At 38.8% G+C, this 53877-nt stretch overlaps 2 protein-coding genes across 2 annotated transcripts; one reads left to right on the forward strand and one right to left on the reverse strand.

Moving 5' to 3' along the window:
• Positions 1 to 761: 761 nt before the first annotated feature.
• On the reverse strand, positions 762 to 15583 carry aqp9b (aquaporin 9b). Its single transcript, XM_008405371.3, has 6 exons — positions 15353 to 15583; positions 14569 to 14695; positions 9236 to 9373; positions 8728 to 8846; positions 6378 to 6595; positions 762 to 1992 (listed from the first exon to the last, which is right to left on the reverse strand). Exons 1-6 carry the CDS (start codon positions 15452 to 15454, stop codon positions 1830 to 1832), a joined length of 867 nt encoding a protein of 288 aa, XP_008403593.1. The 5' UTR covers positions 15455 to 15583; the 3' UTR covers positions 762 to 1829.
• Positions 15584 to 19194: 3611 nt separating this feature from the next.
• aldh1a2 (aldehyde dehydrogenase 1 family, member A2) lies at positions 19195 to 53067 on the forward strand. The gene is made up of 13 exons (XM_008405372.3): positions 19195 to 19531; positions 29913 to 30017; positions 31469 to 31609; positions 31951 to 32080; positions 34497 to 34558; positions 35216 to 35344; positions 37746 to 37859; positions 45412 to 45514; positions 47551 to 47735; positions 47836 to 48000; positions 48953 to 49110; positions 49967 to 50041; positions 51904 to 53067. Exons 1-13 carry the CDS (start codon positions 19415 to 19417, stop codon positions 51974 to 51976), a joined length of 1557 nt encoding a protein of 518 aa, XP_008403594.1. The 5' UTR covers positions 19195 to 19414; the 3' UTR covers positions 51977 to 53067.
• The last annotated feature ends 810 nt before the right edge of the window (positions 53068 to 53877 follow it).

The raw sequence follows: 53877 nt of genomic DNA on the forward strand, positions 1-53877 counted from the left end.
AAATGATGTTCTTAAATCCTCACTGTCTTTTCTAACTGTTTTCTGTGGGTGTAACGGCGTTATAAAGTGTTGAACTCCAACGTATACGCAGCCGAAACGCGGCGCTTAAATCACAAATTTGGTTTAGAATGAGAGATGCGAACACGAACAGGGAAAACTGCACATCTGACGCTCCCTACAGGATCAAGAACCACAAACCATCTCCATCCATTCTCCGTGAAGTTACACAAGTTTTCCCTCTTTTTATCTTTTATTTAAACCACAACCAGAAAGGAAGTATTAGGAGACGACATCTGCTTCTTTTGGGAGACGAAGGCTTAGGTAGGAGTAAAAACCAGACTGAATTAATTTATTTAAAATTATTTCAAACGTTTGTAGCTTGTTCTAAACATAAAAAATTAACGCACCATTAAAACTGCCTGTAGGATATTATAAAAGTTATGTCCATTTTTCTCATGCTTTTGTAGCTATTCAAACCTCTCTGTTGGTTTCTAGTTGTGCAAACAGATAATTATGACACTTTTTTCTTTGGGCACCAAGTCTAAAAATAAAATGGTTGCATGCTGAATAAACTCCTGACAGGTGTGAAAGTGTGTGGAAAGTTTAAACCATTTTTGGGGGAATTAATTTGAACGTTTTTACAATTTTTCAAAGTGGATTAAGAAGTCAGAGCTGATTTATTTTGTAAAAAGAAATCCCAACTGTTTTGTCCTCTTACTTTTTACATTTTATTTTCAGATAAAAGAAGAAAAATGAAACAATTTAAGTGAAAAAATACTTTTTATTCTGCACAAATTGACTACAAAACTCACTTCTATTAACATGCCACTTATTTTTGTTCACAACAAACTTCACATCCTGTTTTTCCTTCTCCTGTTTACAAGACAATGAAACTTGCACATAGTCCAAATCAGTTATCTAAAACAAAGTTTAAGCAAAGAAATGGTGAATTAAAAACAATGTTTCACTGAGGCAATTAAAAAGAATATGCACAAGTACTTTAAAGACCCCAAACTTTAAATTTCTTTACACTAAACAGACCGAATACGGAAATATTTAATGTGCTTTAAGAAAGAATATCTAACTCGTGATCCAAAGTCAGAACAAACTCCTAAAATTAAATGCTGTTGTGCTTTAGCCAACCTCTGGGCTGCTGTAAAATCACACTAAGTGCTTTCTGGTAAAACAAATTCATGCTCAGCTTTGTTGTTGTGGTATTTATATCACATTTACATCCAGAAACACAAATGTATTTCCTGTTTCAAACAGTGTTGCTGCTTTTGTCGTTGTTCAGTCAGTGATTTTAAACCAGCTACTTCAGTAAATCAGACCCTAAATCCACATCTTCTTCCCAATCAGGTAAGATACATGCAGTGATGGCCTGAAATAGAAATGTACCCAGACTCTAAAAAGCAATACAATGACACTATTAAACATTAAGTAATATTACGCAAATTATTTAAGGCTGGATTGTCTGTGTAGATAGTATAAAAGCTCTAATACTTCTAACTAAAGCACATTATTACGAGCATGCAAAAGTAAAAAAGAAGAAAGTCTCTCTTCTTACCCGCAAGATAGTTCATGAAAAAGTGTAGAGAGCTACATTTTCACAGTAAATGTTCACATTTCACTACTAAATTTAGTGTTTATATTGCATGGCTATCGTTTATCCGAATATAAAAAGTTCAGCAGGAAAATATATTTTAGTCAATTACTTAAAAAAAAAACTGGAATGTGCATCACGAGTCCAACTAGTGAAAAATATTTTAGATATTTCTTTCCTGCTTTTATTAAGAAATCGGCTCTTAGTTTGTTTGTTTTGACTCCCTTTAAGTCATGGTAATGATTTCGTATTTGTCCTGAACGTTGTTGTCGTCCTGTTTCTGCGGCTCAGGTTGGTGCAAGTCGATGAAGAGAAAGTAAATCCCGGCTCCGACCGCTCCGCCCACCATGGGTCCGGCCACAGGGATCCACCACCAGCAGCCTCCAGCTCTGCACACAGGACACCACCATTAACCTGCGACTAATCTAACAAACCGTTTAACTTCCTGACGCTCACCGTTCTGTAAACGTTATCCTATGCAAAAAATACAAGTCTATTAAATTAAACTAAACTAAACTAAACTAAGCTCAGCATTCTGGGAAATAGTTCCCACTCCTGTCTTTTTCTTCTTTCAGTTTTTTAAGTGATGCCCTAAAAACTCTAGTTTATTCAACTGTTGGAGATTTTACTAAATTAATAAAAAATTAATGCAACTTACTCCTACAAGTTTATCTTTCACAAAGTCACACATAGGTTCAAAATCTAAAACTCTCAAAATGTATTTGACTTAAAAGGCAGAAGCTAGGTGTGCTGTGGTGGCGCAGGGGTTAAGCTCAACCCACACAGGGAGGCCTTAGTCCTCAATGTAGCTGTTGCAGGTTTGATTCCTGGCCTCATCTTCCCCCTTCTCTCATTATCCTCTTTCCTGTCAATTCACTATCAAATAAAGGCCAATAAAACCTATAAAAAGCAGAAGATAAGTAGACACAACTAAATGCCAGCTACTTTTTTCCCACGCTTTGAACCATGCAGCTTACAGCCCGGTGCAGCTTCTCTGTGGATTTTTCTTCAACCACCAGGGGGCTCTTTAGCAGGAAGCGAATCATTAGAAGTCAAAAATTAGAAATCAAAGAAGAAAGTGCTAATTTTCTTTAAGAACAAGTAGCTAGCAGCAGGCACGACGGAGAAATTTCTTCAAACTCATACCCTCTCATCAAGGAAACAACACGAAGAAGTTCATATGATGCAGCTTTTAAGTTGAAGCCTATCGATCTGGCAGTACAGGAGGGAAACAGAGCCGCTGCGTGAACGAATCCATGGTTCGGCGTTGGAGACGCAGGGCTGCGTCCTCAATAGCAGATTGACAACCATAGCAGTCACTCTGAATGCCTTTGAGTAGCAACATGCACAGACGTTAAAGCACAGGGGTTAAAAAGATTGGTCCAGAGCAGGGTCAAGCGGCGGAGATACCAGCGGTTTATAGCCCGGTGCGGCTTATATAGGTACTTTGTTTTGTTTTTTTTACTTTGCGGGTGCGGCTTATAGTCAAGTGCGCTCCGGGAAATACGGTAATTCACCCAACACTATATATAAAAAAAAATAAAATCCACACTAAGAAAACACGCATTGTTTATTCAGTCTGGTGTAACCATGAATGTGGATTACAGAACAGTCCTCTGCTTGTTGGTGTGCCCTCGCTCTGAGTCCCTTTAAACTCGTTTAGTGAGATTACAGAGTACGGCGGGTCAGTGTCATGGTGTGGGCCGTTAATGGAGGTAAATGGATCCATGGACAGAAGTAAACAGTCGTCTGAACAGACTGAGTCTCCCCGTCAGGAAGCTGGAGGCGGCAGACGTCTGGATTAGAGACTTAAATCTACTGATCAGCTCAGGAGACGGACTCTCTCTGGGTCACAACCATTTCCCACTGAGCAAAGAAAAACAGAAATTATCATGGTAGGAGACAGGGATGTATTTTATTTTCATAATAGCTCGGTTTTATTTCATTGACAACTTTTGTTTCTAGTTTTTATTAGTTAAATATTGTTTAGTTTCAGCTTGGGTTTTATTAGGTCTGACTAATAAATCAATCAAACAGCTGCAGGTGATCCAGAACGCTGCTGCTCGCGTTCTCACTAAAACCAGGAAGATAGAGCACATAACACCAGTTTTAAAGTTCCTACACTGGCTCCCTGTAGCTCAGAGAATAGACTTTAAAATACTGTTGTTAGATTATAAATCACTAAACGGTTTAGCACCACAATACCTTAAAGATCTGTTATTGCTGTACCAACCGTCTAGACCCCTCAGATCTTCTGGTTCTGGTCTGCTTTGCATCCCCAGAACCAGAACCAAATGAGGAGAAGCAGCATTCAGTTTCTATGCACCACAGATTTGGAACAAACTTCCAGAAAACTGTAAAACAGCTGAAACACTGGGTACCTTTAAATTTCAACTTAAAAACCACCTGTTTAGAGTTGCTTATGGCTAAATTAGGGTTAGAGTGTGGGTTTTGATGTCTTCCATGTTTTTATGTCTTTAATGTTTTTAATTTCTTTTTATTTCTTTTCTATGTTTTAATGATGTAAAGCCCCCCGGAAAACGTCCCAGTTAAACGACGTTTAACTAAAGTTCTACGGGGGTTTAGAGTCCCAGTTGACGGAGTTTCAACTAAAAACCTAGAGGTTGGAGTCCTTGTCAAACGGTGTTTTTGACTAAAGTCCCTGAGGGTTAGAATCCCAGTTAAACGGCGTTTAACTGAATTCCTAAAGGGGTGCTGGTTTTAATGTTTTTATCTTTTTTTCTTACATCTCTTTCTTTCTCACTGTTTATTTAATGTCACATGCTGTTTTTATTTTAATTATGTAAAGCACTTTGAAATGCATTGCTGCTGAAATGTGCTATACAAATAAAATTTGATTGATTGATTGATTGATTGATTGATTGATTGATTGATTGATTGATTGATTGATTGATTGATTGATTGATTGATTGATTGATTAGATATATTAGAAATAAGTATTTTTCTAAATCTGGTTAATTTCTAGGTGCAGAATTAAAAAAATGCCAAAGTATCGTGATGTATGCATCGATTGCGTAACAAGATACAATTTCCAAAAAACGTATTAAATTATTGTTTAAGAAAAACTGTCTGAGGTTTTCTACAAACTTTGGCTGCTGCCATTTTGCAGAATTGTGCAGCGCCACCAGGAGGAGCATGAAGTAATGACGACATAAACTGCTTTTGTGAGTCAAAAAATAAATTTCACATCAGTTCAAAAGGCTAATAAATAGATTCATAAACATTAAAACAAAGAAAGTTTCAGTATTTTAACGTTAGTTTTACATACTCTAGTACTTTTTGTTTTAATTTTTTTCAGTTAACAAAAATGTTTCTCATTTTCAGTTTTGTTATTTTCTTGGTTTTAGTTAACTGTAATAAACTCGGTAGGATGCTTTAACTGCACGAAATTCAAACATTTTACATCTGTAAGTCCATTTATAGCTGAAGGATCCACATCTGGAGCAACAACTCATATTGTATTTAGATTTCAGTATCATTTTCAAACTAGAAAATAAAAAAACCAAAAAGCTGCTTTCACACATCCTGAGATTAACTGAGCAGCCTTATTACTGCACCGCTCTGGACTTTCTAGACGTTTTTTCCCCAGCAGCGTTTTGTTCTTCGCTTGACAACCATAGCAAGTCACTCTGAATGCCTTTGAGCAGCGACATGCACAGACGCTTTCAGGGGCAGGGGTTAAAAAGATTGGTCCAGAGCGGGGTCAAGGATGACGGCCACCGAGGGCAAAGGCACAAACAGCACGAATCTACCAACCATCCAAACACTGGGCCTGACGAGGCGGCCGCAGGAATGTGTCCATCACACCAATTTGGCTTTGAAGTAGAACCTAAATCATCCTGCCTGGACTGAGAATGTGTTCAGGGAAACTAAAACTAAAAAAAACAACAACTCAGCAGTGAATTTAAAGCTGGAAAAACAGCACAGAACCTTAAAAAGCAATATTTCAGTATTTCAAAAACAAACTGAGGATCTCTGTCTGCACAGATTTTTTTAAATTTGTGGTCACAGTTTGGACATTTTTCTGGTACCACATGTCTGCTGTAATGAACTGATCAGTTTATGCTCATTTCAAGCAATTATTATTACTATAATATTTATAATGACATTGTTAAAGTAAAATGCTAAGATTACTCTGGAACAAAAAAAAAAAAAGTCTTTTGCATTCCTTGTTCTTGTGCATGATTTTATACTATCATGTTCAAAATAAATAAATAAATGCTCCTTTAAATAATAATTATTTAAATCTGGTTAAATATGTTGAATGCATTGCATTAAGTTAGTTTTTAGACATTTTCCTAAGCTTGCTTTTTACGCCTGTGACTGTTAAGAAGCATCTGAAACAGAAACCATTGCTTCTTGGAGCAGCTTATATATCAAACCTCATCCCAGTCCTGGAAACATGTAGTATCTCTAAAATTCAGCTATAACAAAATTACATTAGTGAGCTGTATTTACTTTTCATTTTTAGCTTATTAATATTTGAGCTGAGGACATAAGATGTTGCGTGCAGCTTTGACGTTCGAGTCTAAGGAACATACAGTGGTTCTATTTTTGAAATAAACTTTTAAATATTTCATATTTATATGTGGGAGAAGCTGTTCCTTTTAAACATGTATCGCGTTTAAAATATTAATTCAGATTGGACAGGAACAGAAACGGTTCTTCTCTCCGTAGAGAAGGCTGACGACCAGATTTTCACCAGTTTCTATTAGTTTTGAGGCTTTTTCTCACTAATAAAGACTTAAATCACCTGAACACCTCCATGCCCCAGCCGGCCATCGCGGTGAAGAGCCGGGGGCCCAGATCTCGAGCCGGGTTTATGGGATAGCCGCAGTTCAGACCCATGGAGACGCCGATGGCCATGATGGTCAGGCCGATGCAGAGCGGCTCCATGCCCTTTGGGGCGCCGATGTTCTTCCTGTCAGTGATGGCCAGGATGCACAGGACCAGCGCTCCAGTGGCAATAACCTTCCAAAGCAGAAGCAGCATCGGGTAATTATCCAAACATTGTTCTGAATATCAGGAAAGGAAAAAGACACTGAAGTTGTTTTGGGTCTTTTGATCAACCGGGGCGCTGGTGCAGGCTGTGGAGCAGGACGCTCCCCCATCCCTGCCTTTGGGTTTGCGTTAGCCGCTGAATTTGCTTCTTGAGAGGAAGTTTTTTTTGAGTCCTCTCATCTGCTGCAATGACCTCTGACCTGTGTTTCTCTAAGCCTATTAGGGGGTCTCTATTCCTGTTTCACGCTGCGTGGGACAGCTTCAAGGGGCACAATCATGGATTTTCCTGCCAGATAGTGCCATTTTGTGGCACAGTCAAGTAACTGTGTTACTTTAAGATGTTATAGAATCAAAATTGACTTAAAAGAAATTTGAGTTCCTGATTTGACGTCTTGAAATTAGGTCTCCGTCTCTAAAAACTCTCTGACACTCTGCCTTCAGGAAGTCATGGCTCCTCTTTAACGACATTTTTAGCAGCGTTACTCTGAGAAGCAGCTCGTTTAATGAGCAGATGCCCAGCTCCACCAGGTGTTTGCTAATTGCTGCTGGCTAGTCTGAAGGAGCTGAGTGGGAGAGGCGGAGCTAGGTCCACCCAGGCGTTTTGCACGGCTGAATGGTTGCCATGGAGATTAAAGGATTTCTCAAACATGCGTGAAAGAATCAAATCAAAACTCCAGGTATGTTTTGATGAGGGAGTAACTTTACAAAATGATATAAAGCTAAAATATATATTTTACATAAAACTGCCCTTTTAACATTGTTCCCCAATATATATATTTATGTATTTGTTACACCAGCTGCATCAATTGTATGTTTTTAATTATAAAATCTGTTTAAAGCTAAAGCTTCATGTTTAATTTTTCTTTTATCAATATAAATGACAATTTGCTGGATATTTCTTTACTCACGCGACACCAAATTTCAGAAGCTACAACGCCAGTGAAAAGAGGAGTTGGTTCCAATTTCTTCCCTTGCCATTTCTATATTTTTTACACATTGTTTATGTTGAATAAACAATGTTGTTTCCACATATCATCTGAAAGATTAACATGTACTCATGTTATAATACATATATAACATGAGTACAAAGGAAATTATTTTTGCATCTGACCTTAAGGAACCTTAATTCAAATAACTAAACTGTTACAGTTTAGTTATTTGATTGGAGACACCTAAATCTTTCTGAGGTTTGTGCCAAATCCAGTGTTTTAACTTTGAAATGATCTGGTCTTCTGCAGGTTTTAAAATAATTTAAATATAATGTGAAGTGCACAAAACATCTAAAAAAACATTTGTACACGTTAAAACTGCCTCCAACCTGGTGAAGATGTGTAAAAAGCCTTCAGGTAAATATATCTTTACTGCAGTAAAACTTTTCACTGAAAAATTCCCTTTAACTATATTTGTAACTTTTGGAGATATTTTCTCCTCACTAATCATCATCCAAAGCCATCTACCAGAAAATATGAGAGTTTTTCTAATAGCTTGTAAATATTTTAACTTTCCAAAAGGAAAGTCCATTATGGAGAGAGTCGGTTTTTAAATTAAATATTGAAATAAATTATTTTTATTATGAAGAACTGGAAACACCTGCAGGAGTTAAAATTACCAACAAGGATGGTATTAAAAAAAAAAGAATAAAAGTTTTAAAGTTAGGATCTATCAAAAGTATTTCACTGCGTAAATATGTCAAAACAAAAAAAAAACTTTTTAAGGTTTGCACTCAATTTTTACCAGAAATTTTAAAGAATGGAAAGGCCACTTTAACTTGAACTGACTATTTATTTTCTCCAAAATCCTGTTTTGTCTTAGTTATTTCTAATATTTTTATTGTTTAATTGGATCTTTTGGTATGTAGAAGCCAGTAAAGCATATTTTTGATGAACTCTAGAACACTTTTCTTTAAAATAGATTAATTTAACTCGAGTTTGTCAACTTATCCAGTGTGTATAAATTATCCCACAAACTTAACAGCATATAAAGTTTGAAATAAAACTTAAATATTCACTTTAAACCTGTGTAATTCAAAAAACTGGTTAAATTTCTTTAAGCTATATATTTCTGAGACAGTCACGATCAGAAGTATAAATTTTGAACTTCACCTGGTCAACAAACCCGTTTAGCACCGACAGATGTTTTGCAGGATAAGATGCAAATATGTTGGCCGTTGCATTTTCACCAGTAACTGCAAGATCTCCACCGGTGTAGTCCATCAATGCATCTGAGGAGAGGAAAATTATCCATCAAAAAAAAAAGTGGACTTAAAATATGGGACATTCAAAGTTTCCCCCAGAAAACTTGCTAAGCCTGGCGGTTGGATGCTGGGACAGTCGTTCATCCAGCGGCCCGTCGTGTTTTTGAGTTAAAAAATGCTTAAAGTTGACAGGAAATTTGAAAATATCACCTGATAATTGTGTGTTATTAAAAGATTGGAAGATTAACCCCTAAACACCAAATATAAAGTCTTGAAGATGCAAACATTTAAGCAATGTTTAGCCTGGTGGGAGCTCAAGTAAAGCCTGGTGGCCCGCCAGGCTTATAATACACTGGGGGAAACCCTCAACATTCCTCTGCTCTTTGTTTTGCCACACTTTCTACATTTAATCTCACCGTAGTACAAGCCATAGACAGCACAAGAACCGGCGAATGCTCCGAGGAACTGCGCCGCCACGTAGACGGGGAACTTCTTCAGAGGCAGCTTCCCCAGAATCACCATGGCCAAAGACACGGCCGGGTTCACATGGGCTCCTGAACAAATCAATAACTTCAACATCTGAGAGAGACACAGCGCAAAATTAAAAGGTTTTTTAAAACTACTCAGATTGTTATACAACAAAAAGTCACAGAAAAACAGATATTTGCTAATTTTAAGTGATTTTCCTGCAGACGTTTTTGTGGTATTTAAAAACTAAAGTCATGCTGCCACAATATTTTCTACTTTTACTGTCTATAAATTTAACAAAAATACTTTTCCCAATTTGATGCACTTATAATCAGAGTTAGCAAGTAAGAGTAGCACTACTTAAACATATTATTACTAAAGTAAAAGTGAAAACTAGAAATCTAAACAATTATTCTAAATAGGAGTAAAAAAGCTATTGAAGTATTGAGTAACTTGTCAAAACATAAATTGTTTAATATCTAAAAATAACATCACATGGAGCAAAATATAAAATATGTGGACATTTTAAAGCTCTAATTGAAAGTAATTCATATAAATAACATAATTACAAAAAAAGAGACATTTTTCAATATGAAACGGCAGGAGTGTGTGCTTGTGTGCGTGTGTGTGTGTGTGTGCGTGGGTGTGTCTGTGTGTGTGTGTGTGTGTGCGTGTGCGTGTGTGTGTGTGTGTGTGTGTGTGTGTGTGTGTGTGTGTGTGTGTGTGTGTGTGTGTGTGTGTGTGTGTGTGTGTGTGTGTGTGTGTGTCTTCCTGGTTAAAATATGGTTGTTCATCATCCAGTGAAATTACGCTCAGTGGGTGGAGAAGCCAAGTAAAAGTAAACAGAGCAGAAAAAGTATATTCCTAAAAGTTACAATTTTTAATGTAACTGAGTAAATGTAGCTGTTTTCTATAAAATCTGCTTTAATTCTTGCATGCAGCACTGATGTACAGAGTTTTTTTCCCCACCAGCTCTTCCATTTTGACTTTCTGTTTAGTTTTTGAACAACTGAGATTCAAGAAGTTTTGCAGATCAAACCTCAGTGGGCTGCAGATTCATGCAGTCATCAGCAAACATCCTCCGTTTATCCAGCGCTTTCCGGCTCACTCTTCTGGGTTTGTGCTCCCTCAGATCTGTTTTCCCATATTTTGTCCCGAAGCAAAGTGTTGAGCACATTCCAGCCAATTGTTACCAAGTGTGGGGTCATTTATTTAACACTCTGGGATCTTGGCTTTGACCTCGCTGGGGTAACACCGCTGGGGGGTATCAGCCATGCGCCTATTGTTAATCTCCCCATCCTGTTCACAAACACCAGCCACGACAAGCAGCCGGCCCGGCCTGCCCGAATTGCTTCTGACATAATCTGCCTGAATCTGCTTAAGGCACACGTAGACTGCAGGTCATTAGAGTGACCATGATGTGTCACACTTACCGTACACTGTCAGCTAAAATCTGCCGACTACAAAGTGATACCAATTGTGTTTTCTTCTCCTATGGGGCCGCTCTGCCAGGGAAGCCCAGAGAGCGGGGCTTGTCACACCTGACCCCCCTCATCTCCGCAGACCCATGCCCCTGTAAAGCTCATTAGTCCAATACCTACGATCATCTTCAGAGATGTCGTTGGACAGAAGCTTCCCACCAAGCTGCGGACCAAATGGCCCAGTCATGCAGCAAAAGCTCTCCATATATTAACCTCTCTGTCCTCTGGCTTTTCTGCTATTCTTCTGAAGTCTCCAAGCTGCTCTTAATAGGGAGCCGATTGTTGAAAAATCACAACATTCGTCTTCAGCGTCGATTCATGGCTTAATCTTCTGTTAATCTGAAGATTTACTCCAAAGAGAGAAACATACACCAGCCGTGAAAGTCATAAATGATTCTGTAAAATACAGAACCGTACTGAAAATGGAGTGAAATTTTATTTTCTGCTAGTTCAAGAAGATTTTTTTATTATCTTGATTTTATCTCACAAAAAAAAGACATAATAGTCATTATTATTCTGATGATGTTGCACAGACTAACCAGTTGTACAGTGTTCGGCTTTAGCTGTGCTGCTAATGATTCTTATACCACAGGACTGACATATATGGGTTTAGTGTGGAAAAGAGCCCACTGCACTGAACCCCATTGAAAACCTCCTGGTTTCTCCACCAAATGTTGATTTCTGAACTCTGAATTAAGTCATTAGTATTGGTGTCTCAGAATGAACATGAACTCATTTTCTTTGCATTATTTGAGGTCTGAAAGCACTGCATCTTTTTTAAAAAATTTATTTTAACCATTTCTCATTTTCCGCAAATAAATACAACATTTTTGCTTGTATTTTCATTAACATGTCTGTAGTTCAGAGAATAAAAGAACAATATTCATTTTACTGAAACATATACCTATAAAAAGTAAAATCAGAGAAAAGTATATTAAAGTCTGAATAGAAGTATAATTTTTAATATTGAAACTATATATATATATATATATATATATATATATATATATATATATATATATATATATATATATATAATAAACTGAAAATCTATGTAATTATAAATAAAATATTTCTGTTTACCTAAAGTGTAACAATTGACACCATTTTCAAACAATAATAGGTATATTAATGCATGTCTTTTGTCTTTTTTGCTGTTTGACTATATAAACTGTAAATCACAAAAGAAAGATTTTTTTATATATACTTTCTGTCTTAACTATTCCAAAACATGACTTTGTGGTCTATTAAACTTCTGCTTCTTAGAATCTGTTGCGGTCATCTTGACCTTTTGTCTCTTAACTCTTTATATTCTCACCACTTCCTCACTGACAGTCACTGCTTTACCTCTGAACCCTGATGAGTGATGTGCTATGGTTTATGTTATTAAAATTTAAAAATACTTAAAGTGAAGTCCATTGTTGTATCGTCCACATATCTTTAAAGAGTCGTTATGGAAGGATGTCTGGCAGCAGTCAGTCTCACAACAAATCTGAAGAGGCCTCTGATTGAAGACTGTTGGTGTGGAAGGGTTAACAGGTCACATTCTGGGCAGCAGAAACGATTTTCCACAGAAACACCTTCTGGGTGACAACATCACCGTATGACGGAGACGTTGGAAATTATCTGTGCCTGTTACGATCGCAGGAAGTTTCTGCTTGAAGTTCCTCCTTCTCTCTCTTTTCATTGGTCCTGCCCTGCTGCATCCATGAAGCCTCCTCCTTCAACTCCTCTGGGATTTGGGGTCATAGTTTAGATATTATTGGATCTTTTGCGACGCTAATCAGATGCTCCAAGTTGTAAAAACAAAAAAACAACGCCTTGTTGCTATGGTTACATCAGAACTCCCAGCTTCACGGCTTCCCAAACCAGACAGAATAATTATGCAAACACGCAACGCCTCAACCAAAAAAAAAAAAGTACTGACAAAAGTTTACTACAAGAACAAATAAGAGCTAACATACTGGAAATACTCCAACTAATTTAAAAGTACGCCACATGTTTTTGCTGCTGTTGCAGAATATGCAGCTTTAGTTGAGAAAATGTGACTGCTGACAAACCTGACAGATTTAGGTAAAAAGGATTTTTATTCTTATTTTTCTGACATTTTTCTTCTGACTGGAAGTAGCAACAACATTTCGAAGCGGCTCAGACAGAATCCTGAGCGAAAAAGATTAGGATGATGGCGCGGATGCCTTCCAGTCTCAAAGACTTTAACTTCATCGCCAAAGATAAGTTGCTAAAATAAGAGTGGAGACCTGCAGAAAAGCTGCTCAGCAATTACAAGCCTGGTTGGAGTGTCGCAATTCCTCTTAGTTGATTTTTAAGAAGTGTAAAATCATTTTATGACATTGAGTTTCTTTTTATATGTGTATAAATGTAAATACTCACAGTTTCTTTTTACGTTTTATCATTTTTGAGAGACATTTTTATCTCAGTGACAGAAATAAATTGTTTTGTTTTAATAGAAACAACATTAAATGTAAAGCTGACATGAGTACAATTATCTCTACACAGCCATTAATAAATAAATTAAAGTGATTTAAAAAAATGTTTTGTTTTGTTGGAGACATCCAGCAACCCGTCTGAATAAAGAATAAATATTTTTCTCACCACCGTTGTCTGTCTCAGGATAAAGATACTTTTTGCTGCTGCAGAGTTAATCCACATTTCTGAACAGAAATTATACGTGTAAAAACCAAATTAGTCAAATTACAATTAATTGAATAAATGTATTTGCGCAACTAAAACACCTCAATTCAAACAAATAGTTGATGATCATTTTGATAATCTGCTTTGTTTCAATAAAGCAAAAGGTATCAACTTGGTAAAGGTTAAATATTGAAATGAGATTATAATCAAAATGTAATTTTGGATTTACAAACTAATATGCTTGATTAAATGTGTAATCATTTCAATTTCTGACATTTAATAACCTCTGAAATTACTTTTTGTAGTGTTCAAGTAGTAAAGGTACTTTGAGAATAAGTAAACTGTTTTTAAAGTCAAAACATTAAAGCATTTCTTCTCATTGCCAGAAAGTAAAAACTCAAAAATTGAAATGTTTGCAGGATCAGAAAAGGACATAATTAATTTATATTTTATCCTGCCTCATATTTACACCTGATATGTGCTTATGTGGGTCTTAAATCACAAATTACTGCTTGAATTAAAACTGAAAACTGTAAAGTAATTTATTAAATGTCACAAACAAAACATAGACCATCTTCATTATCTGCTTTTTTTTTTCTTTTTTTTTTTTTACCAGAGTCCCATTTTCCCCCAGTTATCAGGTTACATTATTTTGCCTATTTGTCACTTGCCTCACTGCAGAAACTAACAGCCTGATTTATGTTTTCTAATCATATTGGAAGAAAATTTGACTTGGAAATAGTTGAGTTTTTGGAGAAAACTTTTACAAAACATCAACAAACTTTTACATGTCAACGTCAAATTTATTTATATAGCACTTTAAAAACAAGTTTAAAACTGCACCAAAGTGCTGCACAGAAACAATAATAAAATAAGTTGATGAAAAGAAAAAAAGAGAAATAACACAAGAAAAAAAAATCTCTATATATTGTTAATAAGTAAATCAGAAACACCAGGAAGTAGTTGCAGTGAGCGCAGCCTTTTCTCCAGGTGTTCGACACAAAGTGACATCAATTTATCTATTAACCAGGGGAAAGCACACAGTTTTGGTTGAGAAAGTGGAAGAATGTTCATATTTTCTTCCTATATTTTCCGCCAATCAGGAGTCAGAGTCGACCTGGAGAAAACCGGTCTGAATCGTCTCTTACCTGACACTCCCCCCGCCATGTAGACGGCCATCATGACTCCCAGGGTGAAACCGACGTGGATGGTGAGCGGCTCTCCCAGAGCCCCTTTACTCAGCACCGTCTGGGCCACTGAACCGCATCCAAAGAGCTGGGACACAGACAAGAACAAAAACACAAAGAGCGCAGCTAGAAAAGCCTCATTGTTTCTAATCATTCCAATTAAGCTCACCATTAACACTAGCCCTCTTGTCCACAAACAGCCCCTGACTGCCACAGACAATTTGTCCAAGCTGGAGCTCAAAACAATAATTAATCCCTCACTTATTAGGTAAAAGGCACAAGTAATTTAGAGGGGGTGGAGGGTGGGGAGTGTTGAGGTGAAAGCAGTCATCCACAAATAAAAAGGGTTGTTGTGGAAGATGCATCACCCCTCTGATGGGCCGTCCCAGACATTAAAGCAGACTTTTTTCTTCTCTTTGAGGTGACAGCTGCAGCTCATGAGGGTTTCAGGTGGAGGCTGGGACTCTCTACTGGAAGATAACACAGTGCTGCTCTGCATATTACTTCAATAATTATCTACTTTTTACAACCTTGGTAGCTATAAGAAACACATTATGTGTGGAGGGGGGAAAAAAAGCCCTAAAACATCATATTAGTTCCACCTTCTCCTCGGAGAGCCTCCAGTTATCTGCTAGCAGAGGCATGTGAGGGACAGCGGTCAGTCCGCAGAGACTCTTATTAGCAGCTTTAAAGCGGCTGTTTAAGCTGGGTGACAGGTGCAGAGGGAGGGAGGAAAAACACTCACGATCAGGACGAAGATCCCCAGAAACTCCGCCAGGAACTCCTTCAAGATGTCCCGCCTCAGGCCAAATTTCTCCTTCATCTTCCTCCTGCTCTCTTCTTCCATGCTCTGTTGTTGTTGTCGGCGTTGCTTTCTGGGACTGTTTGACGCCTTCCTCCGATCACAACAAACAGCCAACAGCTCTGATGGAGGCAGTGCGGAGCTGAGAGCGCAGGCTGTCGCCTCCCACTGCCGGACGCGCTAAGCTCCCTGCTTCTGTTTCCCGGGACAGCCACAAGGGGTCCGCTTAAAAAAACACATTATTATTATTATTATTATTATTATTATTATTATTATTATTATTATTATTATTATTATTATTATTATTATTACAGTAATAATGTCTGGATCCACGCAATTCAGACCCAAACAAGACACATTCAAGTTCCTTTAGAAATATTAGTTTTACAATAAATAAGGAAAAGGAAACAAAATCTCAACCTAATTTGTTAGGTTTGTTTTTGCTTTTAGAGGCAAATAAGAATATTTATTACACTGTAAATAGGCGATTGCTAAAATAACTCACTTTATCTTTAAAGCATCTCTTCTAATTTATTTTACAGGAAAATTGATATTAAATGATCACAGCTAACTCTGTAAGACATTTTTACTGTAAAAACAAATTACAGATGGTCTGTTTGAACAGCTTCAAATGGTTTATGTTATCAAAATAAAAGTCGTTTTAAATCATGTAAAAATTAACATTTTACAGTAACCAAGAGTTAGCAACTCTAAACTATTTTTATTAGGACTAACTAAGCTTCAGATTTTTTTAATTTTCCCAGCATGCATTGCACATCTACCGTAACATGATGTAAACAGAATATACAACCCAATACTGCTAATTACCGATAATATTTATTTCACAAACCACACAGTCACATTTGCACATTGTCTGTAATAAATTCCTGTTTTAAAAACAATAATTTACACTTAAAACAACACACATTGTTTACAGTGTGAACAAACACATTTTTATCTCCATAATGTTTTATGAGTCATTATAAACGTAATAAAAACCGTTTTGTTAAAAAAGGAAAATCTGTGGAGTACACACTGCTGTTTGGTTAAAGATAAACACGCGTTGCACTTAACTGAGTCATAATTATAAAATTTAAAATAAATAGTTTTTATTATTATTATTATTATTATTATATTTTTATATTCACCCAGTGTTTATGACACGGTTCACGTTTTTGGCTTTTCTCGTCACACGAACAATCACTCACACAACATTTTAACGTTTGGAAAATAAACAATTGGACTTTATTTCTGCGAGTTTTACGGTTTTGAAATAATCAGCCACGCATCATTTACCAATCCTTCAGAGGCACTCGAGCTTATCCAAGTCACTTTAATGCTCTGTCACAACGTATTTCTCATTTCTTTCCTCATGCAGCTGGAAGCCAACACAGATTCCTTCCACTCATCCCATTTGTCATTTCTCCACGTTTCTTCTTTATTATTATTATTTTTTTTTGTTGCTTGTCACCACCTCGGTGCCTGCTGCATTTTACAGCCATCAACTTGTGCAACACGTGGAAAAACTCGTTTCTTCCGACAGAGGGCGCTCGATGAATGCGTTTGAGGCGCTGCTCACACCTTCTGCTCCGGTACGTCTTATCTTCCGTTTGCTGGGCTTTGTGAAAAAAAAAAAAAAGAAAGAAAGAAGAAGAAAAGGTGAGGCGACAGGCGGAGGACGGGATGTTTTTGAATCCATTAATCAACGTCACGGCTGCAGGCATGTCCGCTTTGATGTGAAACAGACACTTTGGAGAGTGTCGCCCAGGCTGTGAAAAAGCACTGATGTGCTGATGGAGGAAAAGCACCCACTCCGGGGTTTGCAAATGATGGAGCTACATCTGTCTCCAAACTTCTTCTTTGTCCTGTCAAGAAGCTGAGCTTGCAAACCTTCATGTTGAGTCTTTAATCCAACGGGAGAAGTAATATTTCCCCCCTCTCCCCCTCATTTTTGTCTGATGATGTACATTTCAAACACAAGTAAGATCTCCGTTAATCCTGAAACAGCTTCTGCTTCTGTTGAGCTGCAAAGGCATTTCTTTGGAAAGGAGGTAAAGCATTTGAACTTTATCTAAAACTTAGTCTCTGTCTGACTAAAAAAAGTCAGACAGAGACAACCAGAATAATAATAATAAAAAAATGTTGAGCTCATTCCTGAAGGCAAACAGCTGAAAAAGCAACTTCCTCCATCCTCGTGACATCAGAAATTAATTGTGAACAATCACATTGTTTGGAAGGCTGAGTTCAGTCGCGTGATTCCTACCGAATCACTGAAACTTAACCTGACTGGCAACATAAATGACCCTAAAACATCTCTTAAAATAACAGCTTCATCCCATTACAGAAAGTCTGAAGCCATTCCTAACGCTTCGGATCTCCCATAATGCAGCAGAAGACAGGAAACGGTGATGAACCAGTGGAACAAATTCTTACAAAAAAGAAAGACCAACATCTGAAAGTGCTGTATAGGCCTCGGCTTCCTCAGATTCACAAACTGAAAACCCGTCTGGACTTGAAAGAATGCAATGACTCAAAACATTTTGATGATGATTTTGGGAAACATTCTGCAGGTTTGCGAGACAAAGGTGGCAATTTTGGTCCCATTACAGTCAACATTCAAACAACATGACGAACAGTCAAAAGTAGGGATGTTGGCGATGGATTAAATTCATTCTGCAAAGCAGAGTGGGACAAACTAAAACACTCTGCAGAGTTAAATCAACACTGTGACCAATCTATTTGGTCCTTGTCAGAATTGGAGTTAATTTAAATATTTTCAGTTATTTCAACAAGAAATTGAGTAATTTTAGCACTTGAAAAAGTTATAACTACTCAAACTGTTGTTGAAATAACTCTGTAAGAGTTAAATTAATGCCAATTCTGAAAGGGACCTAATAGACTCGGCATAGTGTTAATTTAACTCTGCAGAATTTGTTGCGCACCAGTCGTGAAATGGTTTGAAACCAGTTGCTGCCAGCAACTAAACCAGTTAGGAGGCAATCACATCTTAACACAGGGTTGGTTCCAATAACTCTGCTCTTTTATTTACTTGGGTTCATTTGAGCTTGTATTGAAACCTGTTTGAATCATATAAATGCGGAACGAGAAGAAACCCGCAAGCGGCCAAACACTGCGCCCAAGTGCAGCGATGTGCGGATGTTTATTGGGCGCTTTTGAAAGGAGACTCTGGGAGGAATTATCACCTGCAGGACAAATCTGTGCCCACAGCACCCCGGCGAGCTGCAGCAATCCCTGCAGTTCGCGATTTACATGACAGCGCCGGCCGTGGGGAGGTTGTGTTAGGCAAATCAGCCCGCAGGGTGAGAGCGAGCTGAAAGGCAGGGTGACACTTTTATGTCACCTATGCAGGAAATTGTTAATGACGACCTTATTGGAGTGACTTTTACTTCTAAACTAAATCAAATCTTAACACATAGGAGCCAGAAGACTTCATTTAAAAAAATATTACGGCTCAGATCTGGGACCTATTTCCCTTTTATTTTTTTCCTGTGCAATTTAAAACAGCCGCAACCTTAATATGCGGAGTTATTATCAGCGCTCTGCGCACATATGAGATAATCAGTTCCAGACCTGTGTGATAACTCGCCGCAGGCTCTGTGAGCGTGATATTTGTGTATGTAAAACTATGAATTAAGCATGTAAAAAAAAAAGAAGAAAAAAAAAAGCTCCAACTGTTGCGTGGAGTGAAAGCGACTGAGGAAAGTGAGTGTGAGGCGGGTGGGGTGCGTGTGTTCCTCCTCCCCAACACGCATGGCTTGAGGTCATTTATGTAAATGCTCGGATTTAATTTTCAAAAGGACGGCCCTTTCCCCCTTCTCTCCTCGCCCAATGAAAACGAACCGCAGCCGACACCTGGCTATAAACCCAGGAAGGAACCCGGAGCTCTAATCAGAAACCCGCTGGAAGGAGGAAACACCGGAGGAAGGCGCAGTGAGCAGGGAAGCAGGCAGGCAGGCAGGAAGACGAGCGGAGCGACCAGCCGCGATGACTTCGAGTAAGATCGAGATCCCCGGAGAGGTGAAGAGCGACCCGGCTGCTCTCATGGCATCCCTCCAGCTGATGCCCTCCCCGGTGCCCAACCCGGAGATCAAGCACACCAAGGTCTGTTCCCGTCCCGTTCGGCTGCGCTCTCAGCTCCGAGATCTGGACTTTTCTCCAGAGTTTGCGCGGAGTTTTTTTTCCCCACGGACTGAACGTCACAGCGTTATTATTTATTAATTACTATCTAAAGTCCCAACTGAGTGGAAACATCCTCCCTACGACGGAGGCGCACTTAATATTTCTAATTTCGCTCGCACACGCTCTCAATAAATTACACATTTAAGAAAAAACACGTTTTACTCGCACTGCTGAGATTGTGATAAAGTCTCGTAATTGATTTGCTTAAAGAGGCCGAATTAAATTGAAAGTATTTGATGGGGCAATAATAATAATTTAAAAAAAAAGCGGGCGTTGAATTTTAGACGCTGCTAAAAATTTACAACCAGTCACATGCTCTTCCTGTCATGTTGTTTCATTTTTCATTTCACCTGGACTGCAGACATTATTACATTATTTCACTTCGCTGCGGGAAACCAATTTATAAACTGCATTTTTATGGGGCTATTAAAATTTTATAGAAAACAGCAAAAATTGGAACAAAAAGCCTCTCTGTTTCTCATTTAATTCTCATCATGAAGCTTTTATGGGTTTTTTTTTTCTAGTCCCTCAATTTACATTATAATAGCTCACAGTGAAATTAGGCCTCAGTGGAATTGAGACAAATTCAAACACATGCCAACGACTTACAGTATTTGCTTTTAGTCGAGTTTATAATGGCAAAACACCTAGAGTTCAAATCCAAGTAGTAGCTCAATGTTACGATTTCGGTGAGAGATTTAGTCTTTGCTGACCTGAAGTTTGTTCAGAGGGTGAATAGTTTGGAGGTGAAATGTGTGTCTTGTTGCAGCTGGGCTGCTTTGCTGAAAATACTTTTCTTTTTTCTTTTTTGGGGGGGGTTGGGGGGGTATGCAGAAGCAAACTGGGAAAACGCGTAAAGAAAGTAAAGAAAGTAAAGTAGTAAAATGTGATTTCTGATATAAATGGTGGCACTCTATAGAAAAGCGAGGCACTCCACAGTGAGGCGTTTTTGGACGGATCCCTGTAGGAATGTGTAGTTGGAGGTCTGGTTGTGAGCAGCGTGCTCCAGTTTCTGGCCTCTTGAGCGCTCCTCCTGCAGAACAAGTGTTTTTATGATTGCAAGACAAAAGGGCGTCTATGGAGGGACAGACCGGCGATAATGTGGGAGGAACTGCTTTGTGTTAACACGTATCCAGTGTTTTGAGAGCAAAGGCCACGCGGCTGCATGCAGAGGAGGATGGCGCACGTTGCAGGTTGAGCCGCGCGCTTCCCTTCCCCTGAAGAGGTGGAAACGATGGAGCACTGGAGGAAATTTAGGGAGCGACTTGGTGAATTAACCTCCAGGAATTTGGATCATCCAGTCCCTGCCGGCCCGGCGGACCAGGGGGCAGAAGGGCTCTGATTTATGGGCACCCCTGATGTGGGCTCTCCTCACACCCGGTTCCTGAACTCCACCCTGCGCTGGAGAGATGTCCTCGAAACTGACCGGTTTGGAGATGCGAACGTTCAATTTTCCATAACTTAACATCAGACGGATTGCATCAGACATGCCTGTAAATAGAGATATGGCTGATAGATTGTCCTGCCCTGACAGAACTCCTGTCGAAGAGAGAAGCTTGTGATAAAAAAAAAAACGGTTATTGCCCCTTGTCCCTTCACCGAGTCATGAACGGCTCACCTTACAAAGTCACATTGTGTAATTGTATTGGACGTCTCCCTTTGTGTGCAAATCTGGGATAATTCAACATGCATAAGTAACTTTACTTTAATTAGTCCCTTACTCTCACCTTTACTTGGCAGAAATCGTTCAAATAGGAAGAACAAGAGAGTGATGATTACTACTTACTGACGTTTTTGTGCTTTTCCACGTGTAGCAGGAGGGAGGAAAAGTGAGTTTGTTGAGGTTATTCTCCCGTCAGCTACCTCTTTGTGATTTTTCACACAGCTTGGTGATAATGAGCTGTTAAACCAGACACTCTGTGGGACGAATTTAACAGAAAGGGGGAATAAAAGCCGGGACCATTCCTGCTTTTTTTTTGTTTTGTTTTGTTTTTGTTTGTTTGTTTCTTTTTACGTTTTTCAGCTTGTGATAAATAAATCCAGTACATGGTAAAATCTGAAAACTTAAAAAATAAATAAATAAAAAGTTTCATAACAGCTTTATTTTGATGTTTTGTTTTGTAAAAATGTCCTCGTTGGTTTTATTGAGGCTGTAATTGGATAATGACCTGTGCCACAAATCTGGTGAACTTAAAAGCTGCTAGAGCTCATTAGCCTTGTTCGGTGTGTGAGTTACAGATCTCCTAATCCAATCAAAAGTGATAAATTTTCTTTGTTGCTTTGCTCATGGTGGCATAAGTGCACTTTTCACCATAGGAACCTGCTCTGAGTCCGCCTGCCGAGGGCCCGTGTGTTTGTAGAGCAGCCAATGCAGAGACGTCCTCTTTGGTTTGCATGAAGAGGAGCCTCCATCAATCTGTCACTGATTGAGATAGTACAGATGGAGGCTCGGGGGCTCCCCGATGCTCTGCTGCTGTCCGCCGGGGTGTAAATTATGACCCTGCCTCACTGTGTGGGTTAGCGGCCCCGCCTTGCCACAGCCTGACCTGCAGTCCTGGAGTTTTTCACTTCAAAACCTCCATCTTACCGCGATCGAGATCAAACGCAGCCCAAAGTCGGGGGATACGATGATTTATCACGACGAGCACAGCGAGAGCCTCCTCTCTCCCTTCTCCTTTCCCTCCGCTTACACAACATCACATGGCCGCCAGGCTCCGCCGCGCACATCTCTTTGGCCGTGACAGGCTAAGTGTGCAGCACCATCAATGTGTCCGTCGGTGTGAAATGCCCACTTGTGCAGCAACTGTAAATTACGGTCCGGGCTCAGACGTCAACATCGCGTCCCCTCGTCTCTTAATCACAGCTGAAGGGAGACGAGTGACAGCGAGGTTACCCCTCCAACTTCCTCTCCGTTCTTTGTTCGACGTGTAAATCCTCGCGGTGTCATTATAGAAAACACTTGGCTTCATAAATCTGTTGCACTAAACTCTTCCTTCAGTGCGCACACAGAAAAAAAAACCTTCCTCTGTGTTTGTCTGCGAAAGAGAGTTTCTTTATAAATTACTTCCTCTCTGTCTACTGATCCCAAGAGTGAAACTATGCAAAAATTTTCTTTTAACACTCCCTTGACTTGACTTTTAAAGAACTGTAAAGTACACAGGAAACACGTCAAAGCCTCAGTAATTAGAGTGAAGAGGTCAGTTTTCGTTGCTGATGCATGGAAATGAATCTGCCGTTTTTCTCTCCTTCGTTAACCCTTCATAGGAGGATTCAGTTTTTGTCTTACTGAGCTTTAAAAACATTTTTTTAACAGCCTGGTTTTCTAATATGTGACACTTTCACAGACATGCAGATATCACAGCCAAACAGAGAGATTTCAGGTGCATTCGCATTTACATACAGCATGTAAAATACACAGATAAGAAATCAATCGTTTGTATTTCAAATAAGATAAACTTTTCCTTTAGTTTAGTTTAAACTTGTAGGGAAACTTGCTCGAAAGTTAAGCTAAAGTTTAGGGCAAGTTTTGAGCACCAACATTGTTTCTATTTGCAAAATATCACAGAAAGTTTTTATTACTTTCTTTAATTTCAGAAGTGGACCGTGCATTTCAAACCTGCTGTGAAAAATTTTAATTAAAAAGATTAATTAACAACATTTGAGTTAATTGAAGTGAGGATGGATTTTAGCCACACTGATTCCTTCTGTGACATCATGGAAAAAAATCTAAAGAAATTATACAAAAAATCGACAAGAGATTTGTGGATTTCGAAAAACCTGGTTCATCATCGGCTGCAGTTTCCAGACGTCTGAAGAAGCCAAGTTCATCTGTTCAAATAATTATAGTGAAGCATGAACAGCATGAGGATGTGCAGCAGAAAGAGGACGGGTTCTGTGGGATGAAGATATTTCAGTGTAAAGATGCTGGATGAAGCCAGGAGACGCTTACGATCCACACCAAAACGAGACAGGAAAGGTCATTCGGCGAGGAAGAGGTCATTACTCCAAGAGGAAGGTCAAAACCCAGATTACAGATAGCAAATGAATCCTGGGACAAATTAACAAAACGACTGTAATCCTCTAAATGTGTTCTTATCGACACATTTAGAGGAAACGGCGAACATCATCACAACTCTGAAGAACATGAAGGGCAGCATCATCTTGTGGGGGCGTTTTAGTGCGCTTCACAAAATCTGTGGCATCATGTAGAAAGAAAGTTAGAAGAGATCAGCCAGAAAGTAAAAGATCGAGGCACATATTGACAATGACCCAAAGCATTCGGCCAAATTAATTATAAAGTATCTTAAGGACAAAAGAACTTCGTATTTCAAAGTGACTTACAGACCTGAATGGACCAAAATGCCACCAAATTATTGTTGAGTTTCCTCTGAACCAAATCGTACAAAAGTAATTTTACAAGTGTATGTAAACTTCTCAATTTTAATCCTTCCAGACCAAATGTAGAGCCGACGGTTCAGCCATATTTGCAGTACCGTAATTCAGCCACACGGAACGCTGTCTGAAAATTTCCAACGGTTTCTGAAAGGGGAGACGTTGCGCTTTCCAGCCAATATCAGGTTTTTACGGTAATTTCACCCCTGCCGTAATGGACGGTCCTAAAAAAAATAACTTGCTACATATTGAAAGTTCCGGTTGTTATGGATAAGCGGGCAAATATATATTTAGTCACAGGACATTTAAACAACTGCGTACAATTAAATAAGCAAAAATATAAAAAAATATAAAAAAAAGTCTTTAAAACAATTTAGTTGATTTTTTTGTGGCATTTAGGAATTAACAATAATTTTAGTTATTTTTACCAACCAAAAATAAGAGAACATTTAGTGTTTTTTTCATAGTTTTTATTAATATTTTTAGATATTCATATACTTATTTAGCAGCACATTTTCTCTATTCAAAGCAGATTGAACTGATTTCCCTCGAAAACATTCAGAAATAAATTCAGTATTATTATTAGGTGTCTAAAAAATGACGCTCATGAAATAAATAAACTTAATAAGCACAGTTCATTTTAAAAGCGCTGCTTGAATTAATTTTGGAGTCGTCTCACACAAACACACACACACACACACGCACACACACACACACATACACACACACACACATGCTCACGCACGCTCGCACACACACACACACACACACACACACACACACACACACACACACACACACAGCGACAAGTAAAAGACGCTGCCAGTGAGCGGCAGAGGGGTCTCCCCCTCAGAAACGCAGGAGTGCGGGGTGGCATTGTCTCTGGGAGTGTGCATGAGAAACATGACGGCTCCATGGTGTCAAACATGTGAAGAGAAGCAGGAGCAGGAAAAGAGAAGAAAAAAGAAAACCCACCGGCTGCTCTCCCCTTTCACATGCTCTCCTCACTTGTAACAGTAGTAATTATGAAGGCTCCTGAAACCCATCCAGACGCAGAGAGGAAGCAGAGGTCCTGCGATGGGGGAGGATATGAAACTTCCTGCTCAGACGAGCCGCTTTCGGAGCCCGTAGGACACGTCTGGGCTGCGGGAGCTCGTGGTGTCGCGCATAAACACACACACGTCCTTAATCCGGCCACCGTCCTCCCCGCTTCAGAGAGAAAAGACGAGGGGCTTCACAGATTCCTCCGGCCTGCCAGCATCTGAGCCGTGAGACGAAGCAGAGAGCCAGACAGATGTTTTGTTGGCAGCGGAAAGTATTTTGGCTTCTCCTACTTCAGGGCACTTAAAAAAATTTATGGTCACGAAAAACGTTTCTTTAAGTGGAAGCCATTGTCTGGAACAACGACTGAAGCAATTTGTTGCTGATTGAAAGTGTGTAATAATTTTAAAAGGTGTCCCGACTTTAGGTTGAGATGATGGGACTGACAGCTTTCAGTGAAAAGCACGAGCGCTGCTAAATATTTGCAGCTGCCCTCTGACCTGTGCAGACATTCTTGGCCTGTAAGCTTTGCTCAGGCGTCCACCACACACTGCCTTGCAAAAATATCAACACCTTTGTTCAGAGGTAATGAAGTATATTTATTGCTCTTATACATACAGTTGTTGAGAATTGGAGCTTTGCTTGAGTGGCATTTTTTGCATAAAGTTAATACTTTCACTCCGCTGCATTTCTCTACTGACTTTTCTTCTGGCTGTGTTTGTGTAGTTTTGTTCCACCGACACACAGTAAAATTACACCCCCATACTGTAGGTGGCGATATGGAGCTTTAAACTAGCTGGGAGAGGAAGAAAAGTCATTTTTGTCCCACTTGTGTTGCCTTATACGATCTGCGATCTCTCCAATTTAGCTGAAATTATTCTCGACTACACTAAAAAAACTTTTAATACTTAAGTATTTTTGAAAGTACACACTCTATTAGTTTCACTTAAGTAATAACTGGACAGAGCTACTTTTAATTTGACTTTTTCTGGAGTATTATTGACCAGTAGGTTCAGTACGTCGACTCAAGTAATGACACAGACTACTTCAGTGTTACGACTTCAGTGCGTTTGGGTTTTGTGTGCTGGACCAACAGAGTAGTTCATAACTGTGAGGTGGAAGGAAAAAAGTACAACATTTAGAAACATTTCTAAAACAAAATGCATCCAGCTTGCTTTACGCTGATTGCCCATAAAATAAAAACGCAGTTTGGAGCCAGTTTCCTTCGTTCTAGTTAATTAGAGTCCACTTGTGCAATTTAACCGTAATGTAAACTAGAAAATTGATTCTATTAAGAATTGCATTTTTAATTTTGAATCAATTAAAAATGCTCAGAAATCTGCATGTCGCATTATGCGTCTACTTGTATGTTTTTATTTTGAAAAAAGCCAGGCAGCTAAAGCTAACCTAATACTGGTAATTTTAAGAACTGTATGCACAGACCTATTTTTATTTTTTTTACATATATAAATTGATTGCGCTTTATAGAGTGGTTTTAAATAAACATTTTAAATATTTACAGTCTTTTCCTCTCATCAGTCACATAATTTAAGCAGAAACTGTAGACCATTTTAATTTGACAAATAGGTTTCTGAATTAAAATAGTTTCAGAATCAAATTGTAACCCTAAAAATCAGAACCAAATCGTTACACACTGAAATATTTGCACCTCTGGTGTAAACGTAGCTGTTCTGGGAATACCATCATGATGACTCTGGAGGAGCTGCACGGATCCGCAGCTCCATCGGGAAAACTATCAATGCGACATTTATTAATAATTTATTGGACAATTTTGGTCTTTCTGGAAGGTGATCTGAAAAAGAACCTTAATGACTGTTGCATGTTATCTCTAGCTTGCGCAGCTACTATCAGGTGGTAGAAACGTGCAAAAGGGTCGGAAAAGTAACTCCACAAATCAACCTTCATGGTAAAACATGGCGATGGAAGTGTCATGCTGTGGTGAAAGCTTTTTATTGGCAGGGAAAAGGAAAGCGACGGGAAGGAAGATGGCTAAATCCAGGGCAATTCTGGAAAAACTTACAGCTGCTTTTAATTGAACTTTGTTCCATTTTTTACAAAGAAAAAATGGACAAGAATCTCAGTCTCTAATTGTTGTAGACTCAAATTTTCTCTGATTTAGTGGGGGGAATACAATTGCACTCAACGGTTTCAGATTTTATTTGTGAAGACTTTAAATAACCGTTTCCTGCCAGCACACAATTATGTTCAACTTCATGTCAGACTATCTGATAAAGGCTAATAAACTGCGTTGTTGTTTGTGGTTGCAACATTTCAAAATGTGGAACAGTTCTCCTACTGAGAGTGTGATTAGTTTTGGAAAGCCTCTTTATGTCGCAGCGTTGCAAAAGTTAACAATTCAAAGGGTTGTTAAGGAACAACAAACAAATGTATTTTCTAGTAATAAAAGGAGACGTTTTACTGCACTTTCTGGACGGCAGCTCAAACTTTCATAAACACAGACCCATTATGTGAAGCGATAGCAAAGACCCTGCAGGGAAAGGGGAAAAGAAAACACCATTAGTCATTTGAAAATGTGCACCCTTGCTCTGGGTTTTTTTTTTTTTTATCCTTACGTTCTTTGCCCTCTTGTCCGAAACGATCCTAAAAAGTAATTTTAAGAAACCTTGAGAGTTGATTTACAACCCGGGCCTGTCATCTTAATCAAGCCTCTCAATGGAACCGGGACAAAAGTCTCGCACCAGTCTGAGCCCAGCGAGACGGCCGAGCCAAGCGGCATCTGACAGTCGTCCTTTTCTCGCCGTGATTTAGGTGGGGCCTGCTCCACTGCGTTTTTTTGTGCTTTATCCCTTCTCCTTTAGTGGCATCCAACCAGAGGGGTTACGCCACGGATAAAGCTACCCATGGTCCGCATTCTTGCCCAGGCTGTTGAGGCTGTCAGGGGGGCTCCTCTGATTTAGGGCGCCCCACTTCAGTGGCCCCTATAAATTTAAAAACTAATTCAGCGCTCTGCAGGACTTTTTGTTTTTTTGCACAGGGCCCTCTTCGCCTTATAGTTACTGACAATTTTATGAAGTGCTCTTAATGAGCAGCAGATTAAAGGCGGCATAGAAAATAAAGAGAAGTAACTCCACTGCAAAACATAAAATCTTAATTTTGGTTTAGTTTCTAGAGCAAATATCTCAGTATACTTGAAATAAGACAAAACCAACCTAGGAGGAGTTTCTCAGTGAGACACTTGAGCTTTTTTTAAGTCAATAATTAACTCATAACATGGGAAAGCGTATAGTTAGAAATTAAATAATCTGCCAATTGAACTATTCCTTGTTTTTAATCAATAATAAGCAATTGTTGACTCAAAACAAGCTCAATATCTGCTGAAAAGTTACTTGTGAGTTAGTTTAGTCTTGGTGATATTTGTGTTTTTTCAGTGTACGTTTCGTCGACTGGAGGATGGTACATCTTAAATACAGCTCTGGAAAAAACTGAGAGAAAGCCCACTGCACTGAACCTCATTGAAAACCTCCTGGTTATTCCACCAAATGTGGATTTCTGAACTCTTCCTGAGTTAAAACATCAGTATTGTTGTTTTTAAATTAATATGAACTTGCTTCCTTTGCATTATTTGAGGTCTGAAATTACTGCATCTTTTTTGTTATTTTGACCATTTGTCATTTTTGCAAATAAATACAACATTTTTGCTTCTAATTTCAGAGACATGTTGTCAGTAGTTCATGGAATAGAAGAACAATGTTCATTTAAATCAAACATAAACCTATGAAGAGTAAAATTAGAGAAACTGGTCAGTTTAAGGAGTCTCCTAAGATGCTGTATCTCCTTTGAAGTTCATCCATAACTGCGTCTGCACTATCAGTCAGTAAGCTGGATGTCAAAGCAGCCTGAGCGTGAACAGAAAAAGAGGTTTGCAGCCAATTAAAAAGTCCTTAACGGGAGGCGTTTATTGGGGTAAACATGTTGGAGAGTTTAGGAGGGCTCCGGCCGGTGGGATACTTGAACTCTGCCTCTCAGGTTTGCTCTCAGAGCGTCGGAGGAGAAGGATGGTAAGAGAACATGTATACACAGAGGGATTTGTGCCAGCAGATGTTCTCCTTGCACTCTATCTATCAGAAGGACTGACAGCCATTAAAAACAGACCGTGAGCGTTCCTCCTAATGAGTCTAAACATGTCTCCTTCAATAGACACACCTCACGTTTTGCTGCGCTTTTCATCTGGAGTCCCAAAACTCCTCTTTGCTCTCCTTTGCAGACACAATTCTCACTTAGCGCCGTTGTCTAAACATTTATTTTCTTTTTGCTCTTCATAGACGTTAAGGATGCCGTGTTTGGAATCCCGGCCGGTTGTTTAACGGAAGACTTGCTTTAACGCTTCACAGAAACCAAGCGCAGCACGTGTTTTATGATCTCGTAAATGAGCGGCGATGTTGTGAAACGTGTGTCTCTGTGCTTGGGGGTCTTGTGTCTGATAGGGATTTATCCCCCCTACTCGCCCTCCAGCCCCACCACACACACACACATGCATGCACGCACACACACACGCACACACACGGTCTCACACTAACCCACCCCCTTTGTCTGCATGGTGGAGCACTCCCCAGAGAGCAATGCTGGACACACAGGAATCTCTGTCCAGATTTCCAGAGATTCTCCCATATCGCTTACATGAGAGGCTGGACATGCTGGGCCTGCAGCCTGAGAGCCGTTACTCTTTCACAGGCTCTGCTGCAGCAACCAGCTTACTTAAAGCAGCAACACAAGCATGCAGCATCAGCAGCAGCAGCCATTCTTTCCACTCGCTGCTGCGTTATATCAGAGAGTCGAAGCGGTTCAGCTTTAAGTGTGGCTGAAGAGTGAAAATGTATTTTCCCTGCAGATTTTCATCAATAACGAGTGGCATGACTCCGTTAGTGGGAAGACCTTCGCCGTGTGCAACCCGGCGACCGGAGAGCAGATCTGTGAGGTCCAGGAGGCGGATAAGGTGAGTCCAGAATGAGTCCAGAGTGAATCCAGAGTGAGTCCAGAACGAGTCCAGAGTGAGACCAGAGTGAGTCCAGAATGAATCCAGAATGAGTCCAGAATGAGTCCAGAGTGAGTCCAGAGTGAATCCAGATTGAGTCCAGAATGAGTCCAGAATGAGTCCAGAGTAAGTCCAGAATGAGTCTAGAATAAGTCGAGTGAATCCAGAATGAGTCCAGAATGAGTCCAGAGTGAATCCAGATTGAGTCCAGAATGAGTCTAAAGTAAGTCCAGAATGAGTCTAGAGTAAGTCCAGAGTGAATCCAGAATGAGTCCAGAGTGAGTCCAGAATGAGTCCAGAGTGAGTCTAGAATGAGTCCAGAGTGAGTCTAGAATGAGTCCAGAGTGAGTCTAGAATGAGTCCAGAGTGAGTCTAGAATGAGTCCAGAGTGAGTCTAGAATGAGTCCAGAGTGAGTCCAGAGTGAGTCTAGAATGAGTCCAGAGGGGGCCAGAGTGAGTCCAGAGTGAGTCTAGAATGAGTCCAGAGGGGGCCAGAGTGAGTCCAGAGTGAGTCTAGAATGAGGTCTGGAGGAAACAGCCTGACATTACGGCTATAAACGCTCTCGAAATTACTCATAGAATTAGACTTACTGCAAGCAAAACCTCCATAACATTGGAAATTAAACAGTTTCAAATGATTGGACATTGATATCAGCGCAATATTTATAGTATTTTGAAATAAAGTTGGTCTATAAATGATATCCCTGGTGTGTTTAAGTAAATAGGAAATATTAACAATCAGTTAATTTGGTCAGAGATAAATGTTGGAGTAACGGCGATGAGGATCTCCAACTATAAAGTCTAAGAATCTTTTTTTACTAGGATTCATTGTTTTGAGATATTTACATACACATTGCCTTGTTTTCTACACTAGATAAGATTAAACTTTTCAACCTTTTACTTGTTAAATGCCAGAATAATGAAAGACATCTTTCTTTTTCAAGAGATGTCTTCTGATTCTGATTCTTCTGATTTTCCCACATTGTTGTAAAAGTAGAAGTAAATCCACATTGCACAAAGCCGTGACCCAAAAAGACTTAAAAGGTCATTTTGTGTGTAAACTTATGAATTTGAGAGAAATAATCTCTAAACTAATCTTTGTCACTCTGATGGACATTCTGTCATTCTGGAAATATTTGCTAATCTTGTTTGTTCTGAGGAATATAAATATATAAATCCACAGACAGAGCTTTAACTCCTAATATAAAAGTAGCATAATTACCTGAATTATTAATAGGGTGAGTAGATGTGCTGTCATGTCAGTCAAAACAGATTATGTCCTTATCTCTTTATGTGTTCAAGTGACATTTTTACTCAAACATCAAACTGTTGTCTGACAGCAGATAAAGTCAGAAAATAACGACAGAGTCAAAGGTTTAGTATGTATCTGATATAATTATGGTGTTTTGCAGGCGGATGTTGACAAAGCGGTGCAGGCTGCTCGCCTCGCCTTCTCTTTGGGCTCCGTTTGGAGAAAGATGGACGCGTCTGAGCGCGGACGCCTGCTGGCCAAGCTGGCCGACTTGGTGGAGCGAGACAGCGTCTATCTAGCAGTAAGTGAATGAAAATTAAACTTTTAATCTGTATAAACTAATCCATGATCTGGTGCAAGAATTTATTTAATCCATCAGCCCTTTTCTTCCCGTTTCTACCCCCTAACTTATCCGGTGTGTTTTATTTCCTCCTACAAATCTGCTTCGGTCTCCTTTTGCAAATACAAATATTTGCCTTGCCTTAAAGAGAACTGAGGGGCTGTATTTGTAGTTTAATGTTATCTTGGTGTCACTTTTCGCCCGTGGGTGAGTGTAAAGGATGAACTGGTTCAGAATTATGTGAAGATCACAAGGTTATATCACATTTTTCCCAAAATGTCTCCCTCTTCTTCTCCCCCCAGACTATTGAGTCGCTGAACAGTGGGAAGCCTTTCCTGCCCACCCTGTTTGTGGATCTCCAGGCAACGATAAAGACTCTCAGATACTTCGCTGGATACGCAGACAAGATCCATGGGACCTCCATCCCGATGGGTGAGAGCTTCCTCTGAGCCACTGCAGCAGAGTCTTAATGAAGTCAGTCTGGTGAAAAATGTGATTTTGGAGATGAACATGGTGGTTTTATCGGGAGTGCGATTAAAACTGTAGCTTATTTCTGATCGCTAACTATGAGAAAGCAAAAATTTATTGCTTAATTAAAATTATTATGTTTTTCAAAGTTCTGCAGAAGAGAATTGGGCTCACTGGAAAAAATGTGAAATTTCTTCCAGAATTTGATTTTAATCTTTTGAGAAAAAAGTTTGTTTTTGTTTTTCCAGTGGCCCTAATTCTCTTCTGTAAAGTTCCCTTGTGTGTATTATTTAAAAAAAAGTAATTTCATGACCTTGAGAAACTACATACAAGACAAAAGCATAAAAATCTGATGTTTGTCACAATTTCTTTTATGATTAAAATAAAATGTTTTTATGTTACTGTCTTAAACAAACTTTAACCCTTTCATGCACAGTGGTCACTATAGTGGACAGCTGTCTAAAAGCCATTCTCTTGTGCTTCTTGTGGATTTTTATGTTATAAATGCACTCAGACCACTGAAGTGGACACTAATGCACCATAAAATACACTATCAACTATTGGCCATCAGCTGCAAATGCAAGAAATTATTTTTGTTACATCCAATATGGCCGACAGACAAAAAAAGTATGCCAACCGACCTGGTCCCTCCTTCTACTGTAGACGACTCTTGCAGGTAAAAAAGATATTGTGACATTAGATAACCCCTAAAGAACACTACTACTGATGTATTTTTCAAATAACAACTTTGTATTTGGAAAAACTTACAATTGATCACCTAAAAAAATTAACAACATTTTTTTTTTTACAAACTTTTTCTTCCTAACTCTTTTTATGCCTTAAGAAAAAAAAATGGAAAAAAAATCCTGACACAAAGGATCATAATTCTTGAAAGGGTTAAGTCACTAATTCATATTAATCACTCTTAAAATATGGTCAGATGGCATCCATGAGTTTATTTGTGAAGTTAAAGCAGATTTAAGCAAATAGCATATAAAATATATACAGATATACAGACTAATGAAAATATAGCAAAATGAAACAATGAATTTGCCCCTTCTGATGTTTTTAAATCTCAGTAGCTGTTTACTATAAAACTGCAGCATTTACTTAGATTGTGCAACAACAGGCTTTCTCATGCTTGGTAAAGAAAGACAACAAATTGGTGCATAATCCAAACCCTTGTTATCCATTCACCGTTCTAAGGTTGCAGCCACCGGTTTCGTCCCCCTGACACAGTTAAATTTGCCGTTTGAAGAGGCCTGCTGTCGATTTCAACAGGAAGGGGAGAAAAGAATGAGAGCGAGGACATGAGAAACCTGTTGATACCACCGCATTGTTCCCCTCAAAGCTCCTGTTATTCAGCGCTGCCAGAGCCGCCGCGCGTTTTCCCAGGGCTGCGCTCCGAGCTCCGGTCCTCTTGTGAGGTTTCACCTTAAATAAGCGGGGATATTTCTGTAGCCCGCATGATGTAAGGAACCGTGTTTGTTCACCTGTCAGGATACGGTGCAGTACACCCACCATCAACAGCCCCCTCTGTTTGTCTGGCATGTTAAGCCGGGCTTGCGGTATTAAATTTGTATCACAGGCAGTGTGACATGAATAGGGAGTGTCATTATGTAGAGCACCTTTGGCTACACAGTTTGGTATCGTTTACATTGCTCGTTCCAAATTGAAATCCAAGTCGATTGTCGGCGTCACAGTTTCACATGAGCCTCGCAGACACTCGAGTTTCTGCTGAAAATCTCAGCAAGCAGCTTTAAACGGTCCAGAATGAAATGAAACGATGAGCATATGGGAAGTTTCTCTGCTGTTTACAAGCTTCTACTGTTTCCCACAAAAAGAAGAGAGAGTATTTGGCTTGTCATCGTCCTCTGATCGCTCTGTCCAAATGCAACATTAGGCAATAATCAGCTGACCGCTGTGGTAATAAATTCATACACACATTTCTCAACATGAATTGTTTTTATGGAGCGTGAACAAGCATGGCACACCCTCCGTAACAACCTCCTCTAACTCAACTAATGCAAGAGGAATGAGCGAACCTTTCCAGCATAACACCCATCTGTATGACCTAAAACACACACACACACACACACACACACACACACACACACACACACACACACACACACACACACACACACACACACACACACACACACACACACACAGAGGCCTCGAAACGTAATCTCTCACCAGGGTAAAGGAAGCAGGAATGCTCAGCGTGGATTCATTTACAAATTAGCATGTTGAGTCGACAACAGCGGCGGTGTCGGGTGGTGAATGTTTAACATGAGTTTGAGTTACTTTTCAGCAAACGTTTGGAATTAGAAACGCAGATTTCCCTGAAAACGTCTGCACGTGTTTTCCTTCACAGATGGAGAGTATCTGACGTTCACCAGATATGAGCCCATAGGAGTGTGTGGACAAATTATCCCTGTGAGTATAAGCCTTTCTTCAAGTGACACACACAACAAAAACAAAAAAGGGAAAAGAGGCAGATAAGAAAGAGCTGGCTCAGTATGAAAGGGAAACTGGATGGTTTATTGGATTACGTTCTGATTTTCCAGTAATTCCCTGACAGTCATTGTTTATTTGGGTTAAACCCACTCAGCGAGCCCCTCTGCTCCCCGCACGATGACTGTGCCAGTGAGGTTGAGTAATGATAAATGAGAAGTGAGAAGAGAAGGGATTTCACGTGTTGGGAGAGAGAGTGATGAGAAAGGAGGAGAAGATGAAGGAGAAAGAGACACTGCTGATTGTGCAAGAGAGCAGAAAGCCTGTGGTTCTGCCCCCCAGCCCCATGGGCTCCTCTGTAAGGCAGAAATAACACAGGCCTGCGTGTCGTACAGCGATACGGCTCCGTTGCACATGTGTTGCAATTTCCCGACTTTCTCAGAATACTGTGGGAAGAGAAAACACTGTACCAGTGCCTAGAACATTTTCTCACTTGACTATGTTTAGACACAATGAAAATGAGAGTAACTGACTTAAGAGCGATGAGTTATTGAACTTGACTTATGACCACCCAGTGTGTCAGTTGCATGATTTTTCCCGCGTGTGTGTGCGTGCGTGCGTGCGTGCGTGTGTGTGCAGTGGAACTTCCCCCTGATGATGACGGCGTGGAAGCTGGCCCCGGCGGTCGCCTGTGGAAACACCGTCGTCCTAAAGCCGGCCGAACAGACGCCGCTCACCTGCCTCTACATAGCGGCTCTCACCAAGGAGGTAAATCTTACAGGGGATCTATTACGTGTAAAACTCACATTTTGCTTATTTTTGTTTTTTTTTCCATTTTGGTCTCAACTGTTTCTGAAAACATTCCAAGTGCTTAAAAAAAAACAGCCATTTTTTTGTGGGGGGCAATACGTTGATGTTTTTTGGTGTCAACAACGGTTGTTGTTTGTTCAAACAACAATGGCTTGTTGTTTTCCTGTTAAGTCACATTCTACGAGCAGTGCCCCGTAACCTAGCAACCTCAGCCAGCCCAGCCCTGTTACCTAGCAACGAAGCAGAACTCAGCAGATTTGGTTTAAGCTTGTTTAACTGCTGTATTCTCACTACGATGGCTGTCCCATTATTGAATGGGACAATAATGGGACAATAATACCCAATTATTGCTCGATACTTGGATCGGGCAAGTATTGTTATAACTTGCACGATCCATAGCGGTCTAATTCATGCTTTGTTATTTATTTTACATTATATTCACAGTCCCCAATTGCACTTTCTGAACTATTTGAAATGAGGTTTGTTGTGGTTTATTTTTATATGTTTACATAGTTGATCTGTTGTTTTTGTCAGTTTCTGCTTCTTTATTGTCTGTTTTGACATTAACTGTTGTACTCCTAATTGCACTGACTGCACAAATTTATGTAATTTTTTACATGTCTGTGCAGATGTTGGTGTATTTAAGTGTGCTGTACTGGTGCAGAGTTGTCTGGGAATTCAAGGATTTTAATACAAAGTTTAGTGGAAGGAAGAAAAAGGTGATCAAGGAACAGTTATTGAGGCCTGTAAAGAATACTACAGGGGTAAATTGCTATCTCCATCACTAAGGCTCTTGTAACAGATTTGCTTAGAGTCACTAGTTTTATCCATTTTGAACGTTAAGAACAGGATAGATGGCAGTGAAATATGTCTCTGTAAATTTCTAATTTAGGCTTACAGATTGTGGAGACTCAAAAACTCTGCTAAAGTTGTTCTGTATTGGAATTTTTGAACTATAAGTGGCTGTTTGCTCAAATGAATATTTTCAAAAACAAGAGAAATACTTAAATACTGTGAAAAAGTATTGATCCATTCCAAATTTATTTAATATTTACCTCCAAGCAGCATAACTTTCTTGTAATCATTTGATTCAAGTTTACTTAAAGCTTTCCACGCTCTCTTAAAGTCGTGTCAAAACGTTTTGTCAGATTTGAGCTGCTTTGTCTTTTTACTTCCTGTCGGTCATTCTTACAATAACAATATCCTCTACAGAGTTTAAAAGTTAATTAGAAAGAGGAGATTAGACTTAAAACTATAAACAGTAGATGGACTGAACAAGTACTGCAAAGATTATCCTCCTTTAGTTGATCATCTACTGAATGTGCAGCAAACTGAGGTATGAATGGTTTCATCTATAGTTGGCATATCATAAACAGGCTGGAAGAAGTAAAGAGTCCAATTTAATGAAATATCTTTGCCAAGTTGTTGTATTTGTAGACACAACAATTGTTTATCTATCAACTTGAGGAGTCTTTAAATGCCTGTATAGGTCAGAATTAACTGACTTAGCAAACATTTATATGGATATATGGATATGGATATGATTATTTAGAAATTAGACGGAAAACAAGGTAAAGTAAGAGACAATGTCCAAACAAAAACGTCCACACGCTTCCAAAAAGTCTGGAGAACTACAGATTTATAGTATTTTAACAGAAGATTAGAAAGTTTGGAAGCAAAATAAAAACATGGAGGTCTAAATAATCACCTCTCTTTAATTGCAAAGAGAGGTGATTACATAGCTTAAAAGGAAATGAACTTGGAGACCTGCTTGTTATTTCACAGATTTAACCAGAAGTCTGGCGTAATATAAATGCTGACAGTTCACACGAAATCGCTGACACACCAAATAAAAGATTTAAAGTGTTCTCATCTCATTGTAATACCCTCAGTTCTGCTAAGAGAGTCGAGTCAACAGAAAGAATGATTAAGAACACTAACAAATGTGTTTTTCATTTTAAACCAGTAGTGTGTGGTGAACGGGCTGCAGAGTGCAGCTGTGCAGATATTTCCCTGCTCTTCAGATTCAATCTTCTGAGCCGTCTGGACAGAATAGAAATAAACACGTGTGTAAGTTAAACAGCACAGGAACAATGCAGGCTCACATTACGATCCAGTCCCACTCAGTTATGTGCAAATGTAAGTGTCCACATCCGCTCTCGTTTCCCGCGTGTCCTCCAAGGCTGCGCCTCTTTCTGGAGACTATCTGTCTGTGGCCCTCTTGTCTGTGATGCTCCCCCTGTTTTCTAGTCACAGGCAGGTTGGGCCGGGTCCGGATTCCCCTCACACCGCTTGCAGTTTTGCTTGGCTCTGCTGTCATCTCCGCTAAAGCTTGTTTCCTCTCATATTGTTTTGACAGGCCGGGTTTCCACCGGGAGTCATCAATATTTTGCCAGGATACGGTCCAACAGCAGGAGCTGCGATTGCTTCGCACATGGGCATAGACAAAGTGGCTTTCACGGGATCAACCGAGGTACGTGTTTGTCAGATCTGCAGCTGCTGCTTGCTTTTGTCACAGAGAACAAGTGACATAGTGACCAACATGTGCAGAGCATAAGGAGCAGGCCGGGTAATTAGGGGATGTTGTGTGCACAGTCTTAATAACAAACAAATGGGGGCTTACATAACTTGCATGGCCTGTCATTAATCCCCGTGACAAGGCTTTGATTTTATCTACCACACATGCACGTATAGTTAAAACCAGATATATGTACATACGCTGTACATACATACACTTAACGTTGTTCTTCCTGCTGTCAGACTAAACGTTTTCCACTTTTGGATAGTTAGGAAGAAAGATTGTATTTCTTTTTTTGTTTTTCTAAATACAAGAATAATCAGAGTGAGACAGAGAGAGAGCTTTTTGAACATTTTTTAAAAACTTTCCTGGAAGTCAGAAATTCACACACATTTCCTTCTTAATTGGTAGAGTTTTCTCTTGAATGTCAAACTTTCTGGACTTCCTTCTTCCACCGCTGCTATCGCTGAGTCAGGTGTGCAGGCCACCTTGATCACACACACCTTAAACGTTTCTGTGGGACTAAGACAGAGGCTTTGTGATGGTTACGCCAACATTGTTTCCCCCGGATAACTTGCTTTGCCCAGTGGTAGGAGGGCTAGGGCCGACATCCAGCAGAAATGTTTAAAGTTGACAGGAAATTTGAGAACATGACTTGGTAAATATGTGCTATTGTAAGACATTATTAACAATACATGAACATCAACTCTAAAATAAAAAAGACAAACATAAATAAATACACATTTTTTGCACTTCAGTTGTTTTGTCCTAATTTATTAACACTTTATTTCAGCAAATAAAGTGTTGCTTTATTTGCTGAAGTTGTTGTTGTGTAGACCGGTAAAATAAACGCCTCTCTATATGATCACATAATGACCTTCTGATTCCAACCATTTCACATAAAAGACACTTTAATGCTGTTAAAGAGTCTAATACATAAACAAATGATGCTTAGCCTGGTGGGGACTCAAGTAAAGCCTGGTGGCCCGCCAGGCTTATGACGCTCTGAGGGAAACCCTGATTGCAATATTGACTGTTTATTTGGCAATGTGATTCTTGTCCATTTGGAAGACCCATTTGTTCTGAATATGTTTTTTTTCCTAATAACTGCATATATTTTGTGAAGTGCTCCAGTACAGCAACATGATGCTGCCACTCCTTGCTTTACATTTGGAGCCGTATTCCCAGGATTGGGAGCTTCCTTCTGTCTTATTCAAATGTAATAACGGCCATTATGGCCTTTCCTTCAAGAAAACTCTCCAAAAAATGTACTTCTTTGTCAATGAATACATTTACAAACCTCAAATCAGGGTTCTTCTGTTGTTTTTGAGGTAGTGGGGTCGTTCTTTCAGTCCATTTCACTTCTTATTTCTCAAACTACGATGACTCTCTCTTACAAGAACTTCAGCCAGCATCTTCAAAAATGTCTTTGCTTTTGTTATTTGACCGATACACACATTTAAACCAAAACATCTGTGGGACACAGAACTCGTCTGTTTTCTGAATCCTATGATAATTGTAGATTTTCATTTTTGTTTATGCATGTATTTAATTACTTGGCTATGAATGTGACACAGACAAAAGGTCTTTCTGATATCTTTGCAGTCTCCTTTAGATTTTCTCATGTCGCACAAGGAAGTGTTGAGGTGGTTGCAATAAAATTCATCCATAGGTGTCAATGTTGCGAATTACTCTAAGTCAACTTCTGAACATGAAGAAGACAATAAAAAAGACATTTAAAAACTCTGGCATTTCATACATAATAATAACTTTGCATCCATAACAGGAAACGTTGCGTCTGATTTAGTGAGAAAAAGTGACCTATATGTCTTTCTATGTAAATATCTGTTATTGCATTTGCGTTTTGATAAGAATGCAAACATGTTTCTGCGCTCCGGTCTTTTTCATGTTAACATCTTTCTTCTTTATCTAGCCGGATCTAAAGCGCATAAAGCTCGGCTTGCCTTGCAGAACCGGGAAGCGGCTAAAACAAAGCAAAAGGACACATACCATTTTAGGTGTTGAGTGTTGTGGTCTGAACGCATTCCTGCGGCAGACAGCAGAGAGACACCAAATAACCTCTCTGCAGATCATTTATAAACATCTGTCATTTACCTCCTCTGTTCCAACCATTCACAGCAAAGCAAAAGCAGAATATATAACAAGATGTTTTTAACAAGTCTCTCTGGAAAGTGAACAAAGCTTCCTGTGACTCATTTATGTTGTTGCTGTAAGCAGCATCTGATAAGCTCCCGCAGGCTCAGACATAATACTTCACTGTCTGGAGCCACATAGGCAGTGAAACTGAAATTCAGCCGACCAGAGACAGATAAATGTTGAAAACCTCACTGCAGTTAAAGTTTTATTTAAGTTACTGACTCAGACAGCGTCCACGCTGAAGGTCATTTTGTATGCATTGAAGACTTTGAATTAGTGAGTTAAAACAACATTTATCTCCCTTTGGGATCAATAACGTGTTTCTGAGTTTGAATTATTGCATCCTGAAGAGATTTTCTTGTAGTTCCTAAACTAAGAGCAAGTAGAAAATCAGGTTTGAGGGATCAGAATTCACAGATTTCTTTACACAAATATGACCATAGAAGAGTTATTTTTGATTGAAAATGTTTAAGACCAGTTCCATTTGGGAATTAGCTATGTTCATTGACACGTTATAATGAAAAGAGGACAAGAGAAAAGAAAATATCATCACTTCAGTTTCTATTAATTCTATTTTGTTCGATTCTATAAGTTCATTTCCCATTTGCGGACGAGGAACAAAGAAGGTTTCAGCTGTTCATCGACAATTCAAAATCTAATTTATTCACAAAGCATATTTAAAAACAAAAGTGCAAATCAAGGAATCAAAGTCAAGACTTTTAAAAAACATTCACATTTTAAAATACACATAAAGTCAAACAAAGACAATAAAATAAACTTACCAACTCACATTGGGCCAAACAACATAGAAAAAATGTGTTTTTAAAAACACGAAGTGAAGGTGCCAGTCTAATACTGAACAGCAACACGTTCCAACATTTGGGGTGAAAACAGAAAAGGCTCAGTCTCCTCACATCTTAAAGCAGCTTGTCACCAAAAACAGACACACAAACATAGGTTTTGTTAAAGTTTTGTTCTTAATGAAAAAATCTGATTTTGGAAAAAAATAAAGAAATTACCTGATTTTGTTATTTTTTTGTTACCTAAATAAATTATTGTCATTTTCATACTTAAAATACCAAAATTTCCACTTAACTTTATATTTTTGTCCATACAATTATGTTATTTTCAAGTATCTGTCCTGCCTTACAGAATGGCATGTGCTGGTTTCAGTCAATAATTTGAAGTTACAAGTGAGATTTGAGGATTTTTATTGCAACCTTTTCCCATCATTTCTGAAAAATAGAAGCAGGAAATGACAGAAAAGCAATGTGTAAGTCTAAAATGGGGACATGTGTGGCGAACTGACCTGGATCTGATTTCATAAATACGGATTTCTTTGCTATTCATTACCTGATAAAAGTGAGACGCATCCATTTCTTGCTGCTTTGGTTTCTTTGGATAATCTAATAACTCGTCTGATGACTCCTTCAATGGAGCCCAAGACATCTGTTCCCACTATGAACATTATTTCTATCTTGCCATGTATGTTGGCACATGGAAAACATGTGTCACTTTGGTCTAAGTAGAATAAAATGTTCTGGAACACAAAGTCCTGTTGTGTCCATGAAGTATTTTTTGGTTTTGATGCGTGCCTGTGTTGTGTGTTTTCATAATGGGATGAAGGTTTCTACTGCATTAGGCCTGATATCTTAATTTTATCGTGACGCCACAAAGTTGAACGTCTAGCCTTGTTACTCCGAGTCTCTGAATTAATGTCGTATTAGCCAAACGATCAGAAAGAAGGTCATGCATCAGGTGGAGCCGCTTCAATTACTTGGCATGCAAAGGTCAGTGAATCTTCATCAGTGCAGACACAACTTGTGCAGAGTGTAGTTTGAATTTACATAACCCATTGGATCATTGCTGTGACATTTGAGTTGTTTTTGCAACAGTTTTGGAGCAACGACTTCACAATGCTGTTAGCAGCTAAGGCAGGGGCGTCAGACTCATTTTCCTTTTGGGCCGATTAAACCCGTTAAACTGTTAAAACATAAATAAATTCTTAAAATGAAATAGTATTGAACACCTTTTCACTCCCTCCAGGATTTTGTGATTGTTTTTGTGATTTTTTTTGTTGCAATATGAAAGTGTTTGTGGTACTAATTTAGAAATATTTGCACTTATGAATGATGGTAAATGTGACTTTGTGTCGTTATGGATCATAGCTCGCTCAGCATTAAATAAGGCTGAGGAGGCTGTTTAGTAGAAGTAAGAAATACTTAGCCATCACTGAGATCCAATACTTTTTTTTTTTTACCATTTTTGCAAAAATCTGCAATAAACTCACAATTATGCATTAGCACGAAAAAGTTCAGTGATTTTTGATTTTGCATGAATTTCCACGATAATTCACAAGAAACTGGATGGACTAATTAATGCAGTAAACAGATAAAAACTGCCTTGAATTGATTGATAAAAAAATATTTAAACACACTGTTATCTTGACGGTTTTATTTATGTGTCCCTTTAGAGTCTAGAGGGCCACATAAAAAGCTGCAGCAGGCTGGATTTGGCCCCCGGGCCTCGAGTTTGACACCTTACATTCTATCAAACACATTTGATAAAGGTTTTTTTTCCCCAATGAAAGAGTAAATAAAGCTTTATTCAATTCATTTTTTTATGTTTTGAAAGACTAATTTTCCTTTTGTTTCTTTTCAAAGCAATTGCTGCTTAGCTAGTACTTGTTTTGTCTAAATGGTAAAAAGTCCAAAGGTCCATCTGACCCCAAAGTGCTTCACACAACATTCAGTCATTCACCCATTCACACACAAATGAATACATTTTGTGCCATGAAAAAAGCTAATGTATTTGTTTTTGTCAGTTTTCAAGCTTGAAAAGTTTCAAAAATGTAAAAAGGGAAATAAAAGAAACAAAGTGACTCAAAAAGAACAAGATGACAACCGATGGGTCGTTAGTGGCAGAACAACAGATCAGTACAGAGTTTAGCTGCATGCAGTGTTTAAACTGAAAGTTTAGTGATTGTCTCTCTAGTTTCTCTTTGAAAACAGGTTGTTCCTTTGTTCTCACAGCAGACAGTAGCTATTATTTACACTATCATTGATTTTTGAGTTGCCATCTTTAATCATTAAATACTACAAGTTCAAACTCTTTAATCAGTCATTAACCTGCCACACAGTCGACACTCATACCTCTGACCTGAATTACCTGGTGAAAACATCGTGATCAGGTGGTTTGAATAAGTTACTCTGGTCTGTAAAAACACTCAGAAAACAATACAGCAATGTACGTATATTGGAAAAGGTCATTTTTACTTTTGAATACTTTAAGTATTTTCAAAAATAAGTACTTCAGTACTTTAACTTGAGTAAACTTTTGATCGAACAACTTTTACTTGTGACTGCTCAACATTTGACCATGAGTATCAATACTTTTACTCAAGGACTAGAGTCGAGTACTTTGGCACGCTGCACATCTGATACAGACTTATAAACATACAATATGATTTTGTTGTTTGGCTATTGTAATAATTTTTAATTAAGTTCTGGATAATCTTTTACTGCTGTCATTTTTATTATGATTTTTATTGATCAGTTTTATCTAAAATACAAAACAAAAACAACCTAATGTTCGGTTTGAAAGCAGTTTTTCAGTTGTCTTTAGTTTTGGTTGAGTTGTGTTATTTTCACAAAACTAACCAAAATTAAATCATCAATACAGAAATATGAGTAAAATAATCCTTTCAGATGTTTACCACGTATTAACTTGTATTTTATCTCAATAGTTGTGTTCATGCTGTGTCTGAGTAAATATAAAACAACACAAACAGAAACATAAATCCCGTCCTGATTATACGTCTCCAGTTTATTTTTACTCGTTTCCCTGTTATTTATTCTGCATTATCTGGAGTCAATTAGAGTGAGAGAGCCGCTGCTGTCGGAGGCTTCTGATGCCCAGACAGTGAGTCACCAGCAGCAGTGAGAGATATAAGCATCCCTAAGAGTCTGAACAGCTACAGGTGGATTTTAGGGGGAAAAATCTCCCTGACTCACACCACTGTGGATTCCCAGCATGTTTTCTTTTACTCTGGAAAAAGCACACGTGAACATCCACTGAGTCAGCCGCTTCGAGTTTCTGATCAAAGATGGACAAATTAGATCATAAACTCCAGAGCCAAGCGGAGTGTTGCGTTGTTTTTATTCGGCTCGAGAGGCAGGCGTCGACTCCGCGCTTATCTTCATCAGTTCAGGCAGGGAGATACTGAGAGAAGATGAGCCTTTTCCATGCTGGAGGCGGGGTATTTTAGGTTGGACACTTAGAGGGTAATTTTCCACTTGATCTCGTCAGTTCCCTTGGAAAATAAAACAGGCTGTGTGAGTAAGAGGAAAGACGAATACTTGCTCAGGGTGTAGGATTGTGAGGGAGCTGCGGGGGGATTTCACAGGCTTCTTATCTGTCGGCTCTCACTCCATCACTATGGGAAATTATCAGTCCACTCATCTCAAGCGGTGATTTACAAACTTTTCAAATAGCAGAAATACTGCTCTTTGCAAAGATGTGGATATTTTTTGACGAAAATCCAAAAGGGGTTAAAATCTGCCTCAGTTTAGTGGGTTTTTTTTTTTTTTTTGGAGTTTTTATTTAACGTTTCCATTATGTGAACCCTTTAAACTCTGCTTTAGTTGCTTCATGCTAAGCCTTTGATGAATAAATTACAAACTTCTAAGTTATATCTGCAACAATAAATCAAAAAACCTCAAGTTAAAGTATGTGAAAACACAGATCCTGGATCAGAAATCGGTGAGACTGTAAAATAATGTGATTTGTGCTTGTAAAACTAAAGCATACCGTTTGAAAATGAATTACACGGTAGATTTTCCTGACCAAAGAGGGTTTTCCCTCAAGTATTCACAAGGAATGTGGATCTCAAATACTTTATTTATTGTTCTCCAGTTTTGGTTTTATGATATCATCTGCGACGATAAGGGCCAGAGAGGAAATAGGGATAATAGGAAGATAAGAGAAAAGCCACAGGCAAATCCCCACTGGGTTTTTTCATATCAGAACACCGGACCCGTTTCACTGCAAACAAAACGTCCCACACCACCCACACACCTTGTGGTTGCCTCTTCCTGCCCCTCGCTACATATCAGATGGTGTTCCAGGCTGAAACATCATTTTGTTTTCCTGCTGCTGTCTCCAAAAGACCCGTAATAGATATTCATTCTGTGTGTTTGCAGAACTCATGTTTCATGCAGCTGGCCGACTGCTGCATTCCTTGTTTGGAGCTAAGCAGCTTCTTTAAGATATTTAATGGCTCGGGCTGATTTACCGATCTGGCTGTAGGCCTATCTCTCTTAGTAAACCCTGGATCTGTTCTCTTCGCCAGGTTGGCAAGCTGATCCAAGAGGCGGCGGGGAAGAGTAACCTGAAGAGAATAACGCTGGAGCTGGGAGGGAAGAATCCCAACATCATTTTTGCAGATGCAGATTGTGAGTTACAAAGTAATCAGAGATATTCCACCAGGAGTTTATGCATTAAGTCTGAAAACTTATAAAACTTTGGATACACATATGAATTGGTGAAGACACATACGTATTGTGTTACTCTCACAGCGCCACCCAGTGGTATTAAGAGTGGTCATGTTTGTCACATTGATGCACCCCTCCTGACCTATTGACCTCAGTTTGACTCCATCTTCTGGATTAAATAGATCTGTTTACATGTATAAGTGTGCTTCACTCTTATTAGGTTTTGGAAAATCAACTTCCATCCATCCATCCATTTTCTTCCGCTTATCCGGGGTCAGGTCGCGGGGGCAGCAGCGCTATTTTTCTCTCTAAGCCTCTCCTCAAAATGGGAAAAATAGAAAAAACATGCAATTCAAATAAGATAAGGCGAAAATAAAAAAGTTTAAAACAACCAGAACTGTGACAAGAAAATCACTGAATGCTTTAAATGTGCAAAATGTTGTTGCTGAAGTTTGTGTAGTTTTATCAAGGGTATTAGTAGTGTAACCCTTCTGTATTCATCTCAGGTGCAGTAGGTTGACGTCATGACAGACACATTCAGGTTCTCCGCATTTATTCTAAGAAAAGAGAAAATCAAGTTGGTGGTTATCATCAGTCCATTGTGTTAAAGAAAATATAATAAATAACCCAGAACAAACCACAAAGCAATATCTCCCAATGAGCAGTTAGCAGCAGTTAGCATTTGCAGCTAAATTGGGCAACATTAACAATGATAACATTTAGAAACAAAACGCAAAACATAACAAATTTACTCAGATTTCATCTGAGAAATTTGTACACTATCAAATTTATCCAACATATATTTTAAAATATGATACTTATAAAGAAAACACACAGCTCACTCTGATAGTACCACAGTTACCGACGGCAACAGAAAAAGAGGGAGGAGCTGTCAGTTACCGGTTACTATGGTAACCGCCAAGAGCAGCGCACAGAACTTAAAACACCAAAAAATGTATGAACTAAATGCTGAGTGAACTAAATGAATTCAAATACATAAATTCTGACAAACTTTAAATTTATAATATTGTTAAAATAAAACCCTGTTTCAATAGTACAAAGCTTTAAAGACACCAGTACTAATAGTAGCTGAAAACAATAATTTCTTCCTCTTTTTACTAAAATTTATTCATTCTCGAAAACTTTGTATACATTTTTACCTATTAGGTAAAATGATTAATGGACTTCACGAGACACATCAAAATAGTAAACATTAATTTATCATATTAGTCTCTGGGTTTTTATTTCTGAACTGTTGCATTGCACCTTCCTAAAAAAGTGAATGAACCAGATGAGAGTTTACACTTCTTACATCCCCAAAACAGCAACAATGCACAACTTGGGAATCAACAAGTTACACTGATTATTTTGAAGATAATAATGAAATAGTTTCCAACGCTCTTAGCCAAACATGTGCAACATTTCCTCATATGATGTAATAAGTCTTGTAATGCACGTGAAATGAAAAGGAACATGTATAAATGAAACTTCATCTTCCATAAAACTCCATGACAGCGAACAAACACCAATTTGTTTTCTATTCATCTAAAGAAGCAGATCTGTCTCTGTCTGAACTTTATTCAATTAAAAGACTATACCTTAAAGCTTTAAAGCCTTTTTGTGCTTTGAAAAGTTCTGGTTGGATGAGTTTCGTATAACCTTAAGATGCCCGACCAAACTGGGGGCGCAGAGTGTTTTCAAATGCTTTCAACAGGCGTAAGAGGGGCTGGTTGGGGCCTGTAAATCAGGAGAATGGACCCTGACTCAGTTGGGTGCTTCATAAATCACCGGGGTCCATTAACCCTTTCTGGTGAAGAGCGGGATCCATCCTGCTGGTGTCAGATAGGCTTCACCAAAGATGTCTTTCTCACATCATTTCTAGCAAACACTGAGCCTTGAATCATAGAAAAACGTGTCATACTGAAGGTAATAAAAGGTTTTCTTCCACAGAATAAGTACTCTAATCTCTGTATTGATTAAGCTCTTTTTGCTCACAGTGGATGTTGCGGTTGAACAAGCCCACCAGGGCGTGTTCTTCAACGCGGGCCAGTGCTGCACAGCAGGTTCCCGCATATTTGTGGAGGACTCCATTCATGACGAGTTTGTCCGAAGGAGCGTGGAACGAGCCAAGAGGAGGACAGTGGGCAGCCCCTTCGACCCCACGACTGAGCAGGGTCCACAGGTGAGACGATTTCGCTTTTAACTTCCTTTTTTTAAAAATAAATAATCAAAATTATTCTGCTCTTCATGTCCTAATCCATGCATGTCATTTACCTCCACAGATCAGTCGGGAGCATCAGAACCGTGTGCTGGAGTTCATCCAGAGCGGCGTCAGTGAAGGAGCCAAGCTGGAGTGTGGAGGCAAAGCTCTGGGCCTGAAAGGTTTCTTCATCGAGCCCACCGTGTTCTCCAACGTGATGGACGACATGCGCATCGCCAGAGAGGAGGTACAGGAAGCCGACATATTAATTCAATGTTATTCAGTGAAACTGTGTGGAAGAAACGTTATTTCTACCTAAAAAATAGAGTACAAAACTTCAAACTATACAATCTGTTTTTTCATTACTTGTTCAAAGAAGATTACTCATTCATAATAATCTATTATTATTTCATATTCATAGCTAATAGTGCTGAATGCCATGGCTTTAAGTTTCTTTCATTTCAAAAAAGTACATTTGAAAAAAAAGTCCATACAGTCAAAAAAAATTATTCACACAATTTTTCTAACATATGATTAAATTAATTAATCAATCAATCAGGTTTATTTGTATAGCACATTTCAGCAACAAGTCATTTATAAGTACTTTGCGTCACAAAGTCATGAAAACGTCATATACTCATCATACAGTCAACAGTTATGAAAATCAGCGACATTTTGTCATGTGGCTCTGTTAAAATAATCAAAACACATCAAACATGATGGTCAATTTATGTTTCAAAAGCAACAAGTGGGTTTTTGGTCCAGATTTAAAGGAACTCGGTGTTTCGGCTGTTTTGCCGTTTCTTGGAAGTTTGTTCCAGATTTGTAGTACATAGAAGCTGAATGCTGCTTCTCCATAAAGGCTTCTCCAGGCTTATTTGTAAAACTTGAAATAAAACTTAAATCGCAGGAATGATGAGACAAACAATTCCCACTGTTTTCAAATCATAATTTATAACCTCTTCATACTGCAACACCAATAATCTGCTAATTCCTCATCCTGAATGTACTTCAGCGATGAAAAAGTCAGTCAGTATCTATTAAATCTAACAGAATAAACAATAAAATGCAGAAATGAAAGTTAATAACATGAAAATAAAGAGTGAGACACAGTCCATACAAAGCAGAAACGCACAACGAAATAACATCCTTGTGCTCGCTAAATGTCCATTCTGAATCCTGATTTCTTATTTCTGCAGATTTTTGGGCCAGTCCAGCAGATTATGAAGTTCAAAACGATTGCAGAAGTGATCGAAAGAGCCAACAACTCAGACTACGGTTTGGTTGCTGCTGTTTTCACCAGCGACATCAACAAAGCCATGACCATAACCGCAGCCTTGCAGGCCGGCACGGTGTGGTGAGTTCAGTTTCCTGTAACAAGATTCATTTTTCATGTGGGAAATATTAAACATTTCAGCCGTCCAGAGCCCGTAAGCTGACACCACACTATCTCAACTATTATTACACATGCTGCAACCAGCTTCTCTTGTGTGTGTCCCCCCCCCCACACACACACACACACACACACACACACACACACAACTCCCAGAAATGTGAGAGGAAATTTGTGAGAACAGGATTCGGTGCAGTCCGGTGTGTATGCAGGAATAGCACAACCACTTGTTGAGTTCGCTCAGAGTTGTTTGGTTTCATTTGTAATTACCTTCAGATGGTGATGAGTAAGAGCAGGAGTGGAGCTAACACGCAGCATCTGCCAGAAACATTTCGCTGCCTGTACCACAGCGGTCTGGTAGCTAAACAAACGTTTATATTGCAGTTTTGTCCTTCAGTTTTCATGTGTCACAATTACACACCCACCACCATCCACCATCACACAAACAAGGTGTAATTTGTCAAAATCTTCCCAAAACACAACTCAAAAGAGCATCTTTTTAAAGAAAACACTTCTCGAGCTTTATTTCTGTGCATTATTTTCCCATAAACTTGGCTTTTCTCCATTTAAACTGACCACAGTCGTCTTCATCCCGTTTCTTTTTAGCAGTTTTTTTCCCAGCCAGCTGTAATTAAACTCACTCACGCAGCGAGTCAGAATTATTTGATGGGGTTCAGCAGGTTATGAAAACAACCTGCAGTGATGACGGTGGTATATTCTCGATCTGTCCTCCTTAATGCAGCTTACACTGTCCTCAACTTTGAAGCAAACCACAGGAGTCAAATGCATCAGACTGATCAATGCTTTGTGTATTTCCCAGGATAAACTGCTTCAATGCTCTGAGCACACAGTGTCCGTTCGGCGGATACAAAATGTCTGGCAATGGACGTGAATTGTGAGTACGGTTTGGTTTTCTGCCCTCTACATATACACAACTTAACCGCAATATCACTAATAATGACCTCAGGTTTCAAAACAACATTTATTAAGCTCAAATAAATCTTTTTTAAAAGGATATTGCAATGTTTCTTTCTTTATGCGTCTCTTGCGACGTACTGTTGAAACCAGATGTTCACGTCCAGTTTGCAATAGACGCACAACCTGCTATTTCTCACAGTCAAATATTAAATCTGACTAAAAGTTTCATCTCTTAAAATTACTAAAATAGGTCTTTACAGTTTTTTTTGTTATCTCTTTCTTAAAATATGTTAAATAATAAAGTTAGTGTACATTCAAACAATTGGGGAAGGATAAAGACATCACTCCAAAAACTCTTACCAAGTATTTTTGTTCTAGGTTTTAGTGTAATCTTAGTACACTTGAAATAGGACAAAACTAAGTTATGTGAGCTTGGTTTAAGTAAATAATCTCTTAATATCGAATTTCTTATTAAAGTCAAATGATCTGCCAGTTTAATTGGTATTTTTCATCAATGTTAATACATTATTGATTTAAAACAATGTCCTGTATCTTGCTGAGAAGTTACTCAGCAAGATACAGGACATTGAAATAAGTTTTGTCTTATTTCAAGGGTATTAAGATATTTGCACTAAAAACTAGAACAAAAATGCTTGGTAAGATTTTGCGTTTTTGCAGTTTAAGCTTGTTCAGGGTTAATTCACAATATTTGAGTTCATCAGAGGATGAATGTGGATTAATTTTAAGAAATCTTAAATGTCTTAAAGCATTATGTTGCAGGAGGAATTGGTGCACTTTATAAAGCAAGTTTCATTATGAGGAAAGAGGATTGTAAAGACATTAAGCTGAATTTCAAAGTTTGAGACAGGAAAATAAAGTCTGGGCACGAAATTTGTGACAAACTGAGTTAAGAGCCTGGAAATGTTTTGGGCAGAGATAACAATGAACATGTGAGCAAGAAGGGCTTTCAAGTCTGACTCAGTTACAGCATTTCTGCCAGGAGGAACGGGCAAATTATTCCATCAAATTATTGTGTCGTGCAGTTCAAATATGGCAAAAACAGAAAACATCACTGTATTTTTGTATAGTTTCTAGTGCAATATTTTATCACACTTGAAATAAGACAAAACTAACTCACAAGTATCTTTTCAACAAGATATAGAAGCTTGTTTTAAGTAAATAATTCCTTTATATTGATGAAAAGAACAAGTTCCTTTGGCAGATACATTTACATATAGCAAGACAATTTCCCCATGTTACATATGAAATAATTTTTGTAAAGATTTTCTGGCTCTAGTGGCTTTATTTGAAAATGCTATCACATAAAAATAGGTAATGAGAGAGAGGAAAGACATGCAGCAAAGGTCACCAGGCCGGGAATCGAACCTGCGACTAAGGCCTCCTTATGTGGGTTGTCTTAACCCCTTCACCACCCATATGTGGAATAATTTGCCATTAATCTCAAGGAATTATTTACTGAAAACAAGCTCATAACTTGCTGATAAGTTACTTTGGAGTAGTTTTGTCTTATGTCAAGAGTATTAAGATATTTGTACTAGAAAATAGATTTAAAAAATACTTGGTAAGATTGTCTGTGCAGTGAGAGGACCAAACAGGTCATGTATGCAAACTTCTGAATTTAAAGACAGGAAAATACAAAATATATTGTCCTGGAATTTAGCAACCATAAATAATTTTGGTTATCCTAACTAACCAAAAACAATAAAATAATTGCACCACTTAATGCCAGAGCGGGATAATAGAAGGTTACGTGTGTGAACATCTGGTTTCAGTGTGTGTATTATCTATTTAAGTGATCAGAGCTGCTTCCTGTTTCAGGGGAGAAAGTGGCCTGAGGGAGTACACAGAGCAGAAGACCATCACAATAAAGATGGCCTCCAAAAACTCTTAAAGGCGGACACGCGTCTTCCTCTCCATCGTCATCCTCACACTGTCCACAGCAGCAGACCACACCGGCCTCCCAAACTAGCTCTCTCCATGGTTAAACTCAGCCTCCACTCTCTCTCCACCCACATTAACTCGACCTGACGGCCCTCCACCCCACCGTCTATCTCCAGGTCTCCACTGGCAACCACTGACCCCGCACTGTTTACCTCCTTCTCCACTAACGACACTAAAGCACTCACAGAGATGATTAGGGAGGCTGCTCCGACCGCGCCGTCGAACGCCGTCGCTCTCCGCTGCACCCCGCTGCCCCTCTCCAGATGCTGGATGCTCAGAGACTCGGTCGCTGCACTTGCAATAAGCCCTTTACTAGCTACTTGTCGCGTGTTGGGAGTTTCCTTTCTGCTGTGCGGCATGATTGTCAAAACCTCATTCTTCCTCGTCTTGGTTAGGAATTACCGGAGCGCAGGGGCTCATTCGAGACCACTGATGTTTCCGTCAGCCTCACACGTGAATGGATGAAATGTTGATTCAGAATTTAAATTGACTCCTAATTGTCTTTGTTTATATATTAGCTCATATGACCTAACACTGTATGTAAACCTTTGACTGACGTAAAGTTGTTAAACTCTTAAAAAGCATTTTACACTCACTTGTTTTAAAAAAAGAACGAAAAAAAAGCGGAGTAGGTGTATTTTAAACTTTTGTAACTATCATTGATGTCCATGTATGTTTATGTTTATACAATCGTATGCCATAAAATTATAAAATGACTGTAGTTATGTTCTTTTGCAGTAAATCATTTTTCTTTTGCTGTAAAAAGTTTGAGTGTTTTTTTAGAGCTTTGTGTCTCAGGAGGTCTTGCTGTCTTTAATCTTATCAACGATTTCTTTATCATTAAACTAATCTGCCTGACGAAACTTTAACAAACTAAAGTTCTGCAAACAATTACTTAAACCCCAACAAATTTCTTCTGTGTTCTGTTTTTCTCACACTTAAATGTCCCAGTTCAACAAAAACATTTTCTTTTGGACAAAAATATAATAAAACTACAATAATATCTTGTATATTATGAGAATAAATAACGTCCAAACCTTCTGACCGTATGTGAAAAATCTATTTCTCTCATTGCTAAATTATGGAATAAATCAATCAATGCATATAGTAATCAGGTTGCTGATTCCAGTAAGTCATTTTGAGTGTTTTTAATCAATTGAAATAACCCATAGCTGATTTTAAATGGGACATTTCAGAATAGAAAAACCTATGTCCTTAAATACAAGCTCAACCTTTCCCTTTCAAAAACAAAAAGTACATTTTCACACACAGTGAGAGTTTTGAGGCCAAAGTCAGATTCTTCACCACCAGAATAGTTTTGTTGACAAAAAATATCTTAATTCTTGTAATCCATTGAATTGATGAATAGCAGCTTATAGGAATCAGGACACAGGTGGAGCGATGACTCTTACTTTCCCTACAGATCTTCTTTGTTGGGAGATTTATTGGAGAATACAGATGATTTCATGTTTCTCAGTAGGGTGCCGAGCTGTTAGATCTCCAAACTGCTGCTGTTTTACAGCATTTCACCTAATCGCCTCATCTTCTCTGGACAAATCACCAAATACATCTTCACATTTGTGCTTTAAGTCTTCACAACGACTTATTGTCGTTTTTGTTTGTCAACTTTTTGGCTGCTTTGTTCTCAGATTCTTTTATGTTTTTAAGCATATTTGTCAACTTGGAAATGAATAATCGTTGTGATCTACAAGCCTGTACACACTTTGAAATTTACCTCAACCAACCTGTGTGTTTTTGGAGCAGCTCTATGAAGACTTAACCTAATTAAAATGAGTAATACATTTCCTCTGGTTACCCCACAACGATCCTTTTGATAGCTTTCCGTTTAAC

Source organism: Poecilia reticulata, chromosome 3 (genome assembly GCF_904066995.2).
Source record: "Poecilia reticulata chromosome 3, P_reticulata-male-v2, whole genome shotgun sequence".
Classification (NCBI taxonomy): domain Eukaryota; kingdom Metazoa; phylum Chordata; class Actinopteri; order Cyprinodontiformes; family Poeciliidae; genus Poecilia; species Poecilia reticulata.

Coding starts and splice junctions, on each gene's coding strand:
- aqp9b (XM_008405371.3), bottom strand. CDS start 15,454: ATGGAAGAAGAGAGCAGGAGGAAGATGAAGGAGAAATTTGGCCTGAGG. Junction 9,374..14,568: donor CATGGCGGGGGGAGTGTCAG/GTAAGAGACGAT, acceptor TGATTTGTTCAG/GAGCCCATGTGAACCCGGCC. Junction 1,993..6,377: donor TGGGGCATGGAGGTGTTCAG/GTGATTTAAGTC, acceptor TCCTGTGTGCAG/AGCTGGAGGCTGCTGGTGGT.
- aldh1a2 (XM_008405372.3), top strand. CDS start 19,415: ATGACTTCGAGTAAGATCGAGATCCCCGGAGAGGTGAAGAGCGACCCG. Junction 34,559..35,215: donor TGTGTGGACAAATTATCCCT/GTGAGTATAAGC, acceptor GTGTGTGTGCAG/TGGAACTTCCCCCTGATGAT. Junction 49,111..49,966: donor TTGCAGGCCGGCACGGTGTG/GTGAGTTCAGTT, acceptor TGTATTTCCCAG/GATAAACTGCTTCAATGCTC.